Source organism: Rhinolophus ferrumequinum, chromosome 15 (genome assembly GCF_004115265.2).
Source record: "Rhinolophus ferrumequinum isolate MPI-CBG mRhiFer1 chromosome 15, mRhiFer1_v1.p, whole genome shotgun sequence".
NCBI lineage: Eukaryota > Metazoa > Chordata > Mammalia > Chiroptera > Rhinolophidae > Rhinolophus > Rhinolophus ferrumequinum.
Window position 1 is genome coordinate 50,782,429 of NC_046298.1, and position 70,305 is coordinate 50,852,733.

Consider the following 70,305-nt stretch of genomic DNA (forward strand, 5'->3'; position numbering starts at 1 on the left):
TCTCCTGGATCATCTCTTCATTATCTTTGCTTCTATTTTTATACCTTATCACTGGTTTCCTATTTGCTGATCCATCCCACCCTTTTACATCCTGCATGAAATTTCAGTCCGTGGATTAGACGCCTCTCATATTTGGTGGTCTCTTTCATCCCCTCTCCCCCATAATGTTTCTCCAGTAATTCAGCCATTTTGGATTTCTTTAAGACTGGAAGACTATACTTGAAAAGAAAGAGTCAGCTTCTGAAGAGGATATTACTGTGGAAAAACCATCTCTCCACATTGAAATGAAATGCTGTGTACAGGAGGAGGGCCCCTGGTCAATGTCAGTAGGAGAATTACAGAATTGGAGGAACCAGCCAGGGGAGCACCACCAGAAGCAATCTTTGAGTCAAACGGTACTTACGTTGGAGGAGAGACTCTTTGCTCAAGGAGAACATTGTGAGTATGACCTTGGGGGAAATTATGTGAATATAAACCTTCTTACATTACCCACAACAAATTTCCACAAGCTTGACTTGCAGGTTAAAAAATTAAAACAGAATTCAGTTTCCATCAATCATCAGAAAGGCTGGGCCAATATGAAGCTCTGCAAAAATCATCAAAGTGCCAGAGCCTTCTCTCAAAGCATTTGCTTGAATAAACTTGCACATGTTGAAACAGAAAATAAAAAGCCTTCTGAATATATTGTCAGGTATGACTCTTTAAACTATAGCACCTGTCTTCATTTTCATAACAGAATTCTTTCAGCAGAGAAGAGCAATGATGGTAAGGACTATGGAAGCATCATTAATCATGTCTCTGAATGAACAAGATCCAGTGCATTCTGGAGAAAGTCAGAATGAGTGTAATAGATGCTTCATAAAATCTGAAATAATTGCAAGTGATCCTGGATGTCAGCAGGACTGTGATACCTTCTGTGTGGCCTCATCTTTTACTGACTGACATCATTCAGACCTGAAATAAGCCATACGCATGTAATCTGTGGGGGAAATCTTTCAGCTGTTGCTCTGAGCTTGTCATACACCAGAGAACACTCACTGGAGAGAAGCTTTATAAATGCAATCACTGTGATAAGGCCATTATTGGGAGCTTTCACCTTCTTTCACACCAGAGAATACACACTGGCCAGAAACCCTGGGAAGGTAATGACGGTGGGAAATCTTTTCAGCTGCGATCACAACTTATTGTGCATCAGTGAACCCATACTGGGGAAAAGAAAATTTATAAATGCAGTCATAGTGGAAAATCTTTCAAATGGAGGTCTCTCCTCGAAATTCATCAGAGGAGCCCTATCAGTGTGACATGTGTGCTAAAGCCTTCAAACAGAAGTCACACCTTATTGAACATCAGAGAACACATACTGGAGAAAAGCCCTATGACTGTATTGACTGTGGAAAAGCCTTCAGTAGTTGATCATATCTTACAAAACCACAAGAGAACACATACCAGAGAAAAACCCTATACATGCATTGACTGTGGGAAAGCCTTCTGTTATCAATCATCTCTTAGAAAATACAGGAGAACACACACTAAAGAGAAACCCTATGAATGTAACGATTGTCAGAAGTCTTTTTCACCAGCAATCACAGTTTGTTGTGCATGAGTGAACCCATACTGTGAAGAAAACTTATGAATGTAGTCATTGTGGAAAATTTTTCAAATGGCAATGTCTTCTCATTATTCATCAGAGGATACACACTGGAGAGAAGCCCTATCAATGTGATGTGTGTTAAAGCCTTCTGTCGAAAGTCAAGCCTTATTGAACACCAGAGAACACATACTGGAGAAAAGCCCTATGAATGTATTGACTGTGGGAAAATCTTCAGTAGTCGGTCATCTCTTAGAACACACAAGACAATACGCACTGGAGAGAAACCCTATAAATGTAACAACTGTGGGAAATCTTTTCGACAGTGATCACAGCTTGTTGTGCATCAGTGAACCCATACTGGAGTGAAACCTTATGAATGCAATCATTGTGGAAAAGGTTTCAGGCATAAATCTGTTCTCATTATACATCAGAGAAAACACACTGCAAAAAACACTATAAATGTTATTGACTGTAGGAAAGTTTTCAGTGTTCAGTCAGCTCTTAGAAAATAGGGCAGGATACACACTATCAAGAAACCCTATGAAAGTAATCATTATTACACAGCCTTTATCAGCAGAGTCAGCTTAGTAGGTTTCAGATAATTTATACTGGAGAAAAACGTTATGAGTTTGCACATTGTGGAAAAAGTCCTTCAGCCATAATTCTGGCTTTGTTGCACATAACAGGATTCACACTCAAGAGAAACCCTATGAATGTAACAACTATGGGAAATCTTTTTGGCAACAATCATAGCTTGTGCATCAGTGAACCCATACCGAGGAGAAGAAATACTGCAGTCATTGTGGAAAATCTTTCAAATGGAGATCTCTCCTCATTACTCAGAGGACACACACTGGAGAGAAGCACTATAAATGGGAACTAAAGCCTTCAGTCAGAGATCCCACTTTATTGAACATCAGAGAACACATACTGGAGAAAAGCTCTATGAATGTATTGACTGGGAAAGCTTTCAATGATTGGTCAGCTCTTAGATAACACGAGAGAACACACATGGTGAGAAACCCTATGAGTGTAATTGTGAAAAGGCCTTTAGCTGACAGAGTGGCCTTACTTTGTATCAGAATTCATACTGGAGAGAAACCCTATAAATGTAACAAACATGGGGAAGCTTTCAGTTATAATAAATCCTTTATTCGACATGAGAAAACTCATGGGAGAGAAGCCGTATAAATAAATAAGATGGGAAAGCTGACTGTCAGAAATTTTGTTCTAGACATCAGACATCCATGTGCATCAGAATCACTTGGAGTGTGTATTGAAACTGCACTTTACCAGGCTTACTCTGAGCTACTACGTCAGAATCTCTTAACAGGCAAACCCAGGAGCTTGTCATTTCTAAAACCAGCACATGTTATTTGTAGTGCACTAAAATGTGTTTACTTCTGCATTTAGATGAGAAGGTATGAACATGACCACTGATGGAAAACTTTCAGTCAGAGCTCTTAGCAATAGTTAGGAAGTTCAGAATGGAGCTGTACCCACCAGATTATCATTTTATTATCATTTAGGTGGTTGAAAACAACCACCTAAACTTAAGCAGATGTTATCCTTGTAACACATTCCTGAAAATTATGAGAGACTGGAAGATATTCTTGATACAGAGACTTGAGCACTCAACCTAAGAAGAAACTATTGCATGAGGAAATTGGTGTCGTGATGAAATATGAAGCCAGGCATGTTCAATATAAACCAGCAATTAAGAACACGAAGGAGGACTGAGGTGGGAAATCTTCTGAAATGGTTTTATTGGAATTAAAAGTAGATTTAAAAAAAAAAGTAGATTGAGTATTTTAGGAACTCTCTTATGCTCGCTCTAATTTTGTTGCTCAGCGGGTTGACTGTATTTAGAACTGGGTGCATAGCAATATGGAAAATATCAGATCAAGTGAACAGGCCCCACAGTCGTATATGCACAAAACGTTACAACCACATAACAACATGTGCACAGATGTTGGGTTAAGAAGGTCAGCTCAGTAGAATGTTCAGTAAAAAAGGCGAAAGTGTACATCAACAATGGTGAAGAAAATGGGAGAGGCCATTACTGCAAATTTGAGCAAGGTGAAAGCAAGTGGGAGAGTGTCACCTGGAGATGCAGAGTAGGAAAGACTGAAGCCAGGAACATGAGAAGAAGGCTGCAGCATTGGATGTCACAGCCCCTGGCAGCATTACAGACTGATATGTGGCACAGGGAGGGTTAATTGAAAGTCTGTTCATGAAACTGCAAATGTCCTCCATCTTTTTTTTGTCTTGTCTTGAATTAAATATCTGGCTGTGGGTGTGCGAAATAAAATAGGGAATGAGTTAGGTACTAAAAAAAAAAAAAAATTAGTCTGGGAACTAGGAAATCTGGTGTATTATGCCCCCAGAAAAAGGACTGCGTTATATTTGCATTTTAAGAACCTTTATCCTACCACCTAGTTCTTGCCCTTTTCCCCCTAAAATGAAGCGTGCCATTAAGCCAGCCCCATCCATCTATGGAGACTCCCATGTGCTTTCTAACTTAAAAAAGGAAAAGGAAAGTAATCAGACTTCAGGGTAAACAAATTCTTCAAGAAAATATAAATATCGTACAGGACAACTATAGTCCAAATGTGAACCAAACTTTAGAAAGGAGTATTCATTTGACTCTGAGTTATTTTTTTTTTTCCTAGAAGAGGCAGAGGACTCATAAGATTGGAATAAAATAGGGATAAATATAATCCGATTGTTTTGCTTGGCCCTTTACTGAACCCTATTTCCATAGATATGATATAAACGGTGGGTATTGGTTTTTTTAATTTTAGGAAGAAATCCAGAGCTGTAACAGGATTTCATAATGGCAGAATGGCTGAGGGGGAATTATCCCTGTATCCTCATTTTAGGAAGTGAGTTTTTCAACATAATGTGTTAGGTTATGTAGGAGACAAAAATTAGAGCTCCAAACAGTAATATGACAAAAGCTGGAAGCAAATAGAGGAGCAGAGATGGGGGTCAAATCTTAATTCCTTATCATAGAAGGAAGTCAGTAAACGCTATAGGCCATGAAAGATCCGAATTTTAGAGGTAGCTTCAAGTGGAACTGGAATAGAAATGATTAAAAGTGGTTGGTGGGATGTGTGACTGTAAGGTAGGGTGGGGCCGAGACAGCTGCTTTCCATTTTAAGCCTTCTGTAATATTTCTTTCCCTAGTGGTACACTTCTTATTTGAGTAACAACTTTCAAATGTGTACCTATAGGTGAGGAAAACCACAGTACATGATGACATCTCTAACTGATTTGTGTAATTTTCCTTCTTTGATTGAGCATTGTCAGTAAACTGACAATTAAAACAGCAAGAGTGAGAAGAAAAGATGTCAGACTCTTATTTTGGACCAGTTAGAGTTGGTTCCAGTAGGGCAGAAAGGTCCCTTGGCTTCTAGAAGTCCTTGGAATGGAAGGGCATGGGTTATTCTTTTAAGACTTGATTTTCCAGAATTTTTATCCTCAGAAAATCTCTCGGGGCCTGGAGAGAGGCTGGTATCCTGGGATTACTGGTCAGGTTCCCTCTGAAGGGGCAAGATGGGTTCGTGAATTTGCATAACCACCAAGTACCGAATGTATTTCCCTAAGGTCCCTTTGGCAGTTACCTGATACCTTTTATAAAACTCTTTAGGAAACAGCCCTCGTGATTCATGTGTGACCATGAAGTTGAGATGGGTGGCCTGAGCAGAGCAGGTGGGGACGTTGCTTCCTGGGGAGACAGTTGGTCCTGCTGCTGGGACCAACATTGTGGTGCAGCTTTCAGAAGATGCTGGAGCCTCGGAGGAAGGACCTGCCAAACCGATTTCAGCAATGTGAATGTTGTTTGATAATTCTTGTTGACCAGACATCTGAGAGCAAGTTCTATTCAGCAAGTTCTGAAAGTAGTCTCATTCAGTGAAAGCACTACTAGAGGCTCAGGGACGGAAGGTGTGTGCAATACCACAGTGTCCTTATGTCCCTTCTCTCCAAAATGGGGGGCTTTACACAGGGGCTTGGTTTTTATGTGCTGGAGACAACGCTCAGCGGGAATCACACACAGGGAGAAGGATACGTGTGCAGGAAATAGAAGGACAGTATCTACATGTGCAGTGAGTGAATCAGGCCCTGCTTTGAGAGGAATTCTTCCCATTCACAAATCAGAAACCTGAGATATTTCCACGTCAAATGATTTTCATATCATTTGACCAGTGATTTTAAATGAAAACGTGTGTAAGAACCACCTGAAAGCAGGTGTTGGGCCCATCTTCAGAGTCCAGTTGGTCGTGCTGACATTTGCATAGTTTGAGAACACTATATCTGTAACTTTTAATATTTTTAAAAGAGTAATCAAAATTGTTGTTTATATATCAATTTCCTTTTTGTTGGTTTCACTTCAATTTGTGGCTTACTTGAAAAAAAAAGACCCTAAACAGATACCATACTCATTACATGTGACTGAGGGGCTGCTATTAACAGAAAACTAAAATCCATCCCCCTCCCCTTTTTTTAAATACAGATATCAAAAAAATCCTAAACTGGGCCGGCCCGGTGGCTCAGGCGGTTAGAGCTCCATGCTCCTAACTCCGAAGGCTGCCGGTTCGATTCCCACATGGGCCCGTGGGCTCTCAACCACAAGGTTGCCGGTTCGACTCCCACAAGGGATGGTGGACTGCGCCCCCTGCAACTAGTAACGGCAACTGGACCTGGAGCTGAGCTGCGCTCTCCACAACTAAGACTGAAAGGGCAACCACTTGAAGCTGAATGGCACCATCCACAACTAAGATTGAAAGGACAACAACTTGACTTGGAAAAAAGTCCTGGAAGTACACAGTGTTCCCCAATAAAGTCCTGTTCCTCTTCCCCAATAAAATCTTAAAAAAAAAAAAATCCGAAACTTATTTTTGATACAACTAGTAGTGGAACAATTGGGGTCTCAGAAAACCACCCCCACATCTGGAGATTTTCCAGATTTCCTGGGACTCAGCATATAGTTGATAAGATTTATTGCAGTGATGTATGAAGGATAAACAGTTGGTTCATAAGGGAAAGGACAGATGAAGTCTGCGGGGATCCATGTGCAGGATTCCATTGCTCGCTCACCTGAGGGGATCGCACAAGGCACTGGGGACTAGGCAAGCAGGCACTGTCAGCCCAGTATGTACCAAAGTCCAGACTCCCAGAAAGCAGGTGCTCAGTGTAAATCATGTTGTTTGCACAAGCAGTCTAGGCACAATGAGACATCAGTTAGGGTACAGACAACACTCTAAAAGCCAAATTCCCAGATGCCAGCCAGGGCCCACCTTGCACACAGGACCTAAAGTGTGAAGCCTCAGCTCTCAACCTTAGTGTCATCTTAGAAACCTCTGCACCATGAGAGCCAAGTGGAGGAAGAAGTGAATGCACAGGCTGAAGCACAAAAGAAGAAAGATGAGGCAGAGGTCCAAGTAAACTGCTAGTTTGTGCACCTATGGAAGCCACAGGAGCAGAAATGAGGAAAGCCAGGGGCTGGGGACACTGGTACAAATTGTTGGGCTGCATGCCTGCTGTCTAGAACTCAGTGGATCTAGAACATACATTGCCATCTGTTCCCCATGACCACCTTTTGAGAGATTCACCTTGCTCATACAAAAACAGTCCTTTTCTCTGGATCTATGACATTCTGGACAAGTTCTGTTCTCAGTTGTGGCTGAATGTAACTCATACAATAAGTTGTCTGCTGTCTTAGCTGAATGAATTAATGAATTAATGAATAAAATGTACAGCCTCAGGCCTGCTGTGTTAATCCTTTTTGCATAAACTTTCATTCCTCTTCAAACATGAGTACAATTAGTCATATTCACGGTACCTGTTCCATTAAGCTGCAGCTCTGGCAACACACGGAGAAAGCACAAGGGTGTCATGTAGTTCCTGCTTCAAATTGGTTTTCAGGAACCTGTTGTCACACCTCAAGGTTGACGTTTCTTGCCATAATTCCATTTTGTAGACCTAAAACCCATTTGGACTGCTCCAGGCGTAGCTTAAATGCTAGGGTCTTGATAAGAGAACAATAACAACAACAAAAATGCTGCATTTCCCCCCCTATAAACACCCTGAACATAAAAATGCAAATTTACATGATAAATGAATGAACTTTGCCAATTGGCCATTGAACAATGTGCCTTGTATATCTGACATTACCCAAGAATTATTCATACTCTTCATACTCAGTCTTGTAAGAGGTCTAAAATAGTGGATCAGCTTCTGAGTATTAGGATCCTTCTTTCTCTTTCAAGTTTTATAACCTATTTTTATAACCTGTCCTCTTGCCCCCCACCCCCACCCCATCAGAACTTCATCTTCTTCACGGCCCCACCCCACCATGCTCCTTTTTGACCTTCAAGTTCTCACAGTGGAATTCCCACGGAATCTGAATTCCCATGGAGACTATCATCATCTCAGCTGCCCATACTTGAATGTGTCACCTGCTCCCTCAAGCAGCTGAGGTGGGTGGTTCCTGATCTCATGGAGAGAGACTCATCCAGACTAGGTGATACCTGCTGCAGGGGGTGAAGAGGGAATTGAGACAAGGAGGCTCTGGTGGGAGTCTGGTGACAAACAACATTCAAAATGGTGGCTTCTCCATGCAGAGTGGTTATGATGAGATGAACAGCAACCCCTTCCCCACCCATTCAACTGCCAACCTCAGTGTGAAGAGGAAGTCAATTGTAAACAAACCAAAGCCACTGAGAGTGGGGGCTTGTTTGTTACTTCAGTAGAACCTAGTCCATCCTGACTGATAACATCTGGCATAAAAACTACTTAGTTTTAAGAGATGTTTCTAATAAATCTACACATCCCCATCCCCAAGCACACACACAAAAATGTCAGCTCATAAAGGTAGCGGTTTTCTCGACCACCAGACAGTTCCTGGTACATAATAGCCATTCTTTGGTCAATGAAGAAATGTTGGAGAACAGCCTTTTTAAATTTATCTTTTACTTGAGCACCGGAGGGATGGTGGGGGAAATAGAGAGGAGCAGGTCTGGGGAAGAATCAGAGGAGTTTGGACAAGATTGAGGACCTACTAGTCATAGTGAGTTCTTCACATGCTGTGTGGCCTAAGAGCAGTTAGGCCCACCTCTCTGTTCCTCAGTCCTCCCCATAGGTGAAGGATGTTTAGGTCCCATTTCCTCTTGCACAGGCCAATACCAATCTCCTGACTTCCAGAGGAGAGATGTTGACACATAAGATGTTAATCTCACTCCTTCAGGGGATGGGAATGAAGCAGTCATCCTGTGAAGAATTCTTCAGGGACGCCAAGTGCGTGACCACGTCCAGGCTGGAACTAGGATCTATAAAGAGGAAAAAAATGAAGCCTCGCTCCAACTCAGAGCCATGCCCAGGTGTTCTTAGAGGTGGCATGGAATATATGGAAGCCCTCTAGATGTAGATACGAGATCTGACAATTGTGAACTTGTTGCAACGATGTTGCTAACCTTTTTTGATATCAGAGGGATTATTCATTATGAATTTGTACCAACTGGACAAACAGTTGACCGCTCACACGGCACTGTCTGTGAGGGAGTTTTTAGCCAGTAATCAAATAACTATTGGAACACCCTCCCTACTCACCTGATCTGGCCCTCAATGACTTCTTTCTTTACCTGAAGATAAAGGAAATAGTGAAAGGAAGACATTTTGATGACATTCAGGACATCAAGGGTAATACTCTGATGGCCATTCCAGAAAAAAGTTCCAAAATTGCTTTTTTGAGTGGACTCCATGCTGGCATAGGTGCATAGCTTCCCAAGGGAAGTACTTCAAAGGTGACCATAGTGATATTCAGCAATGAGGTACGTAGCACTTTTTCTAGGATGAGTTTGCGAACTAAATTGTCAGGTCTTGAAATTCGATGGTGGCGTATGGCTGCTGCACAAACCGAAAGCCCACTTTACTGGGCTAAGAGCGAGTAAGGAGGGGTCACCCTTACACATCCAGCCATCCCAAGTGGAAAGCTGCCTGACCAAGAATCCAAATTTGAGGATTCTACACCTGGCCACTTCTCAACAGGAGCCTTTCTCTGGGAGGTCACGAGATTCCAGTCACCCTGCAGCCTGTCCTCGGAAACACTCCACTCTGGTGGGGTCACCTCCACCAGCAAGTCTGGTGTTTGTCCCCATCTGTGCTGAGCTCCCCAGCATTTGTCTCCCATGAGGTCAGAGAACAAGGGAGCTGTTCTTTGCTGCCAGGCTGGGTCTGCCCCACAGAATCCAGAGCAGAGAGGGTGCCCAATAAATTTGGATGGACTAACACAGAATGATCATGTGGTAAGCAAATGGTCTGAAATTAGCTGCCAAAAGTAAAAGTAAAACAACCCAAAATGCTTAGAAGAAATTATTCAAACATGGCCTTGCAGTAGATATGTAGATGGAAACTAGATGATTAAGGAAATGTGGATTTAAATGCAAGTCACTGTTCCATGCCCATTGGTTTTGCGAGGATTCTTTTAAAATTGTAAAGCTCTATGTCACGGGTTGGTGAGGGAGACACATTGATGGAGACTTGTCGAGGGGCAGATTTCCTGGAAAGGCACTTGTCTTGGGTAATAAGAGCTTTACAAGGTTTCAGACTAGTTGACCCCTATAACCCTATCTATTCTGCAGAGGGATGTTTCATGTTGATGGAAGTTAAAATCTACCACTACTTTAAATTGCCATGAACCTCCAGAAATAGCCCAACTGAAAACTGGTTGAAATACCAGGAATATGGGTAAATCTATAGTCATTCGGGGAAAATATTAACATATTTAACATCAGAAAAATGGCTGGTGAAGCAGATAAGTGATTGACCATGAAGCAATAATTAACAAGGTTGACGTCACTGATGCAATACTTACCTTCACACACTCATAAAACACATGCACACATTTGTGACCAAATAGTTTAATATATTTCTTCTTCCAGGAACTCATTGAGCCCTGTCTATATTTCCTCAGCAATTGCCTTCATCATTAGCTTCTCCCTCTTCCTGTTTCTCTGTCTAGAGTCCACATTATTTGCCCATGATGTCTTCTAGGTCTTTTCTTCTAGGTCTTTTCTTCTTTTCTTCTTTTCTTCTTTTCTTCTAGGTCTTTTCTTTTCCATCAAGATCCTCATCTCTTTATGTTTTTGTTCTTTCATGAGCTATTTCTTCTGTGGTTCTCAACAGAGACACTCTATCCCAGCTTATCTACTGAGGTTCTTAACTTGAAAGTCATTTTGTTGGCCCCAGAAAGTCTCTATACTCTAATTGGGTCTCCCTTTAAATAGCTGAGTGTGGCTAATAATAAAGCTGTGGAAAATAATACAGAAAGTCTTTATTTGCTTGTATAGAAAGATTTCCAGAATTCCAGAATATTGTTTAATGAATAAAAGCAAGATATAATTCAATGTGTGGTAGCCACCACTTGTGCAAAAGAGTGAAAAATATACATAGTTACTTATGAATGCATAAAATATCTCCAAAAGGCACACAAGAAACTAAAAATAGTAGTTGCTGATAAGGAGGGAAAGTGGTGGGAATCAAGGGAGAGGCGGAGATCTCAGCAGATACCCAATTGTGCCTTATGAATTTCAAACAATGGGAATGTATTACCTGTTGAAAAACGTTTTAAAATATTTTTAAAAACAATGATGAGGGACTGAACTTAAGACCCTTGTGGTGGAAAGAAAAAGAGCAAGAGGGAGAGACGTTTAGGATGTGAAAATTCACAAGCCAGTTTCACGCTTCCAGTGCTGTGCACCAAATATCCCAGTCACAGGAGTTTAAAATAATGACTTCTTTTATTTCTCACCATTCTATGAGTTAATTGGGATCAGCTGGGTTTTCTCACTTAGGTTTCCTCATGCAGTTTCAGAGGCAGTGGGGGCCAGAGTCCTCTGAAAACTCAATGTCCAGTATAGCACACTCACAAACTGGCAGTAGATGCTGGATGCCAGCTGTGAGCTCAGCTGGGACTGTTGGCTAGAGGATCACATTGGGCCCCTTCACATGGTTTGGGCTCCCCTCAGCATAGTGGCTGGATTCCAAGAGGGAATCACAGGATAGAGCATTGCAAGGGACATAGGCAGAATCTGCAAAGCTTCTTACGAGGTAGCTTCAGAAGTCACACATCGTCACTTCGCCATGTTTTATTGGATAATTAATCAGGGTCTTCCCAGAGTCACGGGGAGGGGAAATAAATTCCACCTCTCAGTGGAAAGAGTAATGAAGTATTTGGGGGCATCTTTAATCCACCATGAAGCCTCAGTGTAATAGAGAAGGAGGAATCTAATGTAACCTCAAATTATGATAGACAACTGAGGAGCCTGAAGTGATGTGAAGGACCAAGACTGGAGTGCAAGAATATGTGTGCTTTGGGGCAGGTTATAGTGAGGCACCCACAGGACATCAAGGTCAAGCTGCCCACTTTAAAATGTTAGTCAAGGGGATGGCCGGTTGGCTTAGTGGTTGGAGTGCAGTGCTCATAACACCAATGTCGCCAGTTTGATTCCCACAGCCACCAGTGGGTGGCTGCTTGTCTCAGTGGTTAGAGTGCAGTGCTCATAACACCAAGGTTGCCGGTTCGATTCCCACATAGGCCAGTGAACTGCACCCTCCACAACTAGATTGAAAACAATGACTTGACATGGAGCTGATGGGTCCTGGAAAAACACACAGTTCCCCAGTATTCCCCAATGAAAAACAAAAATGTTAGTCAAGGTCAGGAAAAACCATAGTATATGCCATTATTTATTTAGGTCTCACAAGAGAGCATGAAAGTGTGTTCTCTGAGCATGTAGAGATCATTTGCTGTGATCTTTGCCTGGGAGACTTTACCCCTAAATATCTCCCATGGCTCCCTCTCCGATCTCCTCCAGGCCTCTGCTCACATGTCCTCTCTTTAGTGAGTGGATTTTCAAACATGCCATAGGAAAATGGCATGAGGACACTATAAAGGGGTTTTAAAAAGAAATGCCTAATCACTATGTTGTACACCTGAAACTAATATTGTATGTCAACTGTAATTGAAAAAAAAGAATTGTAATAAATACAGATGGAGAAGGCAAAGTAAGTTCTGGAGACTGGATGAAGGTGTGCAAGAGGTCTCCAACCTGCCCACTGGGCTGATCCACATTTATGTGGATTACTGGCCATCTCAGGACATGCTGCATTCTCCATTTTCTTCACTTGAAGTGGCTTAGACCGTAGAGTTGGAATTCTCTACTATTTTCATATTGGCTTTTGAGTCAAGGTAATCTTGACATACATTTAAAAAATAGACCCAAAAATACATACATAAAAAAATGAACTCAAAGTATGGCTCAAACATTTAAAGTTTTTGTTTTAATTTCTCTGCTTAAGGCAGAGGATACAGAGGAAAAGAGGATGAGCTGTCCTCCAGGGGCATCCCACAGAGATTCTTAATGCTTTTTGTCCCTTAGAATCTTTTGACGATCTGGTGAAGCCTGGGGACCCCTTCTCAGAACTCTGTTTGTAAATGCATAACATAAAATGCACACGATTACAAAGGAAGCCAATTATATTGAAATACAGTTATCAAAATACTTAAAAAGAAACCATTACAGTAACATTAGAGTTCCCTTATTAATGCATTAAATGACACAATTTATTAGAGACCCTAATAACTACCATAATTTTGGAGCAGTGATGAGTAACGTGATATTAAGGGATCTTTCCTTTAGAAACATGCACTGGGGGAATGGGGGTGGGAGATGAGGGTAAAGGGGATCCAATATATGGTGATGGAAGGAGAACTGACTCCGGGTGGTGAACACACAATGGGATTTATAGATGCTGTAATACAGAATTGTACACCTGAAATCTATGTAATTTTACTAACAATTGTCACCCCAATAAATTAAAAAAAAAAAAAGAAAGAAAGAAACATGCACTGACTCCCATCCTGGAGACTCATGCTGAGCCAATTCACTTGGCCACGCCTATTAGCCAAGCTGAACACATGACCAGAAGCTGGACCAATCAGTCACCCAGCTCCATAGCCATACCCCCTGGCTCCACTGGGTACATGACTGGGTGAACCAATCATAATTCTCTGATCCTTTCAAGGCACTCTCATTGGCCCAGTGTTAGGCACATGAGCCAGGCTGATCCCATGGGGTCCTGTCCCATCAAACCAGGAAGATTCTATTTAAGCACAAACGGAACAAGTGAACACGCAAAAAAAGTTCAGTAATACAACAATGAGCTTGAAGTAGTAGAGTCTTACTAGATTTATTTTTAAAGAGAAATAATCTTCTCAGATGTGCCTAGTACCTGATCATCCACCCAGTCATCCATCCTAAAAACTAATATCCCGTCACTATATTCTCTAATAGTATGACAAAATTACAAATTAATTGGGAGAAAGAGTTCAATTTGGATAATTTAAAAATATCCTTTGAAAGCTATTTGGTCAAAGAGGAAAACAGCAAAATAAATAATATAAAAAAATAATCTGGTCCAGCCCAGTGGCTCAGGTGGTTGGAGCGCCTGTGCTCCTAACGCAGAGGTTGCTGGTTCGATTCCCACATGGGCCAGTGAGCTGCGCTCTCTACAATAAAGATTGTGAACAACAGCTCTCCCTGGAGCTGGGCTGCCATGAGCAGCCAGAGGTTGGCGTGGGCTGCTGAGTGTTACTGTGTGCATAGGCTACCGTGTGCTGCCATGAGCGGCCGGCAGCCAGCGAGAGCTGCAGTGAGCTGCTGTGAACGGCTGACCAAGGACGGAATACCTCAGCACAGGGGGGGTATGCACAAGGCTCATAACACCAGCATGTGCCAGGGAGCCGTGTACTACACAACCAGACTGAGAAACAACAGGCTTGAACAGGAATGGTGGGGGGGAGGAGGAAGAAAGTAGGGGGGAGGCCCAGAAGTAGAAAGCAGTAGGTACCCCAAAGACAAAATGGGGAAGTCCCAGGCCTCCCCTTGTGCACTTCCTGGCAGGAAGAGCAGGCCCGGCTTCATACCAGCCCATCTCATCCCAGCAGGTATACTGCGGCGACTACGGAAGGTGGGCTGTGGACCCCCACAGGCTGGGAGGCCCGTTCCCCACCATTCAGAGACCCTTCTGTAGACAGAGGCCTCGCCGGCAGCCTCCGGAGACTCGCAGTCAGCCATGACCGTGGGCACCACCCGCTCAGAATCGCCACTATTGGCCAAAGGCGAGCGAAGGCTCCCATTGGTCGAAGGTTCAACTAACGGAGGCTCTAGTGGCGGGCGCTGCTGCGCGCGCCGCTCGGCCTTCTGGGAGTTGTAGTCACAGCGTCTCTGGCGTGGTCGCCATTGTCCGACGGGTGGCGTATGGAGTGGTCCTGTGGCGGGGCTGGCTCTCGGGTTTTAGGTCGTCCCAGGCGCCTATCCTTAATCTGTCGGTTCAGGATGGACCCCGAGGAGGACGCCACACCTTTGGCGATGGCTACGGGACCGCCCGCGGAACGATTTCAGGTAACAGTAATAACGATGGCAGCAGCCCCCGGGCCAAGCGTCTCCCACAGATATTGAACCTTTAACCTTCTTAGCGCGTGGTTAGCAGGGCACGGGCGTTATCTCCATTTACACAAGGGGAAACAGGCGCAGGTCGGGGCACGCTAACTGGCACGGCGGGTAAGGGATGGGTTCGGAATCGAACCCCGGCCATCTGGTCCCGGAGTGCGCATGCCCAAGTGATACTCTGGCCTCCCCGTTCTGATTCTGAGATGGAGCTTTGGGTCGTTCTGGAGGACACGGCTGGCCCAGCTCCCGCTAATGCCCGTCCCCTCGCCCCGAAGGCCAGCCACCGTGATGATGGGTAATAGAGCACCGAGGTGTCAGGTATTACCGAATAGAGATGCTTTGATGCATGGAGTCAACAGAAGCGAAGCCTCTGGCCTGGGGACGGGCACAACCTCTGGGGGTAAGGAGAAGTCACCACGCACCCCCGTTAGTGGGCTGGGAATGACTACCAGATCCCCCAATACCACCCTGTGGGGCTGTGGGGGAACTGCAGTGCAGGGCAGTCAGTGCTTGCAAGGCCATTTGGGAAGGCACCTGATTCAGAGCTCCAGCCTTGAATTCTAGAGGAAGTGACCGTCGCCTTTGTTCTCCGTAAAGTGCTGTCTCCACGTTGGCAAGAATAATTCATGATATCTGAAACATCTTTGAAATTAAGTACTTTTTGTATTTTGTTGTTGTTCATAGGGGTCGGCATTATTTCAGATTTGGCAAAATGAGATAATTGATAATTTTAGATTTGCATGTTTTCAGATGTGTGTCACAGATTTGCATGAAATGCAACCACCCTTTAGTTTGTTTTTGCTGTGGATGTTGGAGCAGGGAGTGAGCAGTGTCAAAGAAAATCAGCTGCACAGTAGCTAAAGCAGTAAATACAGATTTTATTTAGGAACTATTGCAGTAAAGAGACTTGGGTATAGAACTGAGCTCAATTCTGAGCACAACAAGGAAAAGTGAGCTTTTATAGCGGGGGTTGGGGGATTCTTGCTGAAGCAAGCCAAGTGATCAGCTATTACCTAGACGATTGTGGGGATGAGAACTTTGACAAAGATATAGAGAGTGATCACATGTGGAGGGTAGGGATCCTGCCTAAACCGACTTGACAGGATTTTTCATAAAACTGGGTGATGCAGAAATGGACACAGATCCCTAAAGGTCAAGGCCTAGATGAGAAGAGGGTTTAGAGAAGCCAGGCTAAAGTTTGATCAAGGAGAGAAGCTTTATCAAAAGTAAGAGAGGCTTGGGCCGGCCCCTGTGGCTCAGGCCAGTTGGAGCTCCATGCTCCTAACGCCAAAGGCTGCCGGTGCAATTCCCAATTGGGCCAGTGGGCTCTCAACCACAAGGTTGCCGGTTCGACTCCCACAAGGGATGGTGGGCTGTGCCCCCTGCAACTAACAACGGCAACTGGACCTGGAGCTGAGCCGCGCCCTCCACAACTAAGATTGAAAGGACAACTATTTGACTTGGAAAAAGTCCTGGAAGTACACACTGTTCCCCAATAAAGTCCTGTTCCCCTTCCCCAATAAAATCTTTGAAAAAAAAAAAAAGAAGTAAGAGAGGCTTAAGAGGAAGTCTGTTAGTTATCTGTTGCTGTGTAACAAATAATCCAAACACGTAGTGGTCCAAAATAATAATAAATATTATCTCACAGTTTCTGGTGATAGGAATCCTGGAATTACTTAGCTGGTGGTTCTGGCCTGGGTCCATGAGGTTATAGTCAAGATGTCAGCCTGGACTGCTGTCATATGAGACTTGACTGGGGCTGGAAGAGCCATCTCCAAGATGGCTCACTCAACATGACAATCGGCAGGAGGTCTCAGTTCCTTCCCACATGGGCCTCTGTGGGGCTTCTTGGGTATTCTCACAGCATGGCATCTCACTTCTCACAGAGCAAGTGATCCAGGAGAGGGCAAGGTAAAAGGCACAATGCCTTCTGTGACCTGAGGTCAGTATTCACATTCTGTCATTTCCACAATATCCTATCAGTTATACAAATCAAACCTGCTCAGTACAGGAGGGGACTACACAAGACTGGAATCATTGAGGCCATCTTGGAGTCTGGCCACTACAGGAGGCAAGGTGCAGAAGTGGAGGGCTTTGAGGTATAGTGTGTTAGCTTTCTGTGGTTGCTATAACAGATTACCGCAAACTTGTTGGCTTAAAACAATACACATTTATTCTCACAGTTCTGGAGGTTAGACGTCTGAAATCAGTTTCACTGGGTTGGAATCAAGGTGTAGGCAGAGCCTTCCTTCCCATGGAGGCTCTAGGGGAGAATCCGTTTCCTGGCCTTTTCCAGCCATTTAGAACTGTAGACTTTGCATTCCTTGCCTCCTGGCACTTTGTCCATTTTCAAAGCCAGCAGCATGGCATCTTGCTTTAGTTGTCACTTTGTCATCTGCATTCTCTGATTAAATGTCCACCTGCCTTCCCCTGAGAAGGACATTTGTGATTGCATTTAGAACCCCATCTTAAAATTCTTAGTCACGTCCACAAACTCCCTTTTGCCATTTATGGTAACATTCACAGGTTCCTGGAACTAGGACCCAGATATCTTTGGGGGCCATTATTTAGCCAACCATAGCCAAGCTGAAAGGGGTCAACCTGTATCTAAAGGTGAGAAGGAGCCTGATGAGTGGGAGCCAGAGAGATACCTAGTGTTAACTAAGACATGGTGGGTGGGGGGCAGTGACGAGATACTGGCTGATGCTGGGTGGTCACATCAGCTCTGGGAGAGTGTGTGGGTCTGACACAGCCCATCCCTCCAGGCCCCAACAGTGCAGAGCAAGAGGAGGGCTGCAGGGGACTGAGGTAGACCAGCAGTGAGAGTCACAAGACAGCAAGGAGTGGGTTCCTGCTAGAATTCCAGGAGGAGACATGAAGGACTCATGTGATGCCATAGAGAAGCCTTGTGACCTGGACAGACCAGTAGTCAGGGGACCTGGTGCCTGGGCTGTCACTGCAACCCAAGCAGAGTAGGTGATGGTGGGTGGGCGCAGGAGGCTCAGGGAGCAGGTCAGGGTTGGAGGACCTTCTTAGTGGGAGGTGAGGGTACGGGGACAGAAGCAGAGCCCTCTGTTCCCAGCCACAAGCTTCTGCAAGTTGCCTGCACAATTTTTGTCAGAGCCATATGCCACCCTAATGTTTTTAAAATCTACTTGTGTTTTCTTTAAAGAAAATACCTTTTAAAAGGTATTTGGTGTATGATTTGATTTCCATTTCCCTGGTGGCTAATGAGGTTGAGCATCTTGTGATTGTTTGCTATTTGTATATTTTCTTTCATATCTTCTTTTAAGAAATATCTGTTTAGATCCTTTGTTTTATTTAGATTGCCTTTATTATTGAGTTTTAAGAGTTCTTTGTATCTTCTGGATACCAGTCTTTTTATCAGATGTGTGATTTGCAATTAGTATCTCCCATTATGTGGGTGTCTTTTCACTTTCTTGATAGTGTCCATTGGAGCACAAAAGTTTTTAATTTTGAGGAAGTCCAATTTATTTATTTTGTTGGTTGTGCTTTTGTTTTCCTAAGAAGCCTTTGCCAGTTCCTAGGTTACAAAGATTTATCCCTGTCTTTTTTTCTAAGAGTTTAATAGTTTTAGCTCTAACATTTATGTCTTTGGTCCTTTTTGAGTTAACTTATATATGGTGTGAGGTTGGAGACCAACTTTATTTTGCATGTAGCTATCCAGTTGTCCAGTAGGAAGTGCTTTACAGCCACTTACTCCCCATCACAGCCCCCAAGGAAACAAGGAAACGGAGGCAGAGGTGGGGACCTGCTCCATGCTTCTTGAGGAGAAAGTGGCAAAGCCAAGATTGTTCCAGAAATATCTAGTTTTTGACCATGGCCACAGCCAGCCCACAAAAGGGTTTCATTTATGGAACATGTTTTAAATACATTATATCAACTTATAAAAATTAAAAGTTTTAACTGAAAAACATAACCTAATTTTCAGCTTCTCACCAGAGACTAGCAGTTCTAACCACATGGGGCCTATATTTCCCCATTATCAATTGGTTCTGAGTCCCAGGTGCCCCATCAGACAGGGCACATATTATCTGTCACTTCCAGTGTCACCTCTCACAGGTTAAATACCGGTAGACTCTTACACTGGCCCACTTCAGTTACTTGTAAGCCTGCTTGGTCACTGAAGGCAAGTGAGTTTCTGACTCTTAACTGTACACTCCTCTTTTCAGGGAGGGTGAGGAGCCTTGCTTGGAATCTGAGGATTAGTGTATCAGTTAATTGTAGCTGAATAACAAACTGTCCTAGTTTGTTAGGACAGTACCTAGTGCCTTTAGACACTAACCATTTCTTTAGCCCACAGATGTACAAGTCAGCAGTTTAGACAGGTCTCTGTTGGCACCCTCACCTGAGATCAGTTGTAGGTCAGCTATGGTTAGCTTTGATCTCGTCTGCATACTCTCACATGTCCTTGCTATACAACCCACACCTACATGCAGCAACCCAGTGGTGCCCTGCGAGACCTGACTCATGTTGCCCAGAACATGCACTTTCTCAGGACACTGGCCTGCCCATCTTCTCCATCCTCATTCCTCCTCCTCTTCCTGAGAGCACTGATGGGAACGGTCCAGCTGATCGAACGCATGTGAAGTTTCAGGAGCCAGTGACCTTCCGGGACGTGGCTGTGGACTTCACCCAGGAGGAGTGGGGGCAGCTGGGCCCCGCCCAGAGGACCCTGTACCGCGATGTGATGCTGGAGACCTTTGGGCACCTGCTGTGTGTGGGTAAGGCTCACTTCCAGAACTGATGGTCAGATTCCTGCAGTAACTTATTCTTCATGGGTCTTAGGGCCTCTGGTATGAGAACTTGACCTCAGGCTGGGGATCAGGGATCTTGTTTCCTCCTTCCCTGTAGGACATGCGAACAGGGGTGTATCTGCCCTTTTCTGTCCCATTGCAAAGTCTTCACCTTGTTGTGAGGTGTCCACATGTCCTGATGGTCAGGAGCCCCGGGTAGGAGACTGGGCTGGTTCCTACTCTCTAGAGCAGACCCCCACATCCTTTGTCTTTCCCTGTTTCCAGGGCCTGAGCTTCCCAAACCCGAAGTCATCTCCCAGCTAGAGCAAGGAGCTGAGCTGTGGGTGGCGGATAGAGGAATCACCCAGCGCTGCTGTCCAGGTGAGAACACGCCAAGTGGGAACCCCTATTGGGAGCAGTCCAGGAGGTGATTGCAGGTGCGCTGCTTGGAAAGGGTGGTGTGTCGGGGTTCCTGAGAACATCCTCAGATCCAGTGATTACAGCGAAAGGTTACAGGGCACAGTCAGCGAAGGGAGAAGGCGCATGGGGCACAGTCCAGAGAAAGCTGGGCTTCAAGGTTCCAGTCCTGCCCAGTGGTGCTATGTGTGTGGTGAGTTGTCACAGCACTAAAGGAAGCTAACACAGCTTTGCTTCTCTGCACTGTAAGGAAGGGGGAGCCTGTGCCTGCCTAAGGGGCAGTCCTTACTCTGGAGGGTTCAGCACTGAGGGCTGCTCCCCCACAGTTAACTAGAGGCAGGAGGGCACCTCCAGTTGAGTTTTCGAAAACTGAGTTGCTCATCTCTCCCCAGCCTGCTGCTTCTGCACTTCATTCAGCATCTGCCTGCCCTGCGCCTGAGGGCAGGACTTTTCAACTGTCAGGGTCACTGCTTTGTCTCCAGCATGTAGGGCCAGATAAGAAATATGTTAGGCTTTGGGGGCCACGTGCAGTCTCTGTGTTTGTTTTCTGTCGTTGCAGTAACAAATTACTACAAACACAGTACCTTAAACAATACACACTTAATTATCTCACACATCTGTCGATCAAACTTTTGTTGAATGAATGAATGAGTGAGGCTCTGTTTGCAGATGGGGCACTTAGTATCAACATAAAAGCTGAATCAGGATTTCCTTAGAGGCCAGGCAGGTGGTTAGGATGCAGACCCAAGGTATTGGGGTCCTGTCGCCTTCCGTGTCTTCCCCACCAACCCCTCAGAGCTCCTTGGTTTTCTTTCAGGCTGGGAGCCTGGGCTTGAAGGCCAAGCAGCACTCACGGAGCAGAGCCTTCCTGAGGGGGAGGCGTCCCCTGTCACAGAGCGGGGGGCCTTCCTGAGGGAAGCTCCCTGTCCTGCCACACGGGGGGAAGGCTGGGACCAGGAGGACCAGGTCAGGGCGCCTGAGAAGGACCAATTGGAATGTTGCCCCGAGGCAGCACCAATTCAAGATGGAAGCCAGGAAAGTCTCAGACTTGGGGAAAATCGTGTGCTGAATTCAGACCCAAACCCACTCCTGGAGGTTTCTGGGAGAGGAAATTTCTGGACTGACGACTCACAGGTTACAAATTCGGAAAGTGAGTCCAGCTTAGTGGGTCAGCACACAGGCGCCTCGGGAGAATGGCCACGTGACAGCAGCAGCTGCAGCTCGGCCTCCCGCCAGGCAGCTGCGGGTGTGGAGCTCGTGCGGAGTGCAGTGCGGGAGAAGCCCTACAAGTGCGCGGACTGCGGGAAGGCCTTCAGCCACAACGCGCACCTCACTGTGCACAGGCGCATCCACACGGGCGAGCGGCCCTACGTGTGCAGAGAGTGCGGCAAGGCCTTCAGCCAGAACTCCTCGTTGGTGCAACACGAGCGCATCCACACGGGTCACAAGCCCTACAAATGCGCCGAGTGTGGCAAGTGCTTCTGCCACAGCACGCACCTCACTGTGCACCGCAGGATTCACACCGGGGAGAAGCCCTACGAGTGCCAGGACTGCGGGCGTGCCTTCAACCAGAACTCCTCGCTGGGCCGGCACAGGCGCACACACACGGGCGAGAGGCCCTACTCCTGCAGCGTGTGTGGGAAGGCCTTCTCACGGACCACGTGCCTGTTCCTGCACCTGAGGACTCATACGGAGGAGCGGCCCTACGAGTGCAACCACTGCGGCAAGGGCTTCAGGCACAGCTCCTCCCTGGCCCAGCACCAGCGCAAGCACGCCGGGGAACAGCCCTACGAGTGCCGCCAGAGGCTGGTCTTTGAGCAGACGGCCGCACTGACCCAGCACGAGTGGGCAGACGCCCTGGGCTGCAACCCAGCTTTGAATCCCAGTGACAGGGCTCATCGGAACGACAGGCCCTTCAAATGCGGTCAGTGTGGGAAGTGTTTTATTCAAAGCTCGCACCTCATCCGGCACCAGGTAACTCACACAAGGGAGGAGCCCCGTGGCCGGACCCGGCAGCGGGATCAGCCCCGTAGCCGGGGCTCCCATCAGCACGTGCGCCCAGGGGAGAGCCCTGGGGGCGGGACAAAGGCCGGACAGCCTGCAAGCAGGGCGCTTGCCCTATTTGACATCCACGAAATCATGCAAGAGAAAAGCCCCGTGCACGTTATTGGGGTAGAAGAACCTTCCGTGGGCACTTCTGTATTATTTGACATCAGAGACTCCACATAGGGGAGAATGTCTACAGATGACTTTGAACCACAGGTACAAAAATTTGGTAAGTCCACATGGGTGTTCATGGAAAAGGGGAGTGGGGGTAAAGATGCCCAAGGTGACTTCCGATTTCCTAAGGAAAGGTGCTTCCCAAAACTCCCGAGATTGGTAGTTCTCAGATCTCTCCAGCCCAGTGCCCCCTTTAACCACAGATGTTTTGTACTGTTCTCTCTATGACCCTGAAAGGAGTTCACAGGTGATGTAACCTACACATGTGTTTAATGTCAAAATAATCACTATATGGCCCCATTTTCTAAAGGATAATTAAAACAGAAGTAATTTATGATGACGTGTACTGAGTTGGTGTGGAATCTCTGCATATGACTGGTCCGTAATGCTGGGAACCTGGGCACTGCCTGTTGCTTGCCGTCTGGTATACAGGGTGTGGTGTTGGCCACAGAAATGTGAGGAGTATTTCTGTATGGGATCTGATTTTCCAAAGTGGTGACTCACTCTTGTAAAAGTTTTGGATGAAACAAAGTGCCGTTGCATTTCTGGAAAATTATGTATAAAATTCTAAGCATGTAGGAATTGATGTGTGTTTGTATGTGAAGGCGACTTAGGGTCTCAGTTCATACTTACAGGCAGGTTGTTTCGTACACACAGGGATCCCAGGGGCCAGCCTGCACTTCACTGTCAGTAGAGCACGCTTGGCACTCACCCACATCAGCCAGACTCATGCCCAAATCAGATGACAAAACACCATGAAATTCCACAATATTCCCTGGCATATCACAGCTTCTGTTGAAAACTGTTGCCTTAAAACAGCCAGTGCTGCTAAAAGCCTGAATCGGTTGGTTTTGTCCCGCAAAAGACATTTGGTGATGTCTGGAGACATTTTGGTTGTTATGACTGGCGGGAGGGAGGGGTGCCACTGACCTCTAATGGGTACAGGCCAGAGATGCTGCTTAACATCCTGTGATGCCCAAGACAGACCCCTCAATAAAGAAAAGGCCCCATCCCATGCGTGCTAGGTTAGACGCCATGCCCAGCACCACAGTCGACGTTGTCTAAACTCTGAATTGCTTGAGCAGTACTATGCTAACAATCCCGTATGTTTGATTTTAACAAATGATATCATTAGCTAGTTTATGCACAATGTGTTTTGTAGTAATTTTTTAAACCATTTTGCAGGATTTGTAATTGGTGTGGAGAAAGGAAGAGAATCTGCTTATTTTTCTGAGTAATCTAAATTTTAGCATTTTATTGTGGACACTGTAAAACATGGACAATATATTTTCACTAGTACCCCTACCTGCCACAGGATTATTTTCACATGGGTCCCAGAAATCATGTGATTTCATCCATTTTTTGAGTATATCTCTAAAAAGCAAGGACTTTTAGAAATAGATATAACCATGTTGGTCCCTGGGGACAAAACCACATCTATAACCACACTGAGCCATCACCTGCCGCCTTCCCCGTGTTGATGTTGCTGTGACAGGGCAGACGCCTCGGTGGGTGCAGTGCTGGGCAGCGGTCCCCAGGGGGTGCTCCAGAGTTTTCCTCACCGGGCAGTGCAGTAAAGAAAACAAATGCTCAGTTCACTTAAGAATGTTTGTGATGAAACAGGACAAATTATTAATTTTTTAAAATCTCAAAACTGTATAATCATTTTCATATCTAAGTAGAAATAACAGTAATTCCTCAATATATCATCAAATGTCCAGTGTTCAGATGTTCCTGGTTGCCTCATAAATTGTTTTGTTTTCTACTTGGTTAGTTCTAATCGTTGGTTTGAGCTAAACAAGATTGACACTTTTCATAGGTCTCTTTCTTTTTTAGTCTCTTAATATTTAGTTTTCTGGAGAAGGGAAAAAACCAACAAAGTAAGCTAAATGTTGTCTCCATCTCAAGCTTGCCCATCAGACCCTCCTCGCTTTAGCCTGGTGAAATGACATCTGATTTGGCATCACGCCACCGGGCTGTGTTCAAGGGTCTTGTGGATTGTGTGACTCCCACTGCTCAGAGTCAGCTCCCCATCTTGCGTGGGGTCTCTGCTGGAGGTCTCAGCTGCCAGTGCCAAGTACAGCCAGACCGCTGAGAAAATTGTTTTTTATACAATGCAGGACATGCTAACATGACCATTTTAATGTCACAGTTCAAAACTTCACCTTGATTATCTCATTGCTTTCCTCCAGTTTTACACCTGAGGAAAGCAAAGCTTTCTGAACTATGTCCATGCTGTTCTTGACATAAAGAACACTGGGGTCTAAGTGTGATCCTTGGTGTCTCATAGCCCAAGGTATGTAAAAACCCAGGATTCAAGCTACTTGCTTTCACACCTAAAATGAAACAAACGTGCATAAGCAAGATGCCTGTCCCAATGGGACTACTGTCACAGGCACCATTATACAGAGTATGGCCTTTGTTTCCTGTTCCCACTGCAGTTGCATTCTAGTGAAGTCAGGTATACACCATAAACATCAAAAATTGGAAGGAAGGAACACTGATCATGGCATATCTCAGCTTGTAGAAATTGCTTCCTAAAAATGTTGGGTTGGCAGAACATAGAGTCGAACGGAAGAAATGGCGTCCTGGAAAAATATAGCAGCAGTTCTGATGGCTTTGTTGGAACGATTGAGCATCAGGCCTCACCGCCAAACATCACGGTTGAGTGTCAGAACTCTGTGACAGCCTTTTGTGTCCTTTGTGTCGTCCGGATGCTGTGAGTGCCACAACGATGGGGTTTCTGTGATAGCAGAGCTGGTTTTGCAGCTCATCTCCAGTTTCTGTCTCCAAGTCCCTCTCAAAGCCCTGGGTGCGTTTCTGGGCACCCAACTTCCCTCTGGGGTTGTCCTCGTGTATGTCCCTTGTCAACCTTCATTTTTCACAGCTGTGTCCTTACACCTCAGCCACACCTTCCATTTCATTCTTGGCAGATACCTTTCCATTTGCATAGCTGAGAAAAGGTGTGTTTTCAGACAGACAGACAGGGCCTCAGTGATGGTTCGGTGAGGTAGTAGTATTCTATATATAAGGAAGGTAAAGCATGGGACAAAAGTACATAGTAACGAGAACAAAAGTAAACATCCCAGGGTTACGCAGCCAGGAGGTGGAGATACAGTTTGAAGTCAACACCCAGTTAACAGTGGCTTTAAACAAATTAGGTTTTCTTTGAAGGCTGTCCCTGCAGCACCTCTGCTACTTCCGAGGCAGTTCTTTCTGCAGCCCTTGGAACCTTTCCCTAAGGTGGAGTGAGGCTGCTGTGGCATCAGCCATTGCATCCAAATCAAGGCTGGAAGAAGGGAAGGGAAGGGCAACGCTCATCGCTGATGAGGTTTCAAAGACAGGCTGCCCCAGAAGCCTGCAGCAAATGCCCGCTTACGTCTCACTGGCCCAGATGGGGTCACAGGGCCACCCCTAGTAACAAGGAGGTTGCAGAGTTAGTATTTAGCTTTCCCAACCTCCGTGTCAGAGACCTGTACCCTGAGAAACGGGCTTGGGAAATGGGTAATGGGTTGGCAACCAGCAGCATTTGCCTCCTTTCTCCTCCAGTTTTGCCGGGGCTTCCTATTGCCTTGATCAGGCGCCACTGTCTTTTGGCCCCATTGCTTCATCTCCTGGATTGTCCAGCCTGCTGGCCGGGCCCTCCTCCTTGCAATGCTCAGTCCCCTGGTATTCTGGGGTCCTGCCCTCTTCTGGATTCCTTCCACCTCTTGAGGGCCTTCTTGTCCTCCTCTCACCTCTTAAATGTTGGAGTCCCCAGGACAGTGCCCAGGAGACCCATCTTGTGCTCCATACCCTCCCCAGATGTCCTCATCTACACCCATGCCTTTGTGCTGCTTGCTGCCAAATCTTGGCCTCTGGTGCCGAGTTTTGAGCTTCAGGCTGAAGGAAGTGTGTGCTGCTGGGCAACTCAAACCACTCCCCTTTACTTCGGTCCCTTCGGGGTACGTTGCCACCACCATCTCATCCTTGGAGCCAGAAGGTAGGTATCCTGTTGGCCTCCCTTGTATCTACTTCTTTGTGGGCTGACCTCTACAAGCCTTACCACCTAAACGTCCGTTCCCCACTTCATCCTGTCTTCACTACCACCACCACCGGTGCTGGGCCCTGAGAGGAGAAGCGACATGTCACCAAGTGGCCCAGCCACCAAAGCCCCACTTTTGACTGTTCCTTCTCACTGTCCCATCAGTGGTATGGGGTGCGGATTCAGGAAGGCTCCAGCTACTAGTGCCCTCTGGGGAGCGGAGACCTGGCTGTGACTTCAAGGTTCTAGATGGCTATGGAAGCTGGCCCTGAGATTGCCCCGTTCTCTCCACTGGCGCCCCAAAATGGCAGCTCCTGAAGGGTCATGCTTCCATGATTTTCAGAGTGGACACTGGATGGACTGAGATCACAGTGGCCTCGCTGAGTGAGCTGGGAACCAGCTCGTCACTCGGCACTCGCCTCCCTGCCCCAGGCAGCAAATATCTTGGCAATTTTCCATTTCTCATTCCGGGTCATGTTTTCTAGGCATAATGCTTTTACTGATTTCCTTGTAGATATTTGTAAACAGGTAAGAAACTCCTCAGGGGATATTACTATAAGCTAGAGCAAATACATGGTTTCAATAGTTTATAAAAGTAATGCAAATTCTTTGTAGCAAAACCTGGAAAATGCACAAAAGTAAAAGAATACACAAAAGTATGAAGATTTGTTTAAAATTTAATTCTTCATACTTCTATCATCCAGAGATGGTCATTACCATTAAGATTTTGTTAATTGTCCTTGTAATTTTTTCTTTAAAATATGTGTGTATACATACAGTGTAACACGAAACCTTATACATACAAAATACATGTATATGTAGTTATCTTATCTTACGTTTAGAATATTGGACTCCCTTCTAGTTCTCTTGTAACACGTGCTTCTTACTATATTTTCAGCATTTTCCTCTGACAGTGAATTTCATATAGCTTTTTAAATTACTTTTCAGGAGGACTGTGGCAATGTGCCCTCCACCCAGCATTTTACCAGCCTTTTATCCAAAAGGGGGAGGAGATTTTTGTACAGTTTCAGGAGGAGTATGCATTGACACAGCCTCCGTGGAGGGTGGCTCATCAGTTGCTAACTTACAAACACAAACCGTTTGTCTCCGCAAACCTGTTGGCTGGGACTGGGTCCTACAGGTGCAGACTGTACATGGTTTTCACTACAGTGTTGATTTCAAAATTAAAAATTTGGAACCAACCTCATTAGCCACAATGGGGAATTAGCTAAGTGATTTATGGTATGGAATGGAGAATGACAGACTTAAAAATGGAAACTGTCTTTATGTACTAATGGGGGAAAAGTTCCAAGATACAGTTTCAAATGAAAAGGTGTAAATAGTGTGTATAGTATGTTTCCCATTTGTGTAAAGAGGAAATATTTGCTTACACACACACACACACACAGAGTCTATGAAAAGCTACAAAGTAGCCAGTTGCTCTTGGGGAGGAGAACTGGAAAGGGATGAGGAATAATTTTCAGTCTATATCTTTTGATATTTTTGGAATTTTGAAACATGTCAAAGTATCACTAGTTCAAAAAATTAACAAAAATCTCAACTCTTTCAAAAATCAAAGTTTGATCATTTGTTACATTGTTATTCCCCTACTAAAACATCCCTAGGACCTTGTCTCTTGGCCACACCAGTTCTGTATATACCCGTGCGCATGTGTGTGTTAACGCAACAAGTTACGTATAAAAATAGCTTTGACTCCATGATGTTTCTTGCAAGCTGGTTGTAGCACATCAATTTCCAAGTTATTTTATTAAATTCCCAACATCAGTCAGAGCACACACAAATTGTGGCCAATAGCTAAGTCTCCCATTGTCAGTATCTCCTTACACATCCTCAGAGTCATTTGTGCAAAAGGTAACTAGTAAAAACACCTGAATTCAGTGTGAAAAGCAGTCTCCCATAGGCCTGTTGTAAGGAGATCCAAGGTGACCGTCTTCCAGAATGCGCTGTCCAATGTGCTAGCCACTAGCTATGTGTGTAATTTTAGCTATTTAGATGTAATTTTAAATTAACCAAAATTAACATAAAAATGCAGTTCCTGGGTTACACTAGCCATATTTCAAAGACAGGATATATATATAAATTTTTTTTTTTAACTCTCCCCTTGTGGTCAACTGACTGTAGTGGGAATGAAGGGTATCGCCAGGTTAGCCTATATATCAGGATTCTGCTTCACCAGGTGACACAGGCCTTCCAATTGTGTATCACATTTTCATGTCCCACATTGTACTCAAGGACACCGTTAATTAGGGAAGGTAATTTGCCACACAAAGGGCCTAACCATTGTTGATTTTTAGGGAGTCATCGTGGATATACAGAAGAATGAATGTACAGAAACATTCATTGCATGTGTTTATCGTAGCTCAATTCCCATCTAACGGTGGGGAGGGTGATTTTGTGATTTATAATGAGAAACATTTGGTCTTTGTGCCCGCCCGCTTCTGGCACAGAATAAAACCTGTGGAATTTCCTAAGTGATGAAAGCATAAAGGTGTCTTGGTATGTGACTGATGTGACTTTTGAACTTAATCTAAGGATGGGGGCTGGTCACCAGGAGAACCAACCCTGTGAAGGTTGGAACTTTCAGTCCCATCCCTGACTTCCAGGTGGCGAGAGGGGCTGAAAGTTGAGTCAATTGTCAAATACCAGTGATTTAATCAGTCGTGCCTATGTAATGAAGCCTCCATAAAAACCCTAAGGATAGGCTTTGGAGAGTTTGTGGGGGGTGAGCACATGGAGGTGCTGGGATGATGGCACACTTGGAGAGGGCATGGGAGCTCTGCACCCTTCCCCATACCCTCCCCTGTGCATCTCTTCCATCTGGCTCTTCTTGAGTTACAGTTATTTCCCCTTAATCACAGGGGATATGTTCCCAGACACCCAGTAGGTGCCTGAAACTACGGATAGTACAAAACTATATATATACTGTTTTTTCCTATACATATGTACCTATGATAAAGTTTAATTTATAAATTAGGCACAGTAAGAGATTAACAATAATAACATGCAATTATAACAATTATACACTAATAAAAATTATGTGAATGTGGTCTCTCAAAGTGTATTACACTATACTCACCCTTCTTGAGCTGATGTGAGTTGATACATGCCTATGTGATGAGATGAAGTGAGGTGGATACACTGGACAAAGGGACAATTCATGTCCTGGGCAGGACGGAGTGGGGTGGTGCAAGATTTCATCAAGTTACTCAGAATGGGGCGCAATTTAAAACTTATGAATTCTTTGTTTCTGTAATTTTCCATGTAATATTTTCAGACTGAAGTTGACTGTGGGTAACTGAAACATTGGACTGCTAAACCGCAGATAAGAGGGGACTACTATACAACATTTTATAATAAACCATTAACTTCAGGAAACTTCAGTGGGTTTCCTGAAGTCTGTGAGCACTCTGGCAAATTAAACCCAAGGAGGGGGTTGTGGGAACCCTTTTATTGATAACCAGTCCGTCAGTGTTACAGGACTGGGCTTTCAACCAGCATCTGTGGAGTCACAGGGAGCAGTCTTGGACCCAGCTCTCAACCTGTGGAATCTGGTGCTATCTCCAGGTAGATGGCGTCAGAATTAATTGCTTGTTGGTGTGGAGGAAATTGCTCCCCACACACATTGTAACTGGGTACAGCACGGAAACGTAAATAAATTATGGTAAATTCATACAATGGGAAACTATGTAGCCATGTAACAGAATCGTTTTCAAAAAAATGTTTAATGGAGAAATGTTCAGGGTCAGTAGAAAAAAACAGGAGTATGTACAATCTGGTGATTGTTTTAAATTATATACAGGAACAATCAGGCAAATCTAAATTGGAGGACAATTTGGAAAACTGGATATACGAAAAATGTCAAGATTATTTTTAATAAGAAAGAAAGAAAAGGCTGAAAATCTGTTCCAGATTGAATGAAGCCAACTCAAGTGGAACAAGAGGATTTGGGTTGGGCTTGAGTAAAAGATAAAAACAAAAAGGTAGGTAGGAACTTACTGGAAGGAATTAACATATGGACTGTAGACCAAGGGAAGGTGTGGTTTCAACGTCGTTTCTTGGGTGTTGTACTTGTTGTTGGGGGACATTTGCTGAAGGATTTAGAGAATATACAGGTTTTAGGGGGTAAAAAAAAATCCCCAAACTATATACCTATTTTATGCGTGTGTACACGTATGTATGCAAAGTGAAAAAGGTACAAATGCTGTATGTTTTAAACATACATAAAGTCTGCGTATCAATGTACACGTCTCGTTCCACTCGCGGCCAGTGCAGAGCGACAGGTTCCCACGCTCCCTTCCTGGGGCCGCCGCGCCCTGGACTCCATTTCCCAGAAGGCTATTCATCCTGTGCCCGGCCGATTCCAGGCATGCAACGCGCAGGGCTCTCTGGGAGATGAAGTCCCGGACGGATCGCGGGCTACTTGGCGAAAGTGCCGGCCACAAGTGCCTTCGTCGAGTATGCGCGGGCACGGGGACGCGTGAGTGGCGGCACTGTGAGGTTCTGTAAGGAGGCGGCAGCTGTAGTAAGTCCGTGGTCCCGACGGAGCGGCCAGTGTGAGTGTGAGAGACGGAGAGGGCCGCGAGTACGCGCGGTGGGAGTGACCAAGTAGACCGAGGTCCAGCAGGGAAGCGCGGACCCGGGATGACATGGCCGTGGGGGCGGGGAGAGAGGAGGGACCGCGTGTGCCTGCGCTTGCGCTGGGGTGGCGGGGGGGGGGGGGGGGGGGGGGGGGGGAGGGTGTTTCGACCAAGGTGTGCAGATGAATGAAAACCCAGTTGTGTCTGTGTGGCCAGTGTGTCACTGTGCATGCATGACTGTGGGGAGGAGGTGTTTTGTTTTGTACGTCTGACACCCCCGTGTGTCAAGTGTGACCTCAGGCGTGTGCCTATGTCCTGTACCCTTTATCCAGCACGCCCTATTCCCTCTCCCCCAGACTGGCTACCGTTAATCTCCTTGCTGTCTGTTCTAGACATTTCATGTAAATGGTATCATAAAGTATGAAGTTTGTGTGTCTGGCTTTTTTTTTACTAGGCATAATATTTTCAAAGTCTATCCATGTTGTGCCATATGTCAGTACTTCATTCGTTTTTATAACTGAAATATGTTCCATTGTATGGCTAAATCACAGTTTGTTTACCTAAATAATGCTGCTGCGAACATTCATATACAGGTTTTTCTGTGGACGTGTGTTCTCAATTTGGGGGAGTAAGGCAGTTGTTGGTCTGCCCCAAAGGAGCCCATCTGTGTGGCTGTGGCCACACCCAGCAGTACTTCATTTTCCAGAGTCCCAGCCCTGGGCCCAAAGGTCAGAGCCAGGAGACTGGAGAGCCACCGCTGTGTGGGAGTAGAGAAGAGAAGGCCGTGGCTCAGAAACAGGAATCCACCCTTGCAGCAGTCACCTGCAACCTGGGACCTCTGCCTGGGACTAAGTCCACAGGCCCCCCCATCCTGTAGGGGCTAACGTGAGCAGCCTGGAGACAGAGCAGAGTGGCATGCAATGGAGCCTGAGGCATCAGGTAAGGCGGATGGTGGGGTGATGATCAAAAGGCTGGACATTTTCAGAAACCAGATATCCCTCAAAACATGCCCTGCTCCTGCCACATTCACTCTACTGCCCTGCCCTCCTCAGCCTAATCCAGCCTACAACGTCTTCATGGGTCTCCTGTCTCTCCTTGCCCCCTCCATCGCTCTCCACATAGCACTGGAGGGGTCTTTAAACCCTAAATGGTGAGGCCACCCCTCCCATTAAACCCTCCTTCGCTGCCCAGGCCATCAGAGCAGGGTCAGCAAACTCTCCCTATGAAGGACCAGATAGCAAATGTCTTCAGCTTTGTAGCTCAGGAGGCAAAACCAAGGATGTCATGTAGCTACTTATCTAACAAAAACACATTCACATGTTTTTTTCCAGACAAAATCCAGAACTTTATTGATGGATACTGAAATCTGAATTTCATATAATATTAGTCTTTTGATTCTGCACTCCCCTCCAACCACTTAAAAATAGAAAAACTATTTTTAGATCACAGTTTATACAAAAACAAGCAGTCAGGCCAAGTTTGCTGACCCCTGGTTTGAAACAAATCCACACTGTTTTGAAACAGATCCATGCCTTTCACGCCCTTCATTACCTGATTTATGCCTGTTTCCAAGCCTCTCCTACAGCTCTCCCTTTGCCCATCACACTCCTCCCCAACCATGCTGGCCACTCAATAGGGTATACGTTTAGCTATCACCTCAGAGACCCTCTGGCGACCTGATCCAAAACAGTTGACATGCACATTTTTTTTAGCACTTACCACATTTGAAGGCTTCACATTTGTTCCCATTCATCATAAACTACAAGTTGCACAATGCAATCCAAGTCCCTGGTGTACTTGTTAAGTGAATGAACAAACAACGTCCCACAAGAGGTATTATTACCCTATTTTACAGAAAGAAAACTAAGGCCTCAAGGAATTGAGAGGCCCACGGTCACCCAGCAGAGTGTGCCGAAGGTGAATTTGATTCCAGAACTGACAGGCTCCACTTTCCACCAAGCTTACTGTTCCCAGCTTGGTAATGCAAGTGGGAGGAAGGTGTGGGCACTGGGTGTAACAGGTCCCCAGGGATCTGCTCATCACTCACCCCTGTGGGGAGGGACAAAAGGCCCTCCCACATCAGACCTTCCCTCCTGCAGGTCTCTGCCAGGACCTGAATTCAGGACAATTGGGACTATCAATTTTTCCTTTTCAGACCAATCCTCCACCTGGCATCTCACTTTGTGTCCAAGCAGTCTTATGAAGAAGCATGCTGACAGTAGTGTCTGCTACTGCTGCTGTCCATAAACCTGGTAGCATGGAGCTGATACCTCAGTGTTAAACAGCATGGGATTCACTTTGTATGAAGTTCAAGAATAAGCACAACTATGTGTTCTGTCAGAAACCCCACCTGCAATCATATCAGCGCTGGGGAGGGCCTTGCCTGAGTGGAGCTGTCCGCGGTGCTGAAGTGTCCTAGCTCTGAGCTGTCCAATATGGTAGCCACGCACCCCTATGGATATTGAAATGTGAATTAAACTTAAATAAAATTACAAATCCACTTTCCTGGTCACACCACCCATGTTTCTACTGCTCAGGAGCCACATGGGACTGGTGGCTGCCAAATCAGCACAGCTGAAGAATGTTTCCCTCCTCACAGAAAGTTCTAGGGCTTGATAAAAATGGTGGCCACACAGGTGTGTTCATTGGTCAAAACTCACTGAGCTGAACACTCATACCTCTATTTTTTCCCCCTTATTCCGCCTTCCCCCCTCCACTCCGGTTCAAGCTGATGTTTCTCAGTCTAGTTGTGTAGGACAGCTCCCTGGTGCATGCTGGTATCATGAGCCTTGTGCTCTCCCCCACCCCTGGCTGAAGCAGTCGGTCATGGGTTGTCGGTTGGCTGCTCAGAGCAGCTCATAGCAGCTCTCGCCAGCTGCCGGCCACTCACGCTGGCCACCAGATGTTCCAGGCAGCACACAGCAGCCCACGGCAGCCTGCCTATCTCTGGCTGCTCACAGCAGCCCAGCTCCAGGGAGAGCCATTGTTCACAGTCTTAGCTATAGAGGGCGCAGCTCACTGGCCCATGTGGGAATTGAACTGGTGACTTCAGCTTTACGAGCACGGCGCTCCAACCGCCTGAGTCTCCAGGCCAGCCCCATACCTGTTTTATTTTTTATTTATTTGCATATATATATATTTTATTGGGTAACAGTATGTTTTTTCCAGGACCCATCAGCTCCAAGTCAAGTTGCCCCACCAGCAGGTCAGTGGCAGCTCAGCTCAAGTCGTTGTCTTCAGTCTAGTTGAGGAGTGCACAGCTCAATGGCCCATGTGGGAATTGAACCGGCAACCTTGTTGTCAAATGCTCACGTGCTCATGCTCTAACCAGCTCATGCTCTAACCAACCGAGCCACCTGGCCGCCCCCATAGCTCTTTTTTTTTTTATTTAATTTTATTTTTTTAAAGATTTTATTGGGGAAGGGGAACAGGACTTTATGGGGAGGACTTTATTGGGGAACAGTGTGTACTTCCAGGACTTTTTCCAAGTCAAGTTGTTGTCCTTTCAATCATAGTTGTGGAGGGCGCAATTCAGCTCCAGGTCCCATTGCTGTTGTTAGTTGCAGGGAGCGCAACCCACCATCCCTTGCGGGAGTCGAACCGGCAACCTTGTGGTTGAGAGGACGCGCTCCAACCACCTGAGCCATCCGGGAGCTCAGCAGCAGCTCAGCTCAAGGTGCCATGTTCAATCTGAGTTGCAGGGGCCAGAGCCCACCATCCCTTGTGGGAGTCGAACCAGCAGCCTTTGGCGTTAGGAGCACAGAGCTCCAACTGCCTGAGCCACCGGGCCAGCCCTATACCTCTATTTTAAAAGTATCTATATGCGGGCACAGATTCGAGTCTTACTGCTTGGCTTCAAACCCCTGCCTCCCTGTTACGTGCTTTACCGCCTTTGATTTAACTCTGTGTCTCCATTTCCTCACTTGTATCACAGAGAGTGATGATGGTACCTCATTATCCCTGTGTAGGGAACTTGATCGGCATTGCACAGGGAGCCCTTGAGAAGTTTGCAGCCTGCAGGTGGCTTGCGCCTGCAGCACAGGGACTAAGCCTAGGTTCATGAGTAGATCAAGCCGGTTTTAGAGGCCCAGCCTGCGTGGACCAAATCAGAGGGCCGCTTTCTGTGGAGACCTGAGCCCAGGGACCCCTTGCCCAGCCTGGGAGCTGGGAGTCAATAGTGGGTATGAAAGCCATGTGGCAGCAAGGACACCATGAGGTGTTCTATGTTGTGTTCCATTGCAAGAAGACTTTTTACGGCACAGTGCCGTCCTTCCTCCTGGGAACCTGTCCCTGTTGTACACTGGAAGAACCAGGCCTGGAGCAGGGATATGGTCGTTTAGTGGCCTGCAGTGAGCCACGGGTCCTTCATGTATACATCCTCCCCTGGGTCACCTCATATCCACAGCAGCCTTGCACCAGAACCCAGGTGGAGTGCCATATCCCCAGACTAATTCTGGGGATGCAGGTCACCCCATCTGTTCACATGGACTCCTCCTTCCCCGTATGACTTTCCATTTTGGCTGGTCGTGGGGAAGGAGAGGTGTTGCTTCCCCACAGAAGCTTGACTCAGACGAGGAACTTCCCCTCTGGGTGCCTCAGTTTCCTTCTTGTAAAATGAGTATGGTAATGTTGCCTCACTCTTAAGGCTGGAGTGAGGGTCAGGCAAGCTGATATAAGGTACCCACAGCACGCCTGGCTCGTAGTAAATGTTGGGGACTATTTTGACCAATCCCTGGAAGGTGAGCTGGAGGAAGCAGTCCCACAGCGGGCAGTGCAGTGGAGCAGGAAACGTCTGTGGGAGGGTCTGGACTGGGAGGAGTGTGAGGTGAGGCCCTGGAGATAGCAGGGCCTGGGGGCATTTGGGTGAAGTGATTTTGGGGCTGGAGTCTCTGGGGCTTCAGGGTAAGTCAGGCTTCCCTCATGTTCCCTCCCCTTCTCCAGCTGTTCCTTCTCAGGGGAGCATTGATGAGGACAAGCCCAAGGCCCAGGACGCTACCCACATTCCCGGCATAGGCCTTCCATGTGAGTTTCCAAAAATGCCAGTGGTCTCAGCAGGCATGCTTCTGTGGTGCTTCTGCCCCTTGGTACTAGAGCCACAGTCCCCAGGGAGCACGTCGTGGGGCAGGGCCTCTTCTTTGACCCTGGCCACCCCTCCTCCTCCTCTTCCTCTTCTTCCTTCTCCTCTCTTCACCCCAGGGTGGGGCTCAGTGACCCTGTCATTAATTTGGGGCACCTCGGTGGTGACCCCTCACCTGGGCAGATCTAGAACACAGGGAATCTTAGTGGCCACATTGTTTATCAGCCAATATCCAGAAAAAAGACAGTGCATGGCCTGGAATATACAGACACCAGGGACATATTACAGGCAAGTGAGTGAATGCTGGTGCTGAGCAGTGTGTACAGATGCTCCTTGACTTACGACGGGGTTACATTCCCATAAACCCATCGTAAGTTGAAAATGCATTTAAGACACTTAACCTACTGAACATCATAGGTGAGCCCAGACCGCCTTAAACATGTTCACAACACTAGCCTGCAGCTGGGCAAAATCATCTCACACAAAGCCTCCTTAGTAATAATGTGTTAACTGTCTCACATAATTTACTGAATACGGTACTGAAAGTGAAAACCAGAATGGGCGTAGGGGCATTACTTTTCACACCACCATAAAGTTGAAACATCATAAGTCAGGGACAGATTGGAGGTGAGGGCTTTGGGTTTTAAGAATGGTTAGTATTTACTCTGAAATCAGTGCTGCTTACTGACAGGCCCCTTCCCAGGGGGTTCCCAAGGAGACCCACACACAGGCAAGGAGATTGTTGTCAGAGCCTGGGGGTGCCACTGTGGGTAAAGGCCAGGCTGGGGACACTTCCTGGCCGCAGGGCAGATGTGGCTGGTACCAAATGCCATCCCAGCCTCCAAACTCCCCTGCCCAGTCCTGAAGGGCATGAAGATGACACAGATGACAGATGGCTCTGTGAGGGGCTGTCCCTCTGGGGACCACAAAGCTGAACACCATGGAAAGTGATGAGGAATCACCGTGTCTTAATCTGCTCAGGCTGCTCTAACAAAATACCACGGACTGTGTGGCTTAACCACCAGAAACTTATTTCCCACAGTTCTGGACCTGGAAATCCAAGGTCAGGACTGGGTTCTAATTAAAGCTCTCTTCCTGGCTTGCAGATGGCCTCCTCCTCACCATGTCCTCATATGTGGGGTGGGGGGTCAGGAAGAGCTTTGGTCTCTACCTCTTTTTTTTTGGGGGGGAATGTTGGGGAACAGTGTGTTTCTTCCAGGGCCCATCAGCTCCAAGTTAAGTCATTGTCCTTCAACCTATTTGTGGAGGGCGCAACTCAGCTCCAAGTCCAGTCGCGGTTTTCAACCTTTAGTTGCAGAGGGCACAGCCCACCATCCCAGGTAGGAATCGAACCAGCAACCCTGTTGTTAAGAGCTTGCTGCGCTCTAACCAACTGAGACATCTGCCCCCCCCCCTTTTTTTTAAGTCAAGGACAATCCAACATTTTTTGGGTGTTTTTTTTTTAAACTTTAAGTGTGTTTTTCCTGGACCCATCATCTCCAAGTCAAGTAGTTGTTTCAATCTACTGTGGAGGGCACAGCTCACAGTGGCCCATTTGGAGATCGAACTGGCAATCTTGTTGTTAAGAGCACTACACTCTAACCAACTGAGCTAAGTGGTCGCTCCCATCTACCTCTTGTTATAAGGGTACTATCCTGTCATGGTTCCCCACCCTCATGACCTCATCTAACCCCAATCACCTCCCAAAGGCCCACATCCAAATACCTTCACATAGGAGGGTGAAGACTTCAACATAGGAATTTAGACACACATATTCAGATGGGACCTTGGTGCCCTGTATCAAGATGGTAATAGTGTCAGATTTTGGATTGGGTCATTCAGAGCGTGTGCCCCCTGATGGCAACCTCCTGCCATTCCCCACAGGGCTAGCCCTGGTCAGACACAGCCCATGGCTGCGCCAGTGCATGTGGGATGTTTCAGAAGCAGGTGACATTTAAAGACATGGCCATGGACTTCACATAGGAGGAACAGGGTCTGCTGTGCCCAAAGCAGAGGGTCCTGTACTGTGATGTGACGCTCAGGACCTATAACAAGCTGGTGTCCCCGGGTGAGGCCTCCCTGTCTCTTCTGCATCCATGTCACTCGTCTGTGTGTACATATGTATATCCTGCCTCATCTTTGGTCACTCACACCCATGTGTCCCTGCTCTGACCCAGGTCCCCCAGCTGGGTGCCCTCTGTGCAGAGACTGGACTCTCCACCTGCATCACCAGGGAGGGATCTTTCCAGTGCCTCAGGGCACACACTGCACTGTTTGGCCTGTCAGGGCCAGGCTGATTTCTGGCAACAGCATGTATATTTTCCTCCTTTCTCACCATGGGCAGGACTTCCTGGTTCCAAACCAGATGTGATCTCCAAACTGGAGCAGTGGGAAGACCCCTGGATTGTTGAGAGAGGTTCCGGTGAGTGAAGTGAAAGCTTCCCCACCAGAACCATTTGGGTTTTTTTTTTTAATTTCCCCCATCTTTACTGACGTATAATTGACAAAACAATATGGTGAATGTTTAAATTTTTTTAAAAAATTATTACAATAAAAGACACATTGCCATTAATCCCCCTCAAAATACTACCCCTTGCTTGAAACACACTTATCCCATTGTTCTTGCCACTTTCTGAAGCAGTTCTGGAAGTCCTCTTTTGTGAGTGTCTTTATTTGCACTGTCATGGCTGCCTCGATGTCCTGAATCGATTCAAAATATTTACCTTTCATGGTCGTTTTGATTTTGGGGAAGAGCCTGAAGTTGCATGGTGCCAGATCCAATGAATAAGGTGGATGAAGACAAACTGTAATGTTTTTATTTGACAGAGATTGCCATACCATAAGTGATGTGTGACATTGAGCGTTGTCATGACGGCGGATGAAACCATTTGCCCATTTCTCAGGCCGTTTTCTATGCACATAGTTTCTTAAACACTCTAATAAGCCCTTACAATATTCAGAGTTCACCATAGTGTTCCTGGGTACAAACTCAGCTTGCACAATTCCATCAAGGTCTAAAAACACAATTAACATCACCTGGATGGCACTCAGCAGCAGCATTCACCATATTTTTTTTAAATCATACCTTGTAGTTAAGGTGTACAACACTGTGTTTTGATATACGTATACATTGAAACGATCACCACAATCAAGCTAATTATTTATCTATTACCTCACATAGTTACAGCTTTTTCTCATGTTAAGAACATTTAAGAGCACCTCTCTTAGGATATATCAAATATACAATACAGTATTATAACTGTAGTCAGCATGCTTCACATCAGTGTATTCGTCCTCCTGGGGCAAGCAGGTGCAGTGTACATCCAATGGGAAGGAGTCAGTAGATGCAGGAACCAGAAAGCAAACCCCGACTCATTAAGCAGTCACTTCCCCCAGTCCCTGCCAACCATTAATCTGCTTTCTGTCTCTGTGGATTTACCTGTCCTGAACTTTTCATATAAATGGAATTTAGATAAATGTATTCATATAAGTACATATCAATTCATACATTTTTCATACAGATACATGTAACACAATGTGTGGTCTTTTGTGTCTGGTTTCTTTCACTTAGCATAGTTTTTCCAAAGTTCATCCATGTTATAGTAAATATCAGTCCCTCATTCTTTTTTGTGGCTGAATAATATTCCATGCACTGATAGACCGCATTTTGTTTCTACATTCTTCCTTTGATGGACAGTTGGGCTGTTTCCACATCGTGGCTGCTGTGGAATAGTACTGCTATGAACATTCACAGTCATGTTTTCACCTGAGCACCTGTCTCTCCATTCTGTTGGCCAGGCCCTGTCCCAGTGAGAAACAATCCCAATGGCAGCTGACAGGTGCGGGGGCTCTCAGTGGCCTTGGCCCATGCCTTTCTGTGTTCCCTTCACTCCGTGCACCTTTTCCTTTGCTAATTTTGCTCTGTGTCCTTCTGCTCTAATCAGTCAGAGTTGTGAATACGTGACTCTGCCGAGTCCCCTAAGTCCTAGTGCATGTCCAAGCCTGGGGGTGGTCTTGTAGACCCCAACCCAGCCGCTCTTCTGTCCTCAATCTTCATCCCCTCCCTCAAAAGCCCCTTCTTCTTTCTTTTTTTAAAACTTTTATTTATTTTAAGTGTGTTTTTCCAGGACCCGTCAACTCCAAGTCAAGTGCTTGTTTCAATCTAGTTGTGGAGGGCGCAGCTTACAGTGGCCCATGTAGGGATTGAACTGGCAACCTTGTTGTTAAGAGCACTGCACTCTAACCACCTGAGCTGACCGGCCACCCTGCAGGAGCCCCTTCTGAAAGCGATGGCCTAGGCAGCAGCTCATTCTGTTGTCCCAGTCTGACTGCGGGGTTCTGTCCATGCCCCTAGATTGGCAGTGCACATTCAGGTTGAGCTGATTGTTACTATTTTCTTTGCTTATTTTTCAGAGTCAGAGCCTGCAAGGTTCCAAGCTGCCTGGCTACCTCCAGATGAAGGGGCTCCACCTCAGGGACCAAAGACGATGGGACTCACAGGGTAGGATTTCCAGCACATGGTCCTGAGAGGTCACAGAGCATGGAGGCCAGGCAGCACAAACATGTTCACCTGCAGTGACACTGCACGGGGGGGCGGGGGGGGAGCCCAGAGCGGAGCCTTGTGTGACAGTCCCCCTGGTGCCTGTGCCTCACGGAGCATCACTGAGCTCAGGCTCCCAGGACCCATGTTCCCACAAAGGGCCTCACGTGCATTTCAGACCTGGGTCAGGGGCGCTCCAGCCAAGGAGTGGGTATGTGAGTGGAGGCCTTCGGCTCCCTTCCAGACCTCAGTCACCCACAAGTTCACCCTGTGGAGGACGCCCTTGTGTGTGGGGGTGGGCCGATGCCTTTGGCAGAAACACCTGCCCGTTGAGCTGTCAGTGGATCCCTAGCAGAGGGAAACCCCACAAGTGCCAGGAATGTGAGAAGGCCTTTGTGCAGAGCACAGGCCTCGTTCAGCACCAGAGAACGCATACCTACCAGAAACCGTTCGCATGCAGGGAGCGCGGCTGTGCCTTCAGCAAAAACTCATCCCTTGTTAAGCACTGGAGCATCCACACCCGAGAAACCCTGCCCGTGCAACCACTGCAGCAAAGGCTTCCGGAAGAGTTTGTTCCTCGCCAAGCACCGGCGGATGCACACAGGCGTGTGGCCATACACGTGCAGCCAATATGGCTGCACATCCAGCCAGAGCTCCCACTTTGTGCAGCACCCACAAGTGCACAGCGGACGGGGAGCGGCTGTCCCCCAGCACGCGGCCGTGCCTTCGCCAACCGCTCAGCATTGCCGGTCCACCACAGGACGCACATGGGGGACAGGCCCGATGCGTGTGGTATGTGCTGCAAGGCATTCAGCCTCAGCTCGTCCCCGGCCAACCATCAGCGCTGCCACGTAGGCGAGCAGCCATCTGAGTGCCGGGAGCGCGGGCGCGCCGTCCCCCAGAGCTTGTCCCTCGCCAATCACTGGTATGTGCATAAGGGCGAGCAGCCATGTGCCTGCGGCCAGTGCAGGAAGGCCTTCTGCCAGATCAAGTTCCTCACCCATCACGAGCGCCTCCACACCGGTGACAAGTCCTTCATGTGCGGTGACTGTGGGAGAGCCTTCATGCAGAGTACCTTCCTGGCCCTCCACCCGAAGACGCACACCAGGTAGAAGCCCTACAAGTGCAACAAGTGCAGCAAGACTTACATTCAGATGTCACACCTCACTGAGGCACGCATACAGCTGCTCGCCGGGGTGAACAACGGGAGTGGCCATTTGGGTGCAGTGTGTATGGCAAGGCCTTCAGCTGCAGCACACACCTTGTGCAGCACCAGCACACCCACACCTGGTGCCAAGCCCTTCCTATGCAGCACGTGTCGGAAAATCTTCCACAGAGGCGGCGGCCCTGATTCTGCATCATAAGATCCACACAGGAGAGGCCCTTTGAATGTCAGAGTGCAGCAGAGCCTTCGGACAGAGCAGATCTCTGTCTAGTATTGGAGGACTCGTTCCCTGGGGAAAGACCCTGTGAACACAGTGAGTACTGGAAAACCCTCAGCAACTGTTTGGTTCTCGCGTGGCCATGAACTGGGACCATGCCAAATGTTGCAGAGACCCATCTGTCCTTGGTGTGTTGTCCTGCATCCTGCAGAGGGCCCATGTAGGTCAGTGTAGAACAGCCCCCATTGCACATCATACATTTCTCCCTGCAGGGTCACCTGGTGTGGTGAGAAATCCGGGAGTGGGCCTTGAATCCAGAGTCTTCTGTAGATGCTTCTCTGTAACCTTCAAGAAGAGCGCTGTCCACTCCCTTCCGGTTCTTCTCCATTATACAGGTTTCTACGAATGCCCACCAGATGGCAGGAGCGATCCACAGCTGGGGACCTGTCTTGCTCTCAGTAGGCCTGAAATAGAGCTCATTTCAAAGTTTTAGCAAAGAAAGAAATGAAATGTATTAAAAGAAAGAAAGAAAGAAAACTTTTTAAAAGATGCTTTTTAAATTGTTTGTGCCTTGTATTAATTCGGCACCTAGGTTTGGGACTATATGGTTTGGTTTGGTTTTTCACCCACAAAAAGTGAGCTTCATATGCTGAAACGTAGTGTGTCAAAAGTCCAGCTCTTTCTAAATAAAACTTTGTGTGTCATTCTTCAGCTTCAGCATGATAAGGTCATTAAAAGCAGTTGAGACAGCGACGTTAGTGTCAGATTTTAGCACTTTGTAAGCCCTTTACACACGATGTCACATTTCATTCTCAGCAGCCTTGGGATGCATGTATTTTTATCCCCACTTCATAGACGAAGGAGCTGAAATTTTGAGAACTTAAACCACTTGCCTGAGGTCCTCAGCTAGAAGCCACTCACTTTTCAGGATGAAAATATTAGAATTAGCAGATAAGGACAGTGTGGCAGAAGTACTATACACCCAGAGGTGTTTCCCTTTGAGGAGACAGTTCTAGAATATGAAGTTCCCTTGAAGTGGGAGATGATGAGGTGATTGGGATCCCACATGAAGAAGCAGGTTGAGTCATTTGGCTGATTTGAAGCAAAGGCAAAATAGGAGCTGGGCAGCCATTGTTTCGGCCAGATATTGGTTCAATGCCTGCCAGGAGCCATTCATTTGTCCCATCACAGGTGTGAGCCTTTCACTTTCCCATGCAATTGTGCTCAGGGGTTCTCTGTGGCCGTCAGAATGAAATCCGGCCTTGAAGCCCCGCGCTAATCCACCATGTCTCATTTTTCCAGGCTCATTTCCCACCATCCCACGGGCAGCTCATGTTTACCAAACCCACCTCTTTTTCTGCTCCTTGAACAACCCAGCTTGTGCTGCTTTCCTGTTTTCAGCATCACTCCATGGCGACTCTTCACTGGTTGAATCAGAAACCAGTCCTTTCTTCATGGTTGCACCCCATGTCAGTACATACACTGTGCTGTCATTGTCCATGTCCCCATTCAGAGCCCACCCTGGACCAGGAGCCACACATTCACAGGTACTTCTGTATCCCCATCACCTGGTACATGGAAAGGCCAAAGTACACAAGGAGTGACTGAGAGAACCAGTGAGATATCAAATACAAAACAATGACTGTGGGAGGGAAGTCCTCAAGACCACCCTCACGTTTGATGACTCCCTTAGAAGGACTCACAGAACTAAAAACAAAACTGATATACTCACATGTATGGTTTATTACAGAGAAAGGACACAGATTGTAACCACAAAGGTAAAAAGTGCATAAACTGGAATCTAGGAGAGACACTAGGTACAAGTTTCCAGCTGTTCTCTCCCAGTGGAGTCATACAGACGGCTTAATTCTCCCACCAACAGTGAGTGGTGGTACCATAGAGTATTGTTAACTAGGATGCTTTCTTGAGTCTGGCTATATTTATTTGGGGTCGGTCACTTCCTAACCCCCAGTACACATAGTCACATCTCAAAATGTGACTATTTAGAGACAGGACCTTTAAAGATGTGATTATAGTTAACTGAGATCATATGGGTAGGCCCTAATCCAATGTGACCGGTGTCCTTATAAAAGGGAAATTTGGAGACAGACATGCACTGTGTCACAATCACACCCAGGATCACGATCACAGTCACTGTAGCAACATACAGTGTAAATACAGCCCGGGACCTACATGCTGTTTCAAGGCCCTCCCTATTACCTCCACGTCTGTCCCACAGATACCGTCACACATTGTGACAGCCACGTACGGCTATACGATTATCACATATGGTAACTAACACAAAAGTCTCACACACAGACACAAAAATACCCACACATGTGGTGAGAGAGCGACACACGCAGCCCAGCCTCCAGGTCATGTACAGCCACACATGATAGACACGTGGAATCACCTGTGTACATGGTCAGAGCCACACACACACCACTCACACAGGCACCCACACCTCTCACCCCATCACCCACACTGCTCACACACCTCATGCCCTCACGCAGCCCAACGCTCCACTCACGGCCCCACAGAGGCCTGGACCAGCGAGCTGTGCGGGCCCACCGGCGGGCGGAAACTGAGGCATGTGCCCCGACCGACGGGCTGAGTGTGGGACGAACTGACGGCCCGAGCGTAAAACTAACTCATCGAATGTGGGGCTATCTGGCTAGATAAAGGGTGTGGGACTGAGCGACCAGTCGTGTGGTGTGCCTGAAGGTCATGCTTATGTATCTGAGACGTTTTAGGGGTGTGTTTCTGACTGACAGGTTGGGAGTGTGTGAGCGACGGGTATGATGAGCGTCTGACTGACCCTATCAGGTGTGCGGCTGACAAAGATGGTGGTTGTTTGAAATTTTGTGGGTGGGTTGTGGTATTGTGAGTGAGAGGGTGGGTGTGACGACTACCTGTGATTTCCGCTGTGACAGTCTATCTGGCTGAGATGGTAACAGAGATAACAGCTGTGTGATGGAGATGCTGTGAGGGCCTGTGTTTATTTGATTGAGAAATTGTATGTGCCAGGGTATATTTGGGGGTATGACTGACTGCCTCAGATAGGGGTGAGCATTGACTGAGATTGTCAGTGGGACTGAAATGTGAGTGATTTGACAGAATTTGTGCTTTGCCTTGTCTGCAGCTGAAATTGTGTGACCAGCTGGGTGTATGAATATGTCCCCCGGGCACCTTAAGTCTGGCAGGGGCCTGTGGAGTCAGATTGGGCATTTACTGCACGTTTGCTATGAGCCAGACTTGTACTGGACACTTGTCATGGATCGCCTTGGGTAACCTCACAGCAATCCTCTTGAGGTAAGTGCCGTTATCGGGTCAGGTACAAAGAACGAGTGACAAAGGAAGGAACCACTCTCCCCAGTGGGTTAGGCAGTTATGGATGAGGGACCCCAAACTCATTTGAGGTCAGCACATTTGGGGGGGCGGGGCCTGGGCTGAAGTGTGTCCATGTATATATGTCTTGGAGATAGTCATCAAGGATTTTCCAGAATGAGGGCTCCAGGGGTGCAAAGAGGGAAGCTGTTACTACATTTAATGTCATCACTGCCACTCCTTCTTTCCCTTCCCTGTACAGTGAGTCCCCAAACCAGTGGATGACTATGTCAGTCTTTCTTGGCCCCTCCATTTGTGTAGCACCTGTTTCCTGTGCACTTGCTATAGGTAGGGCCCTGGGCATTGTGGCTCCAGCATGCCCGGTCTGTCTGGAGAAAGGGACCCAGGGCACTAGAAGGACACTTAGCCTGCTCCTGGTGCTGGGGCAGCTCTTGGAGAAGATGACAGCTAAAGTGGAGCCTGGAGGACTAGGAGAAATTAGTCAGGTGCAGAGAGGGATTTTAGGACAAGGGAATAACAGGAACAAAAGCTGAGAGGAATGAGGGTAATGGCAAGTGCAAGGTGACCAGAAGCACAAGTGAGATTTCCAGTGGAGTTAGTGGCTAGGACACAACCTTGCCAGAGGTTGTCAGCTGCCACTGATTGGGGTCTTATTTTACTAACATTCGTGTTTCCCTGTGCCCAAGGCTATGGCTCCTTCTCAGGTCTCCTATACCTCTGTCCAGGGTGGCTTCTCTCCAAGCAGAGTGGGTGTTAGGGCTGACGTTGGAAGGGGAAGAGAAAGAGAAGAACTGTAAACACTTACATCTGTGGGGGTTGTGAGTCGGCAGGGATAGGCCAAGTCCATGAATAAGGGGGATCCTGTGGCCAAAGCACACATTCTTTGGGGTCTCCGAGGAGGGGTTACATTTCATTTGGTGGTGGTGGGGAGGGGTTCCTTACTATAAAGAAAAAAATTTTACTGTGGAAAGTAGGGAAAAGTAATAGTATAAAAGACCTTGGCAAGGGTGTGGATAAGTTGGAATCCTTATCCATTGCTGGTGGGAATGTAAAATGGTGCAGCCACGTTGGACAACAGCTGGGTAATTTCTTTAAAAGTTAAGCATAGAGTTAACGGATCACCTAGCAATTCTACCCCTAGCTACATATCCAAGAGAATTGAAAACATTTGTCCACACAAAAACTTGTACATGAATGTTAATAGCAATTTTCATAATAACCAAAAAGTAATAACAACCCAAATGTCCATCAACTGATGGATGGATAAACAAAATGTAGTATATCCACAGAGTGAAATAGTATTTGTTCATGAAAAGGAATGAAGCACTGGTACATTCTACAATGTGAGTGACCCTCAAAAACATTGTGCTCAGTAAAAAAATCCAGACACAAAAAGTGACATATTGTGTGATTCCGGTTAAACGAAGTGCCCAGAATAGGAGGGAACTGGAGACTGACTGCTAGTGGCTGTGGCGTTTCATGTTTGAAATGATGCAAACATTCTGCAATTAGATTTTGGTGATAGTTGTACAGCCTGGTAAATATACACTGAAAGGGTGAATTTTATGATATCTTAAATATATATGTTAAGTAATTTTTTAAGTAGAAGAAAGTGGTAGAGGGAGCGACATCATAGCCCCACAACCCAGAGGAACCCACCTTACTTAGCATCATGTTTTCAAGGTCCATCCATGTTTTAGCATAAGTCAGTGCTTCATTGCTATTAATGGTGAATAATAGTCCATTATATGTATGTACAGCATTTTTTCCATTTATTAGTTGATGGACATTTGGGTTGTTTCTGCTTTTTGGCTGTTATGATTAATGCTGCTGTGAACATTTGTGTACAAGTTTTTGTGTGGATATATGGTGTGGGGACAGAGCCCGGAGTGCAGTTTCCAAGCTCTCGGCCTCATGTGGAAAGGTGCTCACTCGGGTAGTAAATGGCCATCAACTGTGATCAAATGGCCATCAGCTGTGGCTAGTTGGCTGTCATCTGTAACCAGCGAGCCATTGGCCACTAATATAACTGCCGTGGCTATGCTAGCAGCAAATGGGGGCTAGCAAGAAGATGGTGGCTGAGCTAGCAAGCGCGGATTGCAGTTAGCATGGCTGATTGCAGCTAGCAAGTGGGGTTGGTTGGCCGAGACCAGTGGGCGGCAGGTTGCGGATCATGTGGCTCCTGCTTCCTGTGTCTCCAACCCAGCCGCCAGTGAGAATATAGTGGTATGACTGCCCTGTCTATGGCTCCATGGGTGTTCCTTTTTGGCCTCACCATGTCCTGTGTTCTTATGTGGGGAGTGGGACAAGAGACCCCACATGACACCCTGCATGACATATGGTTTATTTTCCCTTGATTGTATTCCAAGGAGTGGAATTGCTAGGTCATACACACTCTGTGTGTAACCTTTTGAGTAATTGCCAAACTGTTTTCCACAGTGGCTGCACCATCTTATAGTCCCTTCCTATAATTCCAATTCCCATTGTTGTAGGAGTCTCGGTTCTTCGTGCCAACGCAGTGAAGAATCAAAGGTCAGTAAGCTAATTAGTATGCAAGCAGGGTTTATTAGTGATACGTTCTCAGGGAAAACAACAGGCCTAGCTGAGGTGGGAGAGACAGCAAGAGAGAGGGAGACAGACAGACAGGCAGAGACAGAGAGCCCTAGGCCCCTTGTCCCGAGGACTTACAGTTTGCTCGGTGGGGTGAGGGAGTTACATATTGATCTGGTGAGAAAAGATAGTGCATGGACTTCCACGGGAGGGTGTGACCTCCTAAGATGAGTAGAGTTCTATTGACTCATATGCTTATCTTGCTCCAGACCACCTCTCGGTCATCTGTTGTAAAAACTGATATGTCGCATCCAGCGCAACACGGGCAGTAAGGGAGCGAGAAGGGGCGATGTTAGGTTAAGTTTTAAGAAAGAAAGAAACAGAGACTTGATGCAGTTAAATCTCAGAAGGCCAGGGGGTCTCGCAGCCCGACAAGAGACTGGAGCCCAGAATCGAGCCGACTGGTGGCTTTTATTGATTATCATACAAGGAAGTAGCACTGTCTTTTCCACGGTCTGTGAATCTCATCCATCATACCAGAAAAATGATTCAAACCAAGCACCCTCGCCTGTAAACAGCCGAAACAGAAAGTCCCGTGATGTCTTAACAATGGTGGTAGGTGCCTCCTTAGGGACAGGTCTCTCATGCTGACACTTAATTGTAGGGTTAGAGGGAAGAGCTGATTGTATCGCTCTCATGACTTCTCTCACAATCAGGTGAGAGGGGAAAGCCGGAGTCAGCAGTGGCTTTTCCCAGGCAGGGGGATGGGGAGGCAAGGCCCCTTCCCAGACCTTCCAAGGCAGCTCATTGGGGGTCTCCACACGGTTCTGCCTGGCTTGAGTTGTTCCCCCCGCCACCCCGTGGGGAATCTTACTCGTCATTGGCTGCAAACCATCTTTTGGGGACTAGACAGAGAGACATGAGGTATAAAACATTAAGATAAAACAAAGTCCCAGGAAGGCACAGTCTCACAGACCCTTCTTTCCTCAAGGAAAGACATGGGGGGACAGTCGGCTAGGTTGCTGTGTGACAACACTGATACGTGGCTGGAGGCAGCTTATTAAAGCTATTTATGAGCTTTTTCTGTAGGCACTATGGATCCCCTCCCACCCCTCCTCCTTCTACATATTCTAACATCTACCTAACATTTTACCCCTTCAAGATTAAGGAACCCAAATCTTTGGGGACTTTGGGGCTATGACCGCTCTGGCTACTTCCTGCTGTAAAGGGACATTGAGACTTCTTTGCGTTCCATCTGCTTGATAACTATTGATCGGAGGAGGTAGAGGGAAGTGATCATCCATCGGCCCATAATAGATGTCTGGAGCTTGGCGTCCCAGGGGTCGATAGTTGTTCATGATGATCATTTGTAGCTTTATAACCTCTATTCTAGAAGAGATAAATTTAATTAATAAGTTGCTGCGTTTAGTCCAAAATGTATGGACTTTATGTCCAGCGGGATGCAAAAGAACGCATCCTTTAGATCTAACACAGTAAAGGAACTTAGAATTTACAGGCTGAGGCCCAGCCCTTGCCTCAGGCCTTAGAAGGTACTGCTTCTGGTGGGGAAACTGTGAGGGATCCTTAAGACTAATGAGGCCTAGGTTCGTGTTTTCAGCCAGGCCAGGAATCCTGGTGTCCCAGACACTGGGTCAATTTGACTCTCCCATGTAGGGGTGAGAGTATTCAGATGGTCTTTGGTTTGCATAACTAACATTTGGAAAGGCAGTCTTGGGACAGGATTTTCTTCTATAACTACCATGTTTCCCTGAAAATAAGACCTAGCCAGATCATCAGCTCTAATGCATCTTTTGGAGCAAAAAGTAATATAAGACCCAGTCTTATTTTAATATAATATGAGACCGGGTATAATATAGTATAGTATAATATACTTATAATATAATATAATAATATAATATCGGGTCTTATATTAATTTTTGCTCCAAAAGACCCATTAGAGCTGATGGTCTGGCTAGGTCTTACTTTCAGGAAAACGTGGTATTTTGCTTCCTAACAATTGGAAAAGCTCCCTCCAAGGAGAGGAGTTGGGCATTCAGGGACTACAAAAAAGGAATGAATGTAATAATATCCATCCCATAGACAGCCCAAAAGAGGAGTGAAAGTCTTAGTGGTGGGCTTTCCCGCCACACCCAAGACAGTGCAAACTTGGGAGGAAAGGGGTCCGGAGAAGACAATAAGGACAGAGTAGGTGGCCCCAGTATCCAATGAAAAGGTTATTATCCTACCTGCCACATCCATGTATACCCTAGACTCCAGTCCAGTAAGGGTGACCTCTTGTGGTGGGGCCAGCTGGGACAGGCAGCTTCAGTCCTGAGTTAGTGTCATGTAGGGTGTCATGCAGGGTCTCTGGTCCAACTCCCCACATAAAAACGCAGGATATGGTGAGGCCAAAAAGGAACACCCACGGAGCCATAGATAGGGGCGTCATACCACTGGAGTCTCGCTGGCGGCTGGGTTGGAGAAACAGGAAGCAGGAGCCACATGATCCGCAACCTGCTGTCCACTTCTCTCCTGCAACCAACCTCACTTGCTGGCTGCAGTCCACCGTGCTAACTGCGATTTGCGCTTGCTAGCTCAGCCACCATCTTCTTGCTAGCCCCCATTTGCTGCTAGCGTAGCCACAGCAGTTGTTAGTGGCCAATGGCTCACTGGTTACAGCTGACGGCCAACTAGCCACAGCTGATGGCCATCCAGTCACAGTTGATGACCATTTACTACATGAGCCAGCACCTTTCCACGTGAGGCTGAGAGCCTGGAAACTGCACTCCTGGCTCTGTGCCCACAGTTACCATCTGCAAGGCAGTCGCTGCCTCAGGCCTGGGGGCCTTTCGGCCCAAGGGACAGAGGGCTGCCCAATGGCCTGCACTCCTGCATTTGTAGCAGGGTGTTGGGGAGGCTTATTACGTTTAGGACACTCCTGTGTCCAATGCCCTGCCTCTCAGCACACGTGACACTTAGTGTCTTTTGGAGCGTCATGCAGGGCCTGCAGGATGTGACTGTGAATGTCTCGCAAGCTCAGCTAAAACTTGGGTGTGCCTAGTCTTCTTCCATTTCTCCTTCTCCTGAGCCCTGGCCTCCCTGTCCTGGTTGAGGTTGTAAAAGACTACATTGGCTGTGACCAGCATTTCGTCCAAGGAAGCCCCAGGTCCCTGGAGAAGCTTTTGTAACTTTCTCCTAATGTCAGAAGCAGATTGGGTTAGAAATTTGTCCTTTAATATTACTTGTTCCTTGTAAAACTCCAGATCTAGGTTAGTATGTTTAATGAGAGCTTCCCTCAGCCTTTCCAAGAAGGTAATAGGAGTTTCATCTGGGCCCTGGCTAAGGGCAGACACTTAGAATAATTAATGGCCTTTTGACAGCCAGCCTTGAGCCCCACCTTAACACAGAGTAAGAAATGGTTTCTCTCCCACTTTGGGGACTTGCTCTTCTGATCCCATTAGGTTCCATGAGTGGGACCCTATTTCTCCTATAGGGTATTTGTTGTCAGACAGATATAAATTGTTAGCAAATTTTCTGGCCTCCTTAATTACTTTTTCCTGTTCAATGTCTGATAAAGTTTGTCCCAGAACTATCATCACATCTTTCCAGGTCAGTTCATATGCTAAAGTAAGGTGTTGAAAAGCATCTATACATTTGTCTGATTGCCCAAATAGCTCCCAAGGTCAGCTTTAATTTGCCTGAGCTCAATGAGGGAGATGGGTCTGTGTATTAGTTGGGGGCTGAATTCTCCTGCCGTTTATCAGGGGCAAGAGCTTAGTTGTTGGAGCAGCTTTAGGGGCAGGAGAAGCAGAGGCCAGCATTTGTACTGGGGACCCTGGGTACAGGGGTAGTGAAGAAGGCATCCAAAGGGCCTTCTTTGGGGTCCCTGGGACCAGGGTTGGTTCAGTGAGCATTTGGGGATGAGTAAGCGCTGCATTAGTAAGGCTAAGTTTATACTTTTTACATAAATCTTTACGGCCCCTCAAATAGAAAAATACTTATATAGAAGGAATCTCTGACCACTTTCCAAGACATTTACGAAAGAGACTGAGTTGTAGAATTGTGCTATAGTTTAGGGTCCCATTAAGGGGCCAAACCTCCTCTTCCCCTACTTGGTATTGGGGCCAAGCTGTGTTACAAAAAAATGATTAGTTGGCCTTTAAAAATTTTTTGAGGATCAAATTGCGACCATTTAGAAAGGGTACACCTCAAGGGGGCACCAGCAGGAATGGACTCTTGATTCCCCATCTAGAAAAGAGAAAACACCATATGCTGGGGCGAGGCAAGTCACCCTGGGGGATGGGCAGTGGCAAGACTGCCTCTTGAGGGGCAGCCAGGTGGTTCAGTTGATTACAGCCCAAGCTCTCAACAACAAGGTTGCTGGTTCAATCCCCACATGGGATGGTGGGCTGCGCCCCCTACAACTAAAGATTGAAAACGGCAACTGGACTTGAAACTGAGCTGTGCCCTCCATAACTAGATTGAAGGACAACAACTTGGAGCTGATGGGCCCTGAAGAAATATACTGTTCCCCAATATTCCCCAATAAGATTTTTTTAAAAAATGATCCTTTAAAATAAAATAAAAAAAGACTGCCCCTTGAGAGGCAAGACTGTCCCACTCCTTTACTGGATTTCTAGGGGTTGAGAAAGAGTACTGGTAGTTCCCGCATTCTTCTGAGAGTCGAAAAACTCTCGGTCAGGAGTGGGAAATTATCTGATGGAGAAAGTCCAGGATAGATTTTGATTATTCCACCAGAAGGAAGTACTCAAGCCCTCATACAAGCAGTTTTCCCTTTGTTCCTCCTCCTCCTGGTCTGCTGGTACTAGTGTTACCCCCTGTTGGGCAATAATGATCAAAAACAGCATGGCTTTAAGGGATTAGATTGCTGCTCCCTTGACAAGAAACACCGCAGTTACTCTGGATCAAGATAGACATGGGGGTGGTAGAGATATAAATAGAGTAGTCAGGAAAGGGATTGAAGATTTGTGAGTGAGGCAAATTTGAGCGAACAGGCATGTGGGGACAGAGCCCCAAAAAGCAGTTTCCAGGCTCTCGGCCTCACATAGAAAGGTGCTGGCTCAGGTAGTAAATGGCCATCGACTGTGATAAAATGGCCATCAGCTGTGGCGAGTTGGCTGTCAGCTGTAACCAGTGAGCCATTGGCAACTAATATAACTGCCCTGGCTACGCTAGCAGAAAAATGGGGGCTCGCAAGAAGATGGTGGCTGAGCCTGCAAGCGGCACAGTGAGGGGTGAGAATTGTATGGCTCCTGTTTCCTGTTTTTCCAACTCAGCCGCCAGCGAGAGTATAGTGGTGTGACTCCCCTACCTATGGCTCCGTGGGTGTTCCTTTTTGGCCTCACCATGTCCTGCGTTCTTGTGTGGGGAGCGGGACCCTGCACGACAAGGCATAATTGAAAGAAAGAGGCCTGAAAAGGCTGAGAATCTCCGCTGACGGTTAAACCTAAATCTGGGATGTGCTGCAGGGGTGAGAATGTGATTGCCTCTGGGGACAGTGAAACAAAGGAAAGCTTTAGGGTGGAGAAAGTAACAGAAGAGAGCCTAGACTGGGCTGTTGCTCACTCACCTGGAAGTCAGAGAAAGAAAAGGGGGGCCCTGGAGACAGGATCAGGGTGTAAACCCAGGCTGAGCAACTGCTGCCCCCCACCCCCCCCCCACCCCCGCTCCTCTGGCTGCAAGTCTCCTTGGGACCGTCAGAATTTCGATGGAAATAAAAAGTTCATGCCCGAGCAGGGGCTTGGGTGTGCTCTAGGGCGAGCCCGCCCGTGCCTGTGGAAATTCGGCTATTTCTCCAGAGGGAGATAGCAAGTGATTCACCCAATAGCACGTTGCCCCTCCGTGCAGCGTCCACAAAGGGCGGTCAGCGCCTGAGGCAGGGGGAAATGCTGCGAGCTTACAACAGCCCAATCACTTAAACTTACTTCTCTCTCGGCCAGGTTTAGAGGCGGAAAAGACTAAGAAATCTGTGTGCTGGGTCAAAAGTGTGCTGTTTGGGGTGGCCAGGTGGCCCAGGTGGAGCGCTGTGCTCCTAACACCAAGGTCGCTGATTCGATTCCCACATAGGTCAGTGAGCTGCGCCCTCTACAGCTAGATTGAGAACAACGGCTGGACCTGGAGCTGGGCTCCCGTGAGCTGCCGTGAGCGGTTGGCCAAAGGCTGGCAACCAACTGGCTCAGCTGGGTATAGCCCAATGCTCATAATACCAACATGGGCCAGTGAGCTGTGTCCTCCACAACTAGACTGAGAGCAATGGCTTGACTCGGAGTTGGGGGGAGAGGGAAGGAGAAAAGAAAAAAAAAGTTTGCTGATTGTGAGTGGGGCTCCCAAAGGCCGTTACACCTTTGGTTATCCCCAACTCTCTATGTGCCTCGGTTTCTCCCCTGGCTGTCCACCCCTTATTTTGCACGTCTCCAGATGATCCAGATTTACATTATAGTGACAGGAGTTCCCTATGAAGCCCTTGAGCATCTTAGGGATTGACCCAGAAACCTCTCATAGGCCCCCACTCTCATAGGGACACCCAAGATCTCAGACCGAAAGGAGGAAATGCCTCTTCTGTCTTTGGGGCACAGTAGAAACCTGAGTAATCATTTTAGATTGTATCATTGTTTCTACCTCCAAACAGACCTAGCATGTTTGAATACCCCTCCCCCGCAATGTGGCATCTCTTTTTAACCATGAAGGTGGGAAAGGCAAGAAAACCTTGCTGATCCATTCTCACTACATTCCAATCAGCTGGAGACGATAGGTGGTGTTAGGCACAGCCAGAGAAATGAGTCACGGGAGACCAAAATTGGTCTATTAGAATTTATTTGGCATGTTTGAGCTGTGGGAAGTCTTTTCCAGACCATTACCTCCCTGAGCAAAAAGGGGTATGGCGTTTTATAGGAGGGAGTAAATGAGGCTGTTCCCCCTTCAATGCTTCAGGAGCTTTTTGTTGTGTTGTCTCTCGCAACAAAGGGGTTTGGGGCATGACCAAACCCTCAGTTCCAAATCCTGGGCCCCAGGCCACCATCTGGACCACCCGCTGATCATAAGCCCCGAGGAGACATACACAAGCCAGCAGGTACAAAGTACAAAGCAAGACAAGACTGCTTGTAAGATAAGGTTTCTGCTCCTGGCCTAAATACCGTGTTTTCCTGAAAATAAGACCAAGCCGGACAATCAGCTCTAATGCGTCTTTTGGAGCAAAAATTAATATAAGACCCGGTCTTATTTTACTATTATATTAATTTTTGCTCCAAAAGACGCATTAGAGCTGATTGTTCGGCTAGGTCTTATTTTCAGGGAAACAGGGTATAGCCTAACAGGTGGGATCCGAGTCATGGCACCAAAATGTTACGGGAGTCTTGGTTCTTCTTGCCGATGCAGTGAAGAATCAAAGGTCGGCATACTGATTAGCATGCAAGCAGGGTTTATTAGTGATACGTTCTCAGGGAAGAGAATGGGCCTAGTGAAGGTGGGGAAGAGAGACAGACAGACAGACACCTAGCCGAGGTGGGAGAGAGAGAGGCCTAGGCCCCGGGATTAGTGATACGTTCTCAACGGACCTGCCGAGGTGGGGGAGAGAGAAAGAAAGAGAGAGCTTGTGAGAAATAGTGAGAGCACCCTTGTCCCAAGGACTTCTAGTTTGCTGGGTGGGGTGAGGGAGTTACAGATTGATTTGGCAGGAAAAGTGGTGCATGCTCTTCCACGGGAGGGCGTGACCTCCTAAGACGGTTGGAGTTCTATTGACTCAGATCCTTATCTTGCTCCAGACCACCTCTCATCATCTGTTGTTGTAAAAACTGGCTGGAGGGGCCAGCCCGTGGCTCAGGCGGGTAGAGCTCCATGCTCCTAACACTGAAGGCTGCCGATTCGATTCCCACATGGGCCAGTGGGCTCTCAACCACAAGTTGTCAGTTCAATTCCTCGAGTCCCGCAAGGGATGGTGGGCTTCGCCCCCTGCAACTAAGATTGAACACGGCACCTTGAGCTGAGCTCCCAGATGGCTCAGTTGGTTGGCGCATGGACTCTCAACCACAAGGTTGCCAGTTCGATTCCTTGACTAGCAACGGCAACTGGACCTGGAGCTGAGCTGCACCCTCCACAACTAAGACTGAAAGGACAACAACATGAAGCTGAACGGCACCCTCCACAACTAAGATTGAAAGGACAACTTGACTTGGGGGAACAAAAAAGGCCTGGAAGTATACACTGTTCCCCGATAAAGTCCTGTTCCCCTTCCCCAATAAAATCTTTAAAAAAAAAAAAAACTGGCTGGAGGCAATTAATCAAAGCTACTTATGAGCTTTTTTTGTAGGCACCCTGGACCCCCCCTCCCACCCCTCCTCTTTCTCTTACATTTTCTAACTTCTACCTAACACCGTTATGAGGGTTCCACAATTGCGCCAACTTGTTATCTGTCTTTTTGATGTTAGCCATCCTTGCAGGTGTAAAGTGACATCTCATTATGGTTTTAATTTGCATTTCTCTGGTAGCATCTTTTCATGTGTTTGTTGGTCATTTGTTTATCTTCTTTGAAGAAATGTATCGTCAATCCTTTACTCATTCTTTAATTGGATTATTTGTCTTTTTATTATGAAGCTGTTCTAGATACAGTTCCCTTATCACAGTTGTCAGGAAAAATAGAAATAACATATATGATTTGGAAATATTTCTCCCATTCTGTGGGTTGCCTTTTCACTTTCTTTATGGTAGCCTTCGAATCACAAATTTTTAGTTTTGATGAAGTCCAGTTTATCTATTTTATGTTTTGTCACTCATCTAAGGAGGTTTTGCATTATTTTTAAGTGTATGTGGAACATTGATGAAAATTAACCATATAGCGGGTCACAAATCAAATCTCAGTACATTTCAAAGGATTGAAATTGACCTAAGCACATTTCCTGAGTACAACAGACTTAATCTGGAAATAAATAATAAAAAGAAAACTAGAAGATTCCCAATTGTTTGGAAATGAAGCAGCAGAATTCTAAATAACCCACAGTAAGGAAGAAACCACAAGAAAAATTAGAAAATACTTTGAACTCAATGATAATGAAGATGCAATATCACACTTCACATATTTATTGAAAAATGTCTACATATACGAGTAAGTGGACCCACACAGTTCAAACCTGTGTTGTTCAAGGGTCAACTGTATAGAAGAAAAAGAAAGTCCGAAAGTCAATTATCTACTGTCTCAGAAGGTGCAAAATAATTAGCAAATACACCGAGGGAATGACCATGTGTCTCCCTGGGAGTGTGTGACAGGAGAGACGGGGCTCCATGAGGGAGGGTGCACCTTCAGCAGACCAGCCATGGGGACAGGCTACCTGGCTTTGTCAACTCAGCCACCGCCCATCCCTTTAATATCTGGGAAACTTTATGCAAGGTTTTCCTTCTGTGTCTGTTTTCATATCCGTAAATTGGAAAGAAAGTTCTCACCTCCTCGGTTTGTTGTGAGTTTCAAATGAGTTGCTACGTGCGTGTTGAGAAAGGTGCTCAGCAGCACACGCTATCCTGATTATTTTGATGCCATATCTCTGTGAGAGTGAGTCACATCTCACAGGCGAGAGGTTCCACCCGATGACCAAGTTCTGATCTTCCTGCAGACCCAGATCCAAGGCTCTAGCTGGGCTCTATCTCACTGGAGTGCTCCTCCTCGATGGCCATTCCCCTGAGCCTGGTTACTGGGAACAGGATGGCTTCCTACGTGTGAAGGTGAAGGGTGAGGAGGCCATCCTCTCCCACGTCCAGGAATGTAGCCCTGGCAACGCGGCCCACGCCGAGACTGCACGCCTGTGCTTCTGGGGGTTCTGCTATCAAGAGGCAGCGGGTCCCCACGAGGCTCTGGCCCAACTGCACGAGCTGTGCCTCCAGTGGCTGCGGCCCGATGTGTGCTCCAAAAAGCAGATGCTGGAACTGCTGGTGCTGGAACAGTTCCTGGGCGCACTGCCCCTGGAGATCCAGGCCTGGGTGGGCGCCCAGTGCCCCCAAAGTGGTGAGGAAGCTGCGGTGCTGGTGGCGGAGCTCACTCAGACACCAGACAGGAGAGGTAAGGGGAGCGTTGGGGCCCCTCACGGACTTGTTCTCACGTTGGCATCTCCCAGCTCTCACACTGTGCTAAGCAGCTCTGTTTTGATGGCTAATGACCCACAACCCCACTCAGAGTGACTCAAGGGAAGCAGGGAGGCTTCACGCTGTATCCGGAAGCCAATCGATGGCATCAGGACTCTCATTCTCTTTCTTGGTTGGGTTTTCCTATGGTAGTGTTATTCTTAAGTCGCTTCTCTCCCCAAGGTAGACAAAGCTAGCCCAGTATCCCCAGGCTGATGTGTCACCAATGTAGAAACCCCAGGGGGAGAACAGAGAAAGGCCAAGGGCTAGGTGAACTGGTTGGGGTCTTGTGCTTGTCTTTGGCTGACCAGCTCCCACAAACTGACCTGAGCATGGGTGGCTCCCCAAAGGAAGCCCAGGCTGTTGGTACCAGATGAGGGGCTGGATGGCAGGGGGTAGCGAGGGGACAGACAGAAACACCAGGTGTCCCTCTATGTCCCCCCTCTGAGCCCCCTGCCCCCAACCAGAGTGGGCACCTTCACTCTAGGAGACCCTCACAGATAGCCCAGGCAGGTCCTGTGGGACACAGGAAGGACCCATCCCTGGAACAGTCCAGAGCAGGACCAGAAGTCTTCTCCCAGAAGAGCCCGGCCGGCCTGATGATAGCAGATGGGGGGAGTGGATGTGCCAGGCGTCCAGCAGGAGGCGTGTCGTGGGCAGGAAGAACATGGAGTTTGGATTCAGAAGAGCCCCGGAGGCTTGCTAGACCCAGCTGCTGCTCTGATTCCTCCTGACCGTGTGACTTTCTTGTGCCTCAGTTTTCAGTCAGTAAAATGGGGATTGCAGTCATAATACTTACCTCCATGTCTTGGAGAGGTGTCAACAAGGTAGCACGTGAGACGGAGCCTGACACAGACAAAACACACAGCGACCACATCTGTTAGCAGTTTGTTCAGCTCCCTGAGAAACAGGTATTTCCGGAAGAGGTTGGTCAGATGCCCCCTGATGGCCCCGACGGCTGTGCCTGGGCAGATGTCACAAGGCCAGCGAGAGGAAGGGGGGTGTGGCCCCATCCCACAGGGTCAAGAACATCTTCAGAGAAATGGCAAAACGATCATGAAGGGACAAGAGAGCCAGCAGTCCAGGCAGAGGGAGCAGTGGGGGGCAAAGACCCCATGGCGTGACATGGACGGGTACATTCTGGGAAGAGCAGGTGCTTCTGGAACAGTGGAAGAAAGGGGGAGGCGGGGCCTAGCATGTGGCTGGGGAGCTTAGGGGGGCTAAGGGGACGTCTGTGGGCAGAAAGGAGGAAGAGGTTGTGGGGCTGCAGTCCCAGCTTGGCCATTAGTTGACTGTGTGACCTAGTTTCTCAACCTCTCAGAACTAATTATATGGTCTTTTTCTTTTTTTAAGATTTTATTGGGGAAGGGGAACAGGACTTTTATTGGGGAATAGTGTGTATTTCCAGGACGTTTTTCCAAGTCAAGTTGTTGTCCTTTCAGTCTTAGTTGTGGAGGGCGCAGCTCAGCTCCAGGTCCAGTTGCCATTGCTAGTTGCAGGGGGTGCTGTCCCCTATCCCTTGCGGGAGTCGAGGAATTGAACTGGCAACCTTGTGGTTGAGAGCCCACTGGCCCATGTGGGAATCGAACCGGCAGCCTTCGGAGTTAGGAGCACGGAGCTCTAACCGCCTGAGCCACCGGGCCGGCCCCTAATTATATGATCTTGTACCATCTCCTCAAGACCTCCCCTCACCTAGGCCTCAGTTTCCCCATCTGAAATGCAATTATTGCAGTACCTCCATCTGAGGGCAGATCGAAGCTGAAATGAGGCAGCAGAAGTTACCCACTATACTCGGGGCCCATCTGTGACAACAGCCTATTGACGACCAGCAGCCCTGGGAGGCCAACAGTGTGTTCTCCCTCTATTACAAATGGGGAAACCAGATTGCTCCAGGTCCTGGAGCAGGCAAGCTGTGGACCTGAGCCATAGTTGCTCTGTGTGCCCCCTCCTTCCTGGAGTCTGTCTGGAAACAGTGCCCTGTGCACCCAACAAGGGTGGGTCAGTGCAGGCATGTCCCTGCTGAGTACACAACCCAGTCTCCAGCTGCCCTTTGCCATGCTCTTCCATCACAGCGCTGAATGAAGACTGCACCTTAGGCCTCCCAGGGCTCATGGAGGCCAGGCGGTGCCTCCCCCACTCCCCCACAGTAGCACTTGTCCACTTGGGCTTCAGGGTAGCTTTAGAAAATTTCAGTCACCAGCATCTGGACTCATCCTCCATCCAGCCAGCATTTACTGAGCAACCCCAGACCCATCCAGGCCCAGAGGCAAACTGAGTGTGAGGGGCACTCTGGCCTCAGGGGCACGCACACAAAGGTCGGTGGCAAGGACACACCCCTCTCACACTCGGCCTGTCACTCACTCTCACTTTCGCTCTCTTTTTTTGTTGGTTTGTTTTTTGGGGTTTTTTAAATTATTTTTCTTTTTTTTCCCCCCTTCTTCTGCTTCCCCACACACACACACACACACACTATGGTTCAAGTCGTTATTTCTCAGTCTAGTTGTATAGGACACAGCTCCTTGGCCCATGTGGGAATCGAACCGGCTACGTAGGTGTTAGGAGCATGGCGCTCCAACCACCTGAGCCACCGAGCCGACCTATGTTTTTTATTATTTTTCAATTACAGTTAACATACAATGTTAGTTTCAGGTGTGTAACATGGTGATTAGACATTTGTATAATTTATGCAGTGATTACCCCAATCAGTTTAGTACCCACCTGGCACCATCCATAGTTATTAAAACATTACTGACTATATTCACTATGCTGTAGTTTACATCCTGTGACTGTTTCGTAACAGACAATTTGTACTTCTTAATCCCTTCCCCTCTGTCACCCAGCCCCCTAACCCCCTCCCATCTGGCAACCATCAATTTGTTCTCTGTATCTATGAGTTTGTTTTGTTTGTTCATTTATTCTGTTCTTTAGATTCCACATATAAGTGAGATCATATGATATTTGTCTTTCGCTGTCTCACTTATTTCATTGAGTATTATACCCTCCAGGTCCATCCGTGTTGCTTTGTTGCAAGTGGTAAGATTTCATTCTTTTTTATGGCTGAGTAATAGTCCATTACGTATATGTACCACTTCTTCTTTACCCAATCGTCTATTGATGAACACTTAGGTTGCTTCCATATCTTGCTTATTGAAAATAATGCTGCAATGGACATAGGGATGCATATGTCTTTTTGGATTTCTTTCTTGCTCTCTTTCAAATCAGTTCAACCTCAGGATTTTCCTTCTGACACTTGAGCCAAGATCAGGAGCCTTAAAAAATGGAGAGTTTCGGGTCGTGGGGGGAGTATCAGTATTGATGATGTGAGAGATCAGCCCTGGGCCCTTTTATCATCCAAGACACCAAATGAGACTCTTCCCTTTGGAAACGGGAACATATGTCAGGAATGGCCCCCATGTCCCCTTAAGAGTGAGGCCAGGCCCCAGGTGGAATGAGTGAGGCTGGTGTGGGAGGAGCATTGGCACTGTGGTTCCAATTGTTTCAGGATAGGAGCCAGGAGCTGAACTCGCAGAAGCAATCTGCAAGCAGAGTGATTCAGAAGAGTCAGATGGGCGACTGACACCCTCGCGGGGGTCATTTCCCCAGGACGTTCCTTTGGTGAAGACTGCGGACCCGAAGGCAGCTCAGAGAGCACGCGGGGCTCTCGGGGGGGGGGGGGGGGGGGGTCAGGACAAAGTCCATCACCTGAGCGGCAGATTCCAGGAACAGTTCAGGGCCTCACAAGGACACCCCCATGGACCAGCCAGGCTGTGAGTCTGGTGCCTTGGAGAATAACCTCACCGTGTGGCCAGACTTCACTTTGCAAGAGTTGACCCCTTCTGAGGAGAACTCCGGTGTGCTGGCCGGTGATGAGCTGGAGCTTCCATGCTCGCCCTCAGGGAGGGTGCCCACCACTAGTGGGGGCTGTGGGGACACAGTCCGGAGCGCCTGGGCCTGGGAGGCACCCCGGAAGAGCCACCCTCGGAAGATGCCCTACACCTGCAGCCAGTGCGGGAAAGCCTTCTGCCACAGCATGCACCTGACACAACATCAGCGCGCGCACACACCGGGGGAAGCCCGATAAGTGTGGAGACTGCGGGAGAGCCTTCAGCCACTGCTCGGCCCTGATCCAGGACCTGAGAACCCACTTGGGTGAGAAGCCGTACTGCTGCCACGTTTGTTCGAAAGCCTTTGCACAGAGCTCCTCGCTCACGGAGCACCAGAGGGTCCACACCGGGGAGAAGCCGTACAAGTGCGGCAACTGTGGGAAGGCCTTCAGCCACAGCTCAGCCCTCACAGAGCACCTGCGGGTCCACATCATGGTGCTGCAGTGACCCACTGCACCTGGGCTCAACAGCGAAGCGAGGAGCCAAGAAGAATGGATGGGTCTTCACGGAGTCCCCAAAATGATAAAGTTCTTAAGGGCAGACTCTGGCGCTGTCTGGGGGCAACTCTGCATTTGGGGACCCAGATAAATGCAAAGCTGTTCTCCAGCTGGAGAAGCTTTCGGAAGGGTCCTGCTGCCCTCCCACCCCCTTCACTAGGCCCAGCCTCAGAGGACAGCGGAGCTGAGGCTGTGGCTTGGTCCTCAGGGCCAGGGTGGTGGGGGTGAAACTTCTGTCCAGACTCACCCCAGGATGCTCTCCGCCAGGGCTCCCACCTCCCGTTCCTGTGTGGCTGTTCTGGTTGACTATTCCTTTCCTGCTTAGGGCAGGAGGGACACCTGCCCACGTCACCTCCGTGCCTTCCCACAACTATCTCACTCTACTATTTACGTCCAACTCCAAGGCCAGCTTGTGAGGCCTCCTCCCAATGCCCCCTCTCTCTCAGTCCCCGTCTTCACCCAGGGTTCTGCTTGACATTTGAGGGGCAGCATGTGTTTCTGCCTCCCCCTCCTTCCATATACCACCAGTTATCGGTGCTGTTGTTTTTACCCAAAACTCATCTCTAATCTGTTTCCTTCTCCATCATCACCTTACGTGAGCCCCTGTCACCTCTCATCTGGACTCTAACAAGGGCCTCCTTTCAGACCCCTTCCTGCCCTCTCAGTTACCCCACCTTCTATTTCACACTAGACTCCAGGGGGTCTCTTTCTACACGTGAATCTGATTGTGTCCTCCATGGTGGGAAGCTCTCCAATGCGTCACCTACAGCAAAGCTTCCTGAATGGGTTACAGGTTTTCCAATATATAAGTCGCTTTGGGCCCCAGCAACCTCCCCGGTTACCCCCATATATGTGTCTGAATACTGTCCTCTTCCTGTGAGTGCAGTGATGTGAAAATGATTTCAAGTACTGCCCTGTAGGATGAACCTCAAACTCCCTCACCTACCCTGCATGATCGTGCAGGACCTGGCCCCAGCCTCATCCCCTGCCACGTGGGACTACTTGTGGTTCCAGAAGAGGCCTTATTTTATCTCACCTACATGCCTTCAGACCTGTGCCTGGAACCCTCCTGTCCTCTCTCCTCCAAGATGTTTCAGATATCGTCTTCCCCAGCAATGTCTCTCCCACCTCCTCAAGCCAACCTCAACTTGCCCTCTCTACTTCCACAGCACCTGCTTCTGACCTGTCCTGAACCTCCTGCCATGTTGTACTCGCTCCTTGCAAGCGCGGAGTCTATTTTCCGAGGATGCTGAGAGCTTCCATCAGCAGGGGCCATGTTTTATCCTCAGTACCCACAGCACAGACCCACCACATACTAATAGGGGACGCAGCAGGCCCTGACCCACGTCTGTTGAACGAATGTCCTGTGACTGGTGCTCTCCCTGGCAGTCGCCATGCTCCACTCTGCAGTGTCCTTGTATATGTTTTCTGGCTGCCTGCCCACCAGCCGTGGGGAGGCAAGGCAACAACAGCATTCAGAGGGCCTGGCACGCAGTGGCCTCAGTGAAATGCTGCTGTATTGAGTCTGCCTTTTCTGTGGTCCCCTGGTGCCGTGGACTTGGACTGCCAGCCTCTTGTCAACACACTCTGGCCTTCTCTCACAGTTCTGTGTCCCTGTCCCTTTCTGGGTCTATGTCTGGCACTAGATGTCACAGCCTCTGTTCCTTACTCTCAGGGTTTCCATCTGTTTTCTTCTGTTTCTGTGATGATCCCATCGTGTGTGAACCATTTGACCCACCATATTGTTGTGTACTGGTCATCTGCACTGTCTCTAGGATTTGTTCCCTCTGTGTCACAAGTAAACACGTACATAAGATCAACCAAGGAGACAGGTTCAGAACAGGAAGACTGAGATCCAGGGAGACAGAGATCTTGTGTCAGTATCTCCGAGAGCCCCACATACACCCAGACACAGGCAGACTGCCACACACAGTGCAGCTGAGACTGACAGACGGAGAGAAAGTTGACAGACACAGGGAGAAACTCAGAGATGAGAGACATACATCCCCAGTGAAATGATCCCACAGGCGTTCAGCAGGCTGCAGAGAGTGGAAAAGACGGGGGCCTAAAGTAAGGCTGCAGAGGGGCCTCCGATAAGTGACTTCCCTGAACCTCAGTGAACTGCTTTGTGTAGCAGCTGACCCAGGGCCTGGCCCTGCCTCTGACTTGCACACCTGTGTCTACCTGTCTCTGCCTCGACTCTCCCAATCTATGTCACCAAAGAGCTGACTGCCCGTCCCATTGACAATCTGAGTATCTCCAGCACCAACTTTGCCGTGAAATTCGTGTCTGTCCATGTCTGTCTAAGGCGGGAGGAGGTCAAAGGGAAATGTTTTTTAAGGGCCTACATGTGCTGGTCAGTCTGCCCAATATCATACATCCCATTAATACCCACACAACACTGAGCAAGATGACTGTCCCCATTTTATAGAGGCAGGGATGAGGGGCAGGAGAAAGTAAGTGACTGGCCAAGTTTACACTGCCAGCAACTGGAAGCTTTCAGATTTGGGAGCACATCCAAATACCTCAGCAGTGTCAAAAAGCATTACTATACTCAATACACCAAGTAAGACAAATATAGTAAATGGGACTCTTTCAAATCCAGGCATACGTTTTTGTTTGTTTTGTTTTGTTTTTTAAAGATTTTATTGGGGAAGGGGAACAGGACTTTATTGGGGAACTGTGTACTTCCAGGATTTTTTTCCAGTCAAGTTGTTGTCCTTTCAATCTTAGTTGTGGAGGGTGCCATTCAACTTCAAGTTGTTGTCCTTTCAGTCTTAGTTGGGGAGGGCGCAGCTCAGCTCCAGGTCCAGTTGCCATTGCTAGTTGCAGGGGGCACAGCCCACCATCCTTTGCGGGAGTCGAACAAGCAACCTTGTGGTTGAGAGCCCATGCTCCAACCAACTGAGCCATCTGGAAGGCAGCTCAGCTCAAGGTGCCATGTTCAATCTTAGTTGCAGGGGGCAGAGCCCACCATCCCTTGCGGGACTCGAGGAATCGAACCAGCAACCTTGTGGTTGAGAGCCCCCTGGCCCATATGGGAATCGAACCGGCAGCCTTCGGAGTTAGGAGCATGGAGCTCTAACCGCCTGAGCCACCGGGCTGGCCCTGTTTTGTTTTTTAAATCAATTTGAAAACGTTTTTATCATTGAGAAAAGAAGCCCTCTGTCCATTAACAGTCACTCTCATTGTCCCCATCCCCCAGCCCTAGGCAACCACAAATCTACTTCCTGTCTCTATGGATTTATCTATTCTGGACGCTTTACTGTAAATGGAGTCATACAATATGTGTCCTTTGGTGACTCACTTATTTTACTCAGCATATTTTCAAGGTTCATCCATGTTGTAGCATACATCAGTACTTCATTCCTTTTCATGGCTGAATAGATACACCACATTTTGCTTATCTATTTGTCTGTTGATGGACACTTGGGTTGTTTCCACTTTTTGGCTACTGTGAATAATGTTGCTATGAAGGTTAGTAAACAGGTTTCTCTGCGGCTGTATATTTTCATTTCTCTTGGCTACATCCCTATGAGAGAATTGCTAGGTCATATGATAACTCTACGTTTAACATTTTGAAGAACTGCCAAACTATTTTCCAAAGCAGCTGCACTGTTTTACATCCCCATCAGCAGTGTCTGAGGGGTTCAACTTCTCCACATCCTCACCAACACTTGTGATTGTCTGTCTTTTTTTTTTTTTTCTACAACCTAGAGGAAGTGAAGTGGTATCTCATTGTGGATTTTTTGTTTGTTTGTTTTTGTCTTTATTATCGAAGTTTATTGTTGGGGTCAGTTCCTATCTACTGGAGAGTTATTGTGGTTTTGATTTTGACTTTGATTTTTAAAATTCAATTTATTTAAACTGAAAAAAAAAGTTCACCCATTTCTCCCACCCCCCGCCTCTGGTGTTCTTCAGAAGAGACACACCTAAAACAAGGACATGGAAAAGTTGAAGGATATACAAGGCAGGCGTAAAGCTGAAGAAAGCCGATGGAGCTGACATTAACGAGGTATGCATTTAAACTCGTAGACTTGTACACACACACAATATACAGATCTTGATTATGGTCATGGTTACATGGGTGTAGACATGTGTCAAACTCAAGTGTTAAACACTTGAAAGGTATGTATCTTATTGTATATAAATTAAACCTTAATAAAGTTTATTTTTAAAGAATAGGCTTGTATTCGGTTAAATCATAGGAAATTATTTGTGTTTATAAAAAAGGCCAAATAATGGCACTTTCATAAAAAATGAAATTTTTTATGAATAGTGGCAATTTCATGCCACTATTTGACCTTTTTTGTCCACAAAGAATTTCCTATTATTTAAACGAATACAAACCTATTTTAACAACCTAATATTAAGCTGTTACTGATATCTGCCTCTCAAAATCAGTGATTTAACTTTCCATCTGAAGTAAAAACAAACAAAAAAATTAATTTGGACGTAAAAAGAAGGGAATAGTGACACAAGTAGAGAACCACAAAATAGAAAAGACAGGAAAAAATGAGCAAAGCCAAGTTTGTTTTTTGAAAAAATTGACAGAAAGGGAGAAGGGGTGGGGTCAAAGGGACACATCAAGCATGAAAGACGTGACATCACTATACACCCTGCAGGTTTTAAAAACTACAGGAATACGTAAATCAGACCACAGAGATGAAATAGGCAAATTCCTTGAAAAACACAGCTTATCAAGTATTGGTTATATGTAGTTAGCATATTAGTTGTATACGGTTAGCCAGTACCTGGAGGGCCAAGCTCCAGGAAGGGGATGGGCAATAGTCCAGAAGGGTGTCCTTGGGGCAAGAGGGCTCAGAAACGAGGGAAAGCAGGGAAGAGCAGGAATGAGTCCCACCCCACCCACAGCTACAAGTTTCGATGGTGGAGACCTGGCCTTTGGCTGGAGACACAGTCCAGCACCACCACCTGTTGGCCACTCAGACCAGGAGGACAGACTACAAAACGCAGCCTCTGAACTGCCTCCCAGTGTGGGGATCAGTTTGGTCAAGGTGGGGGTTGAGTGTGTCTGGAGCCTCAAGCTACCCACCCGTTATCTGATGGGGCCAGGCACAAGTGCCTGGGGAGCAGGAGGCTGCTTGATGGAAAAAGGCAGAAGAAGGGGGTCTTCAAAAATGTGGGCTCAGGAGCCAGTCCTCAGCCCCTCTACCCTCAGGACTCAACCCAGAGCCCATCCACCTTCAAGGACACTATCCTAGCCCACTTCCCTCAGCCCTGGGCATCCAGCCCCTGTAGCAGGACTGCCATCAGCAAAAGAAACATTTTAAAGTCTCTCATCACATTTATTGGTTCCTAGGAGGAATTAGGGAGAGCCTTCCTGCCCACTGCCCCCAGGGGGGGAGTCCAGCCTCTGGCTGCAGCAAAAAGGATCAGAGCCAGATGAGGAAGTACTTCTCCAGGATATCCTCAGCAGCCTGGGTCTGCAGCTCCATCAACTTCCTAGCCGAATTCAACAAAAGAGAAATGGTAGGGGAAGGAGACATCCTGTGTGCAATCAGGGCAGACCTCACTGAGGCCCCACAGAAAGGAAGTGGCTTAGTCAGCTGCCAGCCAAACCCCCCCACACCCAGGCCTCCCTGGGTGCTCCAGTTGACCAAGCCACTCTGCCTCAGGTCCTATACATGTGTTTCCCTGCCTGCAATTCTTCATGGACCTGGCAGAGACTGGGCATACTAACCAATGTGCTGAGAATAGCTGCGGGAAAGGGCACTCCCAGTGGAGGTCAGTCTGGGCAAAGGCAGGGGGAGGAACCCAGCCCTCAGAGCCAAGAGGAACTTCACCTGCCACCTGGAGCTCCACCGGGTTGCTGAGCTCAGACAGAAAGGGCTTGGGCCACCAGGAACGGTAGCGGCAGCTATAGTTGCCAGCATGTTGGGGTCCCACGTAAGTCAGCACAAGGTCCGCGGAGGGGTGGGTGACCCAGAGTGTGGTCGAAGCCACCGTTTCACCCACCCGCAGCAGCTCAAAGGTGACCTCGGGCACATGGCCTTCACAGCGCAGGACAGCATCATGGCCCGGACTCACAGCCCCACTCCACAGGGGCCGGAGCTGCGGCCTGGGAAGGGGCCCTGGGTGGAACAGAGGGTCAGGCAAGTGAGGCCCCCCCTTCAGGCAGCAGCTGCCACCCCCCCACACACACACACACTAAAGCCCAGGCCTGCTGGCCTTTATCCTCCACACCTTTTCCCCCTTTCTTGGCCCTGAGCAGAGACAGCTGCCATCACATCGTGGCCACGACGCTGTAACTGTCTGTTTCCCTGCATGACTCCCTTCCCCTGGACCTTGTGTGTCCCCAGACCAGCTCTGAGACTTTTTGGGGTCCCTGGTATGTGGCACTTTGGGCCCCAGGACAGGTGAGGGGAAGGAAGAAATGACCAAGGTAAACGGTGTTCCCTGCAGAGCGCATGGCCCAATCAAATGTCTGGAGGCAGGACCTGTGTGCCCCTGGCCTCTGCCCCGTGGGGACATTGATTAGGAAATCAGATCAACAAACAGTCCCCAGGGATAGGGAGGGGTGGGGGGATTACACATTAACCCTCCACCCCTCAGGACGGGGACCCAGGCAGGGCAATAATCCCTGCCTGGGCAATAATCTGATGACGCGGGGAAACTGAGGCACGAGAGGGCGCAAAGCCGTCAGGGATTTGAACAGCGCTACACGCAGCCTACGCGCTCACGTCCCAGGGAAATAAACCCGATGCAAGGCGTCCTCAGCACTGACAACCCCGCATTCCCATAAGGAGTCGTGTACGTGGGCAGGACGCAGGACCAGAGCGCATCCCTTTGGCACCAGAAAAGGCAGGCATCTCACTGTGCACCAGGCAGGAGGAGGCTCTAAAGTGCCTGGCCCGCCGGCGTCGACCCGGCCTGGTCCACTTACCGTCCACCCGCAGCTCCACGCGCGCGCTGGGCGCCGAGCCCGCGAAAGGCGGCGCCGTGTCCGCATAGACGCAGCTGTAGTTGGCCGAGTCCACCAGCGAGACGTCGCGCAGCTCGAAGCGGGCCTCAGCCCCGGCGGGGCTCTGGAGACCGTGGACCCGGTGACTCGCCCCGTCCTCGCGCAGCAGGGCGAAGCGCAAACCCGCCCGGGGCCCGCGGCACAGCAGCTGCACCAGTGCACCGGGCGCAGGGCTCAGGGTCGCTGGCTCTGCCGAGAGCTCGGGCCCAGGCAGCGTCTCTACGGGGAGATGCGGGTGACCCTGGCGGCCAGGGGAGTCTTGGGCCGCAAGCGCGATCCTGGCCGGGGCTGAGCCTTCTGCCCAAAACAGTCAGCCCCGCTCCCTCCGCCCCGGTCCGACGCCCTACCGGACCACCCAGCTGGAAGCAGGGTCTCGCTCCCGACCTCCCGTGCCCTTCCTCCTTGGATCCCTTCCTGCACTGTTCCTTGTTGATTTGTTTGTCCATAAGAACAGACGGAGGGAAGGGGACATGTTTTGTCATGGAGCCCGGGGCGGCCCTTGTGCCGGCCAGGGTCCTCTTCCGGGGTTGAGGCGCCCTGTGTGGGTCCGGTGCATATCCTGCAGCCCAGCCCGGTCGCCCTTTACAGGCAGGCCTCTGTACCCACCTGCTCCCAGGAGCTGGGGGTGGGGGTGGGGGAGGAGGTCCCCGGGCACGTGGCGGCCGCATGGCCTGTGCCAGGCTTGAGTGTTGACCCAATTATTCTTCACGGGGCCTCGAGGTTGCTGAGCTCATTGTCCCATTCTCAACCAGAGAAACTGAGGCCGGGCACATGAGTCGGGACTGAGCCCTGACTC

At 47.8% G+C, this 70,305-nt stretch overlaps 3 protein-coding genes and 1 pseudogene across 15 annotated transcripts in view; 3 read left to right on the top strand and 1 right to left on the bottom strand.

Moving 5' to 3' along the window:
- The first annotated feature begins 1,254 nt into the window (after positions 1-1,254).
- LOC117035461 (zinc finger protein 391-like) lies at positions 1,255-14,869 on the top strand (annotated as a pseudogene).
- Positions 14,870-14,921: 52 nt separating this feature from the next.
- ZNF8 (zinc finger protein 8) lies at positions 14,922-22,839 on the top strand. Of its 9 annotated transcripts, none has more exons than XM_033127724.1 (4): positions 14,922-15,057; positions 19,724-19,850; positions 20,148-20,243; positions 21,097-22,839. In XM_033127724.1, the coding sequence occupies exons 1-4, from the start codon at positions 14,992-14,994 to the stop codon at positions 22,506-22,508; spliced, it is 1,701 nt and encodes a 566-aa protein (XP_032983615.1). In that variant the 5' UTR covers positions 14,922-14,991; the 3' UTR covers positions 22,509-22,839. The 9 variants fall into 9 exon arrangements, with proteins under 9 accessions (XP_032983615.1, XP_032983614.1, XP_032983610.1 ...); XM_033127723.1 differs by having other exon boundaries at positions 14,925-15,057; positions 19,718-19,850; XM_033127719.1 differs by having other exon boundaries at positions 14,932-15,057; positions 19,625-19,850.
- A 7,544-nt stretch (positions 22,840-30,383) lies between these two features.
- Positions 30,384-42,620, top strand: LOC117034620 (endothelial zinc finger protein induced by tumor necrosis factor alpha). 5 transcript variants are annotated; one of them, XM_033127802.1, is made up of 4 exons: positions 30,384-31,097; positions 31,828-32,060; positions 40,612-40,699; positions 41,199-42,620. In XM_033127802.1, exons 2-4 carry the CDS (start codon positions 32,042-32,044, stop codon positions 41,848-41,850), a joined length of 759 nt encoding a protein of 252 aa, XP_032983693.1. In that variant the 5' UTR covers positions 30,384-31,097; positions 31,828-32,041; the 3' UTR covers positions 41,851-42,620. The 5 variants fall into 5 exon arrangements, 3 of the variants coding, with proteins under 3 accessions (XP_032983693.1, XP_032983694.1, XP_032983695.1); XM_033127803.1 differs by having other exon boundaries at positions 30,384-31,066; XR_004425116.1 differs by lacking the exons at positions 40,612-40,699; positions 41,199-42,620 and adding exons at positions 32,977-33,099; positions 33,277-33,594 and having other exon boundaries at positions 30,385-31,097.
- Positions 42,621-67,812: 25,192 nt separating this feature from the next.
- A1BG (alpha-1-B glycoprotein) overlaps positions 67,813-70,305 on the bottom strand; it is a 4,482-nt gene continuing 1,989 nt past the window's right edge. The window contains exons 6-8 of the mRNA XM_033127751.1: positions 69,432-69,728; positions 68,332-68,619; positions 67,813-67,990 (exon numbers count right to left, since the gene is read on the bottom strand). Coding sequence (XP_032983642.1) covers positions 67,983-67,990; positions 68,332-68,619; positions 69,432-69,728 — 593 coding nt within the window. The 3' untranslated portion in view covers positions 67,813-67,982. The remainder of the gene's footprint in view (positions 67,991-68,331; positions 68,620-69,431; positions 69,729-70,305) is intronic.

Coding starts and splice junctions, on each gene's coding strand:
- ZNF8 (XM_033127718.1), top strand. CDS start 19,532: ATGTCCTTGCTATACAACCCACACCTACATGCAGCAACCCAGTGGTGC. Junction 19,851..20,147: donor TGGGCACCTGCTGTGTGTGG/GTAAGGCTCACT, acceptor CCCTGTTTCCAG/GGCCTGAGCTTCCCAAACCC. Junction 20,244..21,096: donor CACCCAGCGCTGCTGTCCAG/GTGAGAACACGC, acceptor GTTTTCTTTCAG/GCTGGGAGCCTGGGCTTGAA.
- LOC117034620 (XM_033127802.1), top strand. Junction 40,700..41,198: donor AAGACGATGGGACTCACAGG/GTAGGATTTCCA, acceptor GTTCGCATGCAG/GGAGCGCGGCTGTGCCTTCA.